Source organism: Anolis carolinensis, chromosome 6 (assembly GCF_035594765.1).
Source record: "Anolis carolinensis isolate JA03-04 chromosome 6, rAnoCar3.1.pri, whole genome shotgun sequence".
NCBI classification, from domain to species: Eukaryota; Metazoa; Chordata; class Lepidosauria; order Squamata; family Dactyloidae; genus Anolis; species Anolis carolinensis.
The window spans coordinates 70,729,562-70,790,509 of NC_085846.1; the positions used below are offsets into that span (position 1 = coordinate 70,729,562).

At 41.4% G+C, this 60,948-nt stretch overlaps 1 long non-coding RNA gene across 1 annotated transcript; it reads right to left on the reverse strand.

Annotated features, from left to right (window-relative positions):
* Positions 1 to 19,921: 19,921 nt before the first annotated feature.
* LOC134299996 (uncharacterized) lies at positions 19,922 to 57,803 on the reverse strand. Its single transcript, XR_010007261.1, has 3 exons — positions 56,064 to 57,803; positions 51,786 to 51,858; positions 19,922 to 19,975 (listed from the first exon to the last, which is right to left on the reverse strand). It is a non-coding gene; the product is annotated as an uncharacterized LOC134299996 (long non-coding RNA).
* Positions 57,804 to 60,948: the final 3,145 nt, after the last annotated feature.

Below are 60,948 nucleotides of genomic sequence, written 5' to 3' on the forward strand. Positions count from 1 at the left end.
AAGTCTGGCCTGCTAGAAATGGCCAGACGGGCGAGCGGGGGTAGCGTGGGAGGCGGGGCCAGCTCTGACGCCGCTCCCCCCCCCCCGCCCAGCGTGCCTTGGCCCTGCCTCCCACGCAACGTGGGAGGCGGGGCCAGGGCACGCTGGGCGGGGGGCGGGGCCAGAGCTGGCCCCGCCTCCCACGCTACCCCCGCTCGCCCGTCTGGCCTTTTGTAGCAGGCCAGACTTCAGCGGAGGTTCCTCCAGGCCGCGATTGCGGCCTGGAGGAACCTCCGCTGAAGTCTGGCCTGCTACAAAAGGCCAGACGGGCGAGCGGGGGTAGCGTGGGAGGCGGGGCCAGCTCTGAGGCCGCTCCCCCCCCGCCCAGCGTGCCTTGGCCCCGCCTCCCACGCTGCGTGGGAGGCAGGGCCAAGGCACGCTGGGCGGGGGGGGGGGAGCGGCGTCAGAGCTGGCCCCGCCTCCCACGCTACTCCCGCTCGCCCGTCTGGCCTTTTGTAGCAGGCCAGACTTCAGCGGAGGTCCCTGCAGGCCGCGATTGCGGCCTGCAGGGACCTCCGCTGCAGTCTGGCCAGCTAGGAAAGGCCAGACGGGCCAGGGCGCACTGGGCGGGAGGCGGGGCACCGTCAGGGCGGTGCCCCGCCTCCCGCCCAGCCTGACGGCGCCCCCCCCGGGCCTGCGCCCGAGGCGGCGGCGTCAGGGGCCTCAATCGTGGGGCCGGCCCTGAGCGCATGATAGAACAGTTGCCCTGAGGAGAGTGAGTAGACGGAAGCCTGTTAGAGTTAGTGAGCCAAAGTTAGTGTCCTCCTGAGGAGTGTGAGAATGCCTCAGTATGAAGAACGCCTAGTGTGAAGAAGCCTCAGTGTGAGAAGGCCTGGTGTGTGAAGCCCCAGTGTGAAGGCTGCTGTGTGTAAAGCTACTGTGTGAAACTTCTGTGTTAAGTGTGATGTGAGAGGAAGCACTGTGAAACCGAAGCTGTTTATTTGCATGAGAAAGAAGCCCAGCGTGGAAGCAAAGAAGGAAGTATAAAGACCTTTATTTGTATTATGGAAATCTTGTTTGTGTAAATAGTACAACCATATCATTTTTCTCCTAAGCCTCCTAAGGAAGATATAACACTAGTCTATGTGTTTTTGTTCTTTTTATCAATTTTTGGCTACTGGTGCTGGGTCACGCTGCTGCTGATGAGTTACTCTGCTGTGCATTTATGGGGAGGGTCACCCAATGTATCCTTTGCCTATTTATTTATTTACAGCATTTATATTCCACCCTTCTCACCCCGAAGGGGACTCAGGGCGGATCACATTACACATATAGGCAAACATTCAATGCCTTTTAATATAGAACAAAGACAAGACAAACATAGGCTCCGAGCGGGCCTCGAACTCATGACCTCCTGGTCAGAGTGATTCGTTGCAGCTGGCTTGCTCTCCCGCCTGCGCCACAGCCCGGGCCTATTGTAGGAAGATACACAGAATTACTATAGGGTTGCCTAAAGCAAAATCCCATTCTATTCCAGCTGAAGCTTCATTGCATTGTTTGCTGAAGAAATGCTTCTGCAACTTAACACTGAAAGTCAGCTTCCAGCTGGAGGGAGGATGAGAAGGAAATGTGGGGCTGGTCAGGTGTAAAAGGGCTTCATAAAAAGGCTCTTCTTTGTTAAATGAGGTATGCTTTCAAATAATCCAGCAAAAGTTACTCTAATTTTTAAAAAGAGCATGAAGTATTTCTCCTTCTGCACTTAGCTCCTAACAAAAATGTTTCCTATAATGCACAATGGCAGGCTTTGAAACAAATATTATTTTGCTTGTTCAGTCCTTTCAGAGTTCCTAATATATCAGAAGAACTAGATGGGGAAGTAACACACTGTTCTTTTAATGGAACTGTACCAAATTAGCATCAAAGTGCAACCTAAGTCAGCCTTGAATTTTATCAGTTCCCCGAAACGCTACCACTTTAATCCGGATCTTAATAAAAGCGTGGAAAATAAATAGTTCTAAAAGTCCCAGATCAAGATATTTTTATCTTGGAATGCTCTAGGCCCTGTGAAGATTGAATAAACTCTCCCTTGCCGTCTTGGCAGACGTACAGAATCAACAGTTCCATTCTCAGGAAATGCATCTAAACTTCTGCAACCAAAGAAAAGAACTTGGCACAGGGTAGTTGTTCCAAGGCCTAGCTTTAACTCCCTTACAGAAAGAACAAATTAATTCCACCGCAGCCACTTGCCAAAGCGCATCTGACTTCAAAGGGGCCCACATTTTACCTTTTTTGTGTGGAATTTTAAAACCGCTTCACTCATCCAAAGCTTGCAGCTGTTCCATTCAGTCACCTTTCTGTGGCCCTGACCAGTTTCCCACCACTTCTACTGTATCATAAAAGTTATCCTCAGACTTTCAGTGAACAGCAATGGCACCCCACCTTCCGAAGAAGAAAGCAGCCCCACTTGTTCCACTGGTGAAAGGGTCTTTCTCAGCTTTGAGTAGTTCCTAATGGATGACTCCTTTCCACTTGATTTGGAATCAGGTTGGTATGCTATGAGAAATCTCAGAAAATATTAGTGAGGCAGGGAACTTTATCTGTTTTTTGAGATATTTCTATTTTCATCTCAGCTTGTAACATTGTTACATGTCCGCACTGATGGCCAGAGGTTGGAAATTTGCTTATTTTAGTGACAGCTTACATCAGGGATGTAAAAACTCATTTTCATAGATGGCCACATCAGCTTTATGGTCCCCTTCAAATGACTGTTGAACCCATCGATGGAAAATCCATGGATACAGAGGACCAACAACATATATGTGTGTGTGTGTGTGTGTGTGTGTGTGTGTGTGTGTATATATATAGGAGCCCTGGTGCATTAAAGTGCTGAGCTGCTGAACTTGCAGACCGAAAGGTCCCAGGTTCAAATCCCAGGAGCGGCTTGAGCGCCCGCTGTTAGCTCCGGCTCCTGCCAACCTAGCAGTTCGAAAGCATGCCAATGTGAGTAGATCAATAGGTACCGCTCCGGCGGGAAGGTAACGGTGCTCCATGCAGTTATGCACATGACCTTGGAAGTGTCTGTGGACAACACTGGCTCTTCAGCTTAGAAATGGAGATGAGCACCAACCCCCAGAGTCAGACATGACTGGACTTAACGTCACGGAAAACCTTTACCTTACTATATACCATATCGGTCAGTACTCTAGTTTTTACCCAGTATGGATCTCCAGATGCTATTGAACGACAACTCCCACCAATTTTCATTATCCATCATTGGACTTGGAATCGTAACCCAGCAGCAATAATAATAATAACAACAATACTTTATTTTTCTATCCCGCCTCTATCTCCCTGAAGGGACTCGGGACAGCTAACAGAAACAAAATGTGACAAGTTAAAACCAGTATAAATAACTAAAAACAGTATCAACACAACAATCAAATAAAATGAACAATTAAAACACAGAATACGATAACGCCATAGTGACCAGATTAAAAATAAGGTAATAAAACAGACATCACCACTAATGGATAAGATGGGGGTGGTCAAGTCAAAAGTGCATAATTTAAAGACCTTTTCATAAAGTGCCTGGACAAGTGTCAAAGAGTAGTCTGAGATAGTTTGGGGTAAGATGGCTAGGAAGAAAAATAAAGTGCGAGGAAGCAGTATGTCAACGAAAGGGATCTATCATGGTTGTTTGAATGCACATTGGAAGAACCATGTTTTTAGCTGTTTAATAAAGGCAGACAGGGTTGGGGCCAGTCTAATCTCCCTAGGGAGGGAATTCCAAAGCCGAGGGGCCACCACAAAGAAGGCCCGCTCCCTCGTTCCAAAAATCCAAGCCTGTGATAGTGGTGGGAATGAGAGGAGAGCCTCCCCAGAAGATCATAGAGCACTTGTGGCTCTGAAGTTGGGCAAAGGTTAAAGTCGGACATCATATCCACAAGCCTTGTATCTAAATTCAAAACCCATTAGTTTGACTAAACAGAACAAACTGCAGCCTTCCAGATGTTACTGTATCACAACTCCCATCAGCTCTAGTCATGATGTCTAATGATGAGGAATACATGAGTTGTAGTTCAGCATCTAGAATGCTACATGAAATGATATGGGCCAGATTCGGCCCACGGGCTTTGAGTTTGACAGATGTGGCTTACACCATTATAATTAGCAGAACTAATTGGCAGAGTCTGAAACTGATAATCCAGAAGATTTATTTTTGACGCTCTGCTTGTGGAACTATGCATATGCACATAATACACCATCCAAATGTTCTGATTTGGAAGGGACAGCCTTGATTAATCCTCTGACATCTGACTTTTCAACTGTTTTTTAAATGTCCCATTTTCTCCGTCCGTTTTCCCTCTTCATCCTTAGTTTGTTTCGGCTCCTGCAAACTGAGAACTTTATCACATGGGGCTATTGAAGAAGAATTACATCAGGATGAAAGTGCCTTTGGATGCAGCTTACTGCACAACATTATAGTCACATTGAATCATGATTGGATCGTCCCTTTCCATTAATAGGAAAAAGCCGCCAATGAATCCAACATAGCTGTTCTTCTATCACGCTTTCTTGTATGATGATATCTTACATTGCAATCACAATATTGGAAAATGGAGAAATATCTTGTAATAATATTGAAGCTGTGTGGCTTTGCAGTTGCAACAAAATATGGTGCACCACAGCTGGGCCGGGCTGTGGCGCAACTGGCTAGTAACCAGCTGCAATAAATCACTACTGACCAAGAGGTCATGAGTTCGAAGCCCGGGTCAGGTTAAGCCCCTGACCATTAAATAGCCCACCTTGCTGTTGACCTATGCAGCCCCAAAAGACAGTTGCATCTGTCAGTTAGGGAAATTTAGGTACGCTTTATCATAAAACTGCCAGAAAAACATGAGGAAAGGAATGAGGAAGTACAGCCACTAGTGGACAGTGAAGCAACAGCTCCCCCTGTGGCCGGAATCGTGAAGCTGGAAAAAATGTTAAATGCCTCTGTGTCTGTCTATATATGTTGTTTGTCTGTTGGCATTGAATGTTTGCCATATATGTGTTCATTATAATCAGCCCTGAGTCCCCTTCGGGGTGAGAAGGGCGGAATATAAATACTGTAAATTAAATAAATAAAATAATAGGGGGGAAAGCAGTGTACATGTGCTATATAGGGCTAACATAGGTAGGAAGCTGGATGGACAGCTATGGGGAGTGCTTTGCTTGTATTTCCCTGCATGGCAGGAGGTTGGACAGGATCATCCCTGTGGTCTTTTCCAACTCTATGACTCCATGATTTTAGGAATTTGTGCATTGTGCAATTGTGGCAAGATGCAAAAGTGATCATTCCAATAATGGCATGTTGTGTGATTGCAATGAGACAACATGCTGGTGTGCTAAAGTCCTGAATTTAATGTACAAAAGTAGTTTGCATCCAACTAATGCAGCAGGGGATAGAGGAGATGAAGGGGCAAAATCTGCACTCCCCAGTTGGCCTATATAACCCGGAATAATGTAAAAGATCAGTTAAAATGGGAGAAAATTAGTTTCATAAATGTTGCATGACTGAATGTGACACATCATCAATGGATAGTGGGAAAGATATTAAACTCGGGGAGTGAAACCCAACCTATTTCAAGAATATGCAGGTACAATCCAACAAAAATAATTGGAAACACTATGTACTTCTAAAGTCTTTTCCCCCGTCTCGATGTGCTATTGCTCTCATCTCTTGCTAACTATTGTATTTTGATTGCCATCACCAAATCTTTTGCATTATAATGAAAACTCACAACAAATTTTGCATTATTGCCAACCCTCTCCCCCTAAAGCTCAGAGAAGACAGGGGAGTGACAGATAATAGCATTATTCTTGCTACCAAAAAATCTCGATGCTCTGACCTTGAAAGTCCTCATATTCATGTGAACCAGCTCTCTGAGTTTCCAATTCAAAAGATAAAAATAACCCAAAAAATGGAGAAGGTTTTCATGTCATGCTTCTGCGCTTCCAGATGCATTTGTCCATTGTTGGAAATAATGTAAAAGGGCTATTTGAGTCTTTGCTTTGACCGAGCAAAACCACGTGTATGTTCTTGTTATTGTCATGTTTTGGGTCATCAATGGAAGCAGCAGCTGGCCGATCAAGAAATTAATTTGTCAGTCAAGCACCAGAAGGGACTTAATGAATGTTTGTGAAATGTGAGTTTTGGTTTGGTGCACGGAAAATATATTCTATTATCAGGTCTCTTTGCTGAATAGATTATTCAAGTGAAATGTATTGCTCTGAAAGCAGCTATTATGAAGCAGAGATATTTCTCATTATCTCATTACTGTAAATTCATTCTACAATTCATCAGTCACTGCCTTAAAATCCACCTTAGTCTGTCCAATTTTTGAAGGTTAGCAACCATTAAAAACTGCATGGTTAAAAAAAGGCCACTAATTTAAGAGTTTCATTTTATATATATATATTTCTGAATATATTGTTTTTCCCAAAGGAAAAAAAATCTTCTACTTAGTTCTCCTGTGCTGTAAACCTAAACATCCTGACAATTTGGAAAAGTTACTTTTTTGGTGTGCAGTTACAATAGAGTCTCACTTATCCAACCTTCACTTATCCAACGTTATGTATTATCCAATGCAGTATGCCTTTTAGTAATAGTGTTTTTATAGTCAATTTTTCAATACATTGTGAAGTTTTGGTGCTAAATTTGTAAATACAGCTATTACTATGTAACGTTACCATGTACTGAACTGCTTTTTCTTCGATTTGTTGTAAAACATGATGTTTTGGTGCTTAATTTGTAAAATCAAATTTTAGGCTTTTCCTGAATCCCTCATTATTATCTAACATTTTTGCTTATCCAATGTTCTGCCAGCCCGTTTATGTTGGATAAGTGAGACTCTACTGTACCAGAAAATTCAAGACAGCATATCCAGTGGAATATGAATAGAAGAGTTATACTCTACTCCAAAAATGTAATGTATCTTCGTTAGAATGAAAGACACACAATAATAACAAATTGATAGGGAAAAAGCATGAGCGGGGATGGGCAAACTTCGGAAAATGTTGGGACTTTATTGCATGCTGCCCTTAAGTTATTAGTAGCACAAAGAGAGGACGGAAGGGAACATATTTTTTTAAGTCCCTGCATGTATTGTTGCATGTCATCCCTCAATTGTCCATCAATTTCCTGCCAGCCATTTCACTTCCTTACAATCTTCCTACCTCTTACTGTCAGCCAAATGTCATTTCTTTACATTCTGCTGACAAGGAGTTACGCAAAACTGACAAAACAACGAGAACAGAACAAAACACCGTACCGTAGCGCAACAAAAGAAAAGTAAAGCATTTCGGTTGCTTAGCCAAATGCAAAATATTTGTGATGTCCCATCAGGAAAATGTCACTTTTTCAGCCGTCTCTCTTTCTTCAGCCACTTCCGTGAAATTTATCTTGAAAGCCTGCATCTCAGCCCAAATTGTTTTTGAGTCATGAGATGAGATGACGACAGGGTAAAGTGCGCAAGCAAACTTCACAACAGAGAAAGCCATACATGAACTTTGCAGAAGTAAGGAGACTTCAGTAGAATTATTTTTGAAATGTGAATAAACATTGTATGTGCCACAAAGCTAAATCTTCCCATTCTTGGTGGTGGTGATGCTAAGTCATTCTGACTAGACACGCAGTGGTGTCTCTGAGTCGGATCAGACAGTGATTAATAGGGTATGCAGAGAAATGGTAGACAAATAGTTTCGACAAAAACCACAAATCAGGCAAATCCAGTTGTGTTCATGCCAGTAAGATATTTGCCATTGATATCAATAGCTTACCAATTTAATTTAAAGACACTCTATGCTCTTACTTTTAAAAATAGAATTAAAGGCTTTTTGGATAATACTTTGCTCTGAAAGTATTAGGTAAAATTACTAGATTGGGCTGAAAACAGAGTTTGGAAAAGTTACCCTTTGAACTTCAGCTCCCAGACTCCCTCTGCCAGTATAGTTATTGGGAGTTGTAATCTCAAACAAAGATGCTTTTCCCAAGCTCTGCCTGAACATGTATAAATTATGCTCTATAAACATATAAATTGATGAGGTAGGCAAACTTTGGGAGATTCCCAGCATCCATATCATTCGCTATGCTGGCAAGGGCTGATGAGACTAGCAGTCCAAGGACTTCATCCCACGGGGCTGGGAGGACTGAGGGAAATTGTCTTCTTAGCATTGTGTTTTGTGTTGCTTCATCTGCAAAGGATCTGGAGAACTTTCTTACCCCCATCACACGTGTTTTCCTTCTTCTGTTTCTACAGGAATAATTAATTTGCTTTGCCATCACACAAGAGAACGAAAGCTCCTAACTTTCAAAACTTATCAATAGCTCAATAGCAGAAGTATATGCATTTATAAAGATCAAAATAAGTTATCCAAACCAAAAATAACACCCCTGAGCAACTTACAATACAATTCTTTATTGATTAGTCACTTTTGACCATATCAAAACATGTAAAACATACAATACATACACACTTAAGCATACATACAATAAAACCATGTAAAGATACAAAACATCCTGACCTGCGGCCTAATAACCCGCTCCTAGATAAGTGTACAAATACAGAGTAAACTTGAACTAAAGGTTTCCTGGGAAAAAGAAATTTTACAATATGGAAAATTGCCCTTCAGCATTGCGAACAGAAGTTAATTTTTTTAACTTAATAATAAAAGTGTTTATTGGTATCTGCTGTCCTTAGAGTAATGGCGATAACTGCGTCTTTGGGATAATGTTGCAAAACAGAAAGAATACGGGAAAAGAAAATAATTCCCATCACACCTAAATTTTGCCATTTTAAACCATTTTTATGTGGAAGGAACCATTGGTGAGATCAATTGTATATTAACGTAAATATTGTTCAGGTAGACATCATTGTTTTCTTTATTTGTATTTTTTCCTCTGAAAAGAATTGATTTTTTTAAAATGGGAAAAATAATGCTTTTAAGGAATGGTAAAACACTCACTGAAGATATCCAATAAATATTTCCATGTGGTATTTCAAATTATTATTTAAGGTTTTTTTTTCATCTTATCCATGCATAAGATATCTTTCATAATCCATACCAGATGCAAGAAAAGGGGGGAGAAATGACATTCACATGTGATGGGATTGTGACACGGCAAAGACATATTGGCTGAAAAGTAGCATTAAAGATCTAATAAGGTATAGAAACTTGAGATAGATGCTTTATTGTTTTATTGAAAGGAAAGCTTTATTATTTGGTTATTGTTATTCAAAGAATGTACATATGTGCATATTAGCTGCTGCTGCTGCAACAGTACCTAAGTATCTCAGTATCTATAAAATACAGAACAATGTCAGTTGGGGCCTTGGCACAGCCTAGCAGATTAACTGCCAGCTACAGAAGATCTTGCCGACCAAAAGGTTGGCAGTTCAAGCCGGGGGGGGGGGTGAGCTCCCATCGTCAGCCTAGCTTCTGACTACCTAGCTGTTCAAAACCAGCAGTGTTAGTAGATAAATAAGCAGAGGCGGTCCAACAGCGAGGCCAAGTAGGTGGCCGCTGTTGGCGCACACCAAGGGGGGGCGCACTCGAGGCGCCCCTGTTAAAAATTGGTGCCGCCATGGCCCTGCCGTCGCCCACCGCCACCTCTATTAGATTTTTCCACGGCAGAACCCGCTGCGCATAAGAGTCCCATCGCCCAAAATGGCCGATGGGACCGTTCCGCGCATGCGCAGGGGGTCGCTCACTCATTTGCGTGGTGACATAAGGCATGCTGCGTGCCTTACGTCAACTCGCAAACGAGCGACCCTCTGCACATGCGCAGAAGGGTCCCATCGTCTATTTTGGGCGATGGGACCCTACTGCGCATGCGCAGAGGGTCTCTCGCTCGCGCAGCACAGGTAAGGCACCCAAACCACCCATCCGCGCAAGCGATAGAAGCCCTGTACACAGGAGCCCCATCGGAGGTTTGCTCGTGCGGTGACGTAAGGCACGCAGCATGCATTACGTCACCGTGCAAGCGAATCCCTGCGCATGCGCAGAAGAGTCCCATCGGCCATTTTGGCTGACGGGACTCATGCGCATGCGCAGAGCTTTGCTCGCCTCAGTTGAGGCCTTCTGTTTTCGGCGGGGCGGGAGCCGATGTTTCCCACCGCCGCTGCTGCCGGTAAGTGCGGGGACTTCGCGGGGGGGGGGCGCGGCCACTAGGTTCACCTACATGGCGAAATTATCTAGGGCCGCTTCTGTAAATAAGTATCATTTTTAGCTAGAAGGAAAAAGGCGCCCCTGAAAAACATGGCAGCAGTCCGATCAGGAAGGCATCTGTAAACGACAAAGCTCCTTGGCGTGGAAGAATGGAGCAACAGCACCTTTCCATGGCCAAGTCAAGCACGGCCTCCAGATGCCGGAGATGGAAAAAAGATGGAAGCCTGCCTCTGTTTATGTACTCTTTTGTCTTTGTCAATTGTATAATGGCATTGAACGTGTGCCATATATGTACCTGTAATCCTCTCTGAGTCCCCTCGGGGAGAGTGGAGTATAAAGTATATTATTATATTATTATTATTATTATTATTATTAATAATAATAATAATAATAATAATAATAATACAATGGTGTTGAGGAACCTCTACACGCCCTTTATAATTATGATTACAAATCTAAACATTCTGGGGCACTCTAGTTTTCTATGGGAATTAGGCAGCTCCTTCATTGGCACCAATTCCTCTTTGCTGAATAGAGCTATTATCTTCCGAAAGAAAAATATATTTCCACCTTTCCCAACCTTGGGTTGCCATTATCTATTACCATTGTCACAGCTGGCAGGAAATTACGGAAACTGTAGTCCAACATGACAAGAGGTTATGGAAATAGAAGTGTCACAACTAGAAAAAAATGTTATTTATATTGGGATTCTGGGAACTGCAGTCCCAAAAGAGTAATTTGTCCAGGCTTTGGAAATATTGTTAGAATAATTTCTATGATCTTTTTTATTTATGCAGATCCCAAAGTAGTCTGCAATAATATCATTAAATAATAACATAATCCCAGTGTAAGCATAACAGTACAATGTTATCCTAACAGTACTATTTTTGAAGATGAGCAATTGTTAAGTCCTAATTACTGACTATACACAGCACTGAAATATCAGACGTTGAGCAGACCTTCCTTATTAATCAAGTTGACTTCCTGATATTCTTTTATTTTGTATTGTTTGGCAAGAGATACTGGAGAATAACATTACTCCGGCATCATCTTTATATCAATCTAGCATTACAGTATCCCTCACTGAAAATAAACCTTCCAGTAACATCTGTTTGATTTATAACTACCGTATATACTCGAGTATAAGCCGACCCGAATATAAGCCGAGGCACCTAATTTTACCACAAAAAAACTGGGAAAACATTCTCTATTATAAGACAAAGGGCGGTAAATTTCAAAAATAAAAATAGATACCACTAAAATTACATTAATTGAGGCATCAGTAGGTTAAATGTTTTTGAATATTTACATAAAGCTCAAATTTAAGAGAAGACTGTCCAACTCTGATCAAATCATTATTCTCATTTTCTTCAATGTAAATGTGCTTATGTATCCTTTTAATAATAATAGAGTAAAATAATACATATAATAATAATAATAATAATAATAATAATAATAATAATAATAATGGAAAATAATACAAGTAATAATAGAGTAAAATATAATAATAATAATAATAATAATAATAATAATAATAATAATAACTACTTTATTCTTATCTCCCCGAAGGGACTCGGGGTGGCTTACATGGGGCCAAGCCCGGACACAACAATGTAAAAGCAAAACAATAAAACAGATCAAACAGCAATAAAACATCAGAAATGATAAAAACAGTCATAAAAAATCACGTACAAAATAAAATGATAAAATCACGAATTAAATTCAAGGATCTGGGCCAAGGTGCAAAATATGTGGAAGTCATATAATAAAATAAAATAATAAATGCAATAATAATAATAATAAGATCAGAGTGAAATAATAAATGCATTAATAATAAAAAATAGAGTAAAATAAATGTAATAGTAGCAACAATAATAGAGAAAAATAATAAATGTAATAATACCAATAATAATAGAGAAAAATAATAAATGTACCATATATTCTCAAGTATAAGCTGACCCAAATATAAGCCAACCAGGACCCTCATCCGAGTATAAGCCGAGGGGGGCTTTTTCAGTCTTAAAAAAAAGGGCTGAAACACTAGGCTTATACTCGAGTATATACAGTAATTCTATTTTTGTCAAGTAATATTAGTAGATATGTTGAATGCAAGCATGAAAAAATGGTTTTGATAAAAGGCTAAGAAGAATTCTAAAAAGACTATAATGATGAAAGCTTTCTCTTCAGTGGAACCAAGAGAAAAGACAATATACAGGAAATTACTATAAAAACACCATGCAAGTCTACATTTAGTTGCATGCACTCAGTTGTGTAATGTCAAATGTCGGAAGTGTGGAAACTCACTATGACAACTCCCAGAAATGAGAAGCAGAGCTGGGAAATACTACTTTTTGGACTACAGTTCCCCATTTTGTTTGCTCTTTTAAACTTGGTTGGCACTAATAGTAGTAAGCCAGGAAAGTGAGAAAAAGAGAGACGTGGGATATTTTAAATGCAGCTGAATAAACAGGATTCTGGAGGTGGTCCCTATAATTCAGGACAGTTGGAGGATATGGGATTAGTGTGACTACAGAAAATTTTATGCAGGGAAACAACTGCATTTGGATATTCAACATTCAACACAATAGAATGAATGCAGTTTAGACATTAATTACTATGACTAAATGCTATGGAAAATATAGTTTTACAAAGTGCCTCACCAAACTACTGTGCCCATTGAGCTATAGGAAACTCCATTGAAATACACACTGCACATAACTTATTTGTAAGGCAAAAAAACCATGAAAGAAAAATACGAGATTTAAAATGAAGAACAATTTTCACCAACATAAATTTACCAGTACAGTAGAGTCTCACTTATCCAAGCCTCGCTTATCCAAGCCTCTGGATTATCCAAGCCATTTTTGTAGTCAATGTTTTCAAGATATCATGATATTTTGGTGCTAAATTCGTAAATACAGTAATTACTACATAACATTACTGCGTATTGAACTACTTTTTCTGTCAAATTTGTTGTATAACATGATGTTTTGGTGCTTTATATGTAAAATCATAACCTAATTTGATGTTTAATAGGCTTTTCCTTAATCCCTCCTTATTATCCAAGATATTTGCTTATCCAAGCTTCTGCTGGCCCGTTTAGCTTGGATAAGTGAGACTCTATTGTATTTCAATGGGAAATATAAGCCTGCTTTTGGTTGATGAGCTAGTCAAGTTATTTAGGATTGCTGTTGTTGTGTGCCTTCAAGTCGTTTCGAACTTAAAAAGATAAAGGTTTCCCCTGACATTAAGTCCAGTCGTGACCGACTCTGGGGGTTGGTGCTCATCTCCATTTCTAAGCCGAAGAGCCGGCGTTGTCGGTAGACACCTCCAAGGTCATGTGGCTGGCATAACTGCATGGAGCGCCGTTACCTTCCTGCCGGAGCGGTACCTATTGATCTACTCACATTTGCATGTTTTCGGACTGCTAGGTTGGGAGGAGCTGGGGCTAACAGTGGGCGCTCATGCCGCTCCCGGGATTTGAAACTGGCACCTTTCAAACTTAGGATGAACCTAAATCTAATGTTCAGGGCAGGAGCTGGGTAAATGACCTTAGAGGACCGCATCTGGCCTTAGTTTGGGAACTAGTATAAGGTAATATGTCAAAACCAGAATGATGATATCATGGTTTGGAACTATGTGAGCTTGTAACTATGGATAGAAAGATATGGACACGTTAAAAAGCACCCCTTGTTGTTATTGTTATTAGATTTATATGTATCCCTCTTTTCTCCAAGGAGTGGAACCCAAAGCAGCTCACAGTCTTAAACTCTATACCAGTGGTTCTCAACATTCCCAATGCCGCAACCCCTTAATACAGTTCCTCATGTTGTGGTGACCCCCAACCATAATGTTATTTTCATTGCTACTTCATAACTGTAATTTGGCTACTGTTATGAATGGTAATGTAAATACCTGATATGCAGGCTGTATTTCCATTCACTGGACCAAATTTGGCACAAATACCCAATACGCTCAAATTTGAATACTGGTGGGGTTGGGGTATTGATTTTGTCATTTGGGAGTTGGAGTTGCTGGGATTTATAGTTCACCTGCAATCAAAGAATATTCTGAATTCCACCACTGATGGAAATGAATCAAACTTGGCACACAGAACTCTCATGACCAACAGAAAATACTGGAAGGGTTTGGTGGCATTGATCTTGAGTTTTGAAGTTGTAGTTCATCTTCATTCAGAGAGCACTGTGGACTCAAACAGTTTTTTTTTTCGTGTCAGGAGCAACCGGAGTTGCTTCTAGAGTGAGAGAATTGGCCGTCTGCAAGGACGTTGCCCAGGGGACGCCCGGATGTTTTGATGTTTTACCATCCTTGTGGGAGGCTTCTCTCATGTCCCCACATGGAGCTGGAGCTGATAGAGGGAGCTCATCCGCGCTCTCCCCGGGTGGGATTCGAACCTGGCAGCTTTCAGGTCAACCTTCAAGTCACGAGGCTTTTATCCCCTTGGCCACCGGAGGCTCCTGACTCAAACAATGATGGATCTGGACCAAACTTGGCACCAATACTCAATATGCCCAAATGTGAACACTGGTGGAGTTTGGGGGAAATAGACCTTGACATTTGGGAGTTGTAGTTGCTGGGATGTTTAGTTCACCTACAATCAAAGAGCTCCTTTAACCCTACCAACGATAAAACTGGGCCAAACTTCCCACACAGAACTCCTATGACCAACTGAAAATACTGGAGGGATTTGGGAGGAATTGATAGTGATTTAAGGGAGATGTAGTTCACTTACATCTGGAGAGCCATGTGAATTAATATGTTTTCTGATGGTCTTTGGTGAACCCCTATGACACCCACTCGTGACCCCCTAAGGTAGTGATGGGCAAGCTTTTGCACTTGGTGTGTCAAAATTCGCCAAAAAACTTAGCATGACTTGGGTGGTGTGTCACTTTGAGAGAAAAAAACATAATTTCGCAATATGTATAGTTTCAATAACATAAAATGTATAAGTGTAATATATAACTGTATTTAATAAATCAAAAACTATTTACTACCGTTATTTCCATGTACAACAATCTATGGTACTTCTTGCAGTTTAAGCTTCACAAAGTTTCCACACTGATTTCTCTCTATTCTAGTTTCAATATAGTCATGAATAATGAATAATAATAATATAATAGTAATAATATGATAATATACTACAATAATAGAATAATAATAGAATGAATGATATAATAATAATAGAATACAAAAATAATATAATATAATGATATAAAATATATTAATAGGATAATATAATAATAGGATATAATAATAATCTATATATATATATATATATAAAATGGTTATGGAATTTCGGACTAGGACAAAACAACAAAACTACACATCCCAGAAACACTAAACTTGGCAGCACAACCCCTCATCCATGCCTAGAAGGAGAGGAATAATTGTTTTTATCCAATTGCTGCCAGTTAGAAGGCTAAGTTCCGCCCACTTGGTCTCCTAGCAACCCACTCAGCCCAAGGGATAGGCAGAGTTAGGCCTCACTTAGGCCTCTTCCACACTGCCTATAAAATACAGATTATCTGATTTTAACTGGATTATATGGCAGTGTAGACTCAAGGCCCTTCCACACAGCTATATAACCCATTTATAATGGACTTAATGTAAGGTAAAACCTTTACCCTTTACCTTAACTACCACCAATTCCTCAATACTTTATTTCCCATACCACCATACTTCGCCACAGCAACGTGTGGCTGGGCACAGCTAGTATGTGTGTGTGTGTGTGTGTGTGTATAAAAGAGTGATGGAATCCTGGCGACCTACAAAACAACAAAACTAAACACCCCACAACCTCAAAAATTGACAGCTCAACCCCTCATCCATGCCTCTAGGTTGATACAACAAAAAGAAAAATAAAGTCCTAATTAGAGGGAGAGGAATAATTATTTTTATCCAATTGCTGCCAGTTAGAAGGCTAAGCTCTGCCCACTAAGCTCCTAGCAACCCACTCAGCCCAGGGGACAGGCAAAGTTAGGAATCACTTAGGCCTCTTCCACACTGCCTATAAAATACAGACACCACCAGACAACGCCACAGCAACGCGTGGCTGGGCACAGCTAGTATATATATAAATGTACTGTTCATTTGTAGGACGGAGTAAACAAAAAAAAAACAACTGGATGAAATGACACCAAGTTTGGCCACAAAACACTTAACAACCCAAGAGGTGACCACCGCGTGTCAGCAAAATTGGCTAGACGTGTCAGTGCTGACACGCGTGTCATAGGTTCGCCATCACTGCCCTAAGGGGTCCAGACCCCCAGATTGTGAAACGCTGCACTATACCATTTAAAAACTTACATGATATAAACATTAAAATAGAATTAAGTATTACAATAATTAAAACAAGGATTAAAAACAAGTTAAAAGGCATTTTTAAAATTCTCTGGTTTTACAGGAAGCTCCCGCCCCCAGGTTAATAAGTTACCAGGAAAGCAGGCTACTTAAAAACTGAACAAATCCAAATGAATTGTGCAAAGCTGAGCCACCAATAAAGACTCACCCATAAGGGCATGTATCTGTTTTTTAGGACTTCACTTCACAAGCAAACAAGATGTCTTTCTTCTGCAAAGTCTTGTTCCAGTAAGCAGTTTCACTCCACAGGAGCCTGAAACTAACACAACAATGCACATGGCTTCAGATTGCTCAAGGACTGGTTTGCAGCCCTCTGCCGATAAATCATAAGCTCCTTACTCACAAAATCGGCCTTCTAGAGGTCAGCTCTCTGCCACCACACAGCAAAGCAAGGAGCACTGTAATAAATGTTCATTAAGATAGATATATTGGTAATAATAACAACTGCTCAAACATCCAGGCAGCCGTCCTCAAATCCATATAAATTACTCTTCCTTATGGTGCACAGATTTTCGCGGATTTACATTTCTGAACAGAACAGGACGGAGTCTGTTCTTAGCATCTGGAGCCCAGTGAAAAATTGCCTTTCGAAAATACCCCAGATTTGATACGTAGGAATTATTAACCATGTGAAATTCAGCTACAATGATATGTGCATTTATATAACACAGAAAAGCAAGCAAGAAGTCCTTTATTTTTTATTATCATGCGAGGGTTTGGGGTCCAAATGTCATCTCCTCTTCTGTTTTCCTTTCCTTTTCTGTTTTTCTTTTCAGTTCCATCTATCTCTTTCAATACCACAAGGAAATTATTCTTGAAGCGCCAGGCAAACAAAACCCTCTCTCTGTGTTTAAAATATTTCAGATTCATCATCATGAAAGCTAAACGGTAGGATCTTGGAAAATTAGAACCATGCGGAGTGAGGATAATTTTTTTGGATATTCATCTTGAAACTAACCTAGTCTTAATGGTGTTTTTTCTTTCGCAGATGCATTCTCAGCCCAAACCCGTAACATGCAATACTTAGATTGCAATCTGATACACGGTCGCACACGAGTAAGTCTTGTTGAACTCAGTGATGCTTACTTCTGAGGAAAGATATATAGCGTTGCGCTGTCAGTCACTGAAATGAGATGCTAATGCACACATTTGGGTGTGTTAATCTGTGCCTAGATGTGCTGATGTGGACAGAGTGAATATACATCTGTCATCCCGTATTGTTTAATTAAGTCACCCCCAGCCGAAAGAAAATAGCTTTCTTTAATAGCAGCATTTTTCATCCAGCAGGGGTACAGTTTCAAAGTGAGATTCGGAAAGGCTTCCTTCTGTAAATGTACACCCTGCAAACATAAATCATTTCCCATTACAGTTGGCGACCGTGATCACAATCATTTATACACATACTGGCTTTTGACTGTATTTTTAATACTGTATTCTAGGCTATTCTTCTCCCTTCAAAAATGGGAGGGGGGATATTCAGCAACTAAGAGCAGCCAGGTGACTTTTTTGATGAATTTTGGCTTTAGTTTTTTTTTTAAATGAGATCGCTGAAGGTTTCTCTCCCTGTTCAATTTCACACCTTCATAAGAAAAAGGATACAAAGGTTAACACTTGAATTAGGCTGTTATTTGGGTGCTTTCAGTTTCCTTGCTATGTTTCCAGGTAAAAATAGCCAAAGGGTTCTTGTCAAAGGCAGAGAAAGAATCAAATGATATATCCCACCTCATCCCACCTAATAATAATAATAATAATAATAATAATAATAATAATAATAATAATAATAATAATACATCATTCATTATTATAACCATTCATCATTCATTGTACCCTCGCAGTGATGTTGGCCGGCTATATCTGCCTCGAAGATCAGGTGGCAGAGGACTCTTACAAGTAAAACAAGCAGTCAAAGAAGAAGAACATGCCCTGGCAGAGTATGTAAAGCAAAGTGAAGAACCTGCTTTGATTGAAGTCAAAAATCAGAAACTCCTCAAAGCACAGCAGACAAAAAACCAGTACAAGAAATCCGCACTACAAGCTAGAGCTGACAGCTGGCACAACAAAACATTGCATGGAAAGTTCCTTGACAAAACTGAAGGAAAAGCTGATAAGGAGAAGACCTGGCTATGGCTCACAAATGGGACCCTGAAGAAGGAGACAGAAGGCCTGATCCTTACAGCCCAGGAGCAAGCCATCAGGACAAATGCAATTAAGGCCAAGATCGAAAAAATCAGCTGATGACCTCAAGTCGAGCACTTCCCAAGCATTTAGGACTGTGTGATGTATTTTCGGATGATGCGCACAGATCCCAGCAGGGTGGCCTTTTGCAGTTGGCAGATCGTAATTTTGTCAATGTCTATTGTTTCCAAATGCCAGCTGAGATCTTTTGGCACGGCACCCAGTGTACCCATCACCACCGGGACCACCTGTACTGATTTCTGCCAGAGTCTTTGAAGTGCAATCTTGAGGTCCTGATAGCAGCTGAGTTTTTCCTGTTGTTTTTGTCAATTTGACTGTCACCTGGTATGGCGACATAAATAATCCAAACCTTTTTCTTTTCCACAACTGTGATGTCTGGTGAGTTGTGTTCCAGAACTTTGTCAGTCTGGATTCGGAAGTCCCACAGTATCTTTGCGTGCTCATTTTCCAATACTTTTGCAGGTTTGTGATCCCACCAGTTCTTTGCTGCTAGGAGGTGGTACTTAAGGCATAAATTCCAATGAATCATTTGGGCCACATAGTTGTGCCTCTGTTTGTAGTCTGTCTGTGCGATTTTCTTACAGCAGCTGAGGATATGATCAATGGTTTCATCAGTTTCCTTGCAGAGTCTGCATTTTGGGTCATCAGCTGATTTTTCAGTCTTGGCCTCGATTGCATTTGTCCTGATGGCTTGCTCCTGGGCTGCAAGGATCAGGCCTTCTGTCTCCTTCTTCAGGGTCACATTTGTGAGCCAGAGCCAGGTCTTCTCCTTATCAGCTTTTCCTTCAATTTTGTCAAAGAACTTTCCATGCAATGTTTTGTTGTGCCAGCTGTCAGCTCTAGTTTGTAATGCGGTTTTCTTGTACTGGCTTTTTGTCTGCTGTGCTTTGAGGAGTTTCTGATTTTTGACTTCAATCAAAGCAGGTTCTTCACTTTGCTTTACATATTCTGCCAGGGCATGTTCTTCTTCTTTGACTGCTTGTTTTACTTGTAAGAGTCCTCTGCCCCTTGATCTTCTAGGCAGATATAGCCAGTCAACATCACTAATAAATAATAATAATAATAATAATAATTATTATTATTATTATTGAATATCTCCTCCTGCCATGACTACACAATGTGAAGACATATGCAAGCATGAATTTGACTTACCTCTAAATATGCCACCAGCAGGATGCCAGCCAGAATACTATGAGATTGAGAACAGAGCCTGAAAAAAATGTTGCATTTTATTTTTATACTAACTCCCAGAATCCAGGGTTGATGTTGTCTGGCCAATTTCAGAAATTGCTGGTGGCTCCCCTGTCTGTGAAGCAGTAAAATCACTCCAGATTTTAGCCAGGAGCTATCTAGGGTACTGAAACTAGTTTAGAGATAGGGTTCAACACTTTCGATATTGTCTTTAAAAATAAAAATCCCTGTGCAGATTCACTGCCCCAATGACACAAGAGCCACCAGGCACCACTGGAATTTGGAGTCTTGCTAAGCACCTTTTTCCAAGCTCTGGTGGAGAACAACTAAGCCACTTCTTGAAGCATAACAAAGGCTTTGTGTGTGTTCCTTGTTTGATAATTTTTCTTTAAAAGAAAGGAGAAGAAGGAGGGGGAGGAAGAGGAGGAGAAAGAGGAAGAAACTCTTGGCCATGTCATATTTGAAACTATGTCAGAAATTCCTAAAATATGCCCCACAACCTATGCAAAGTAATCCAATCTTTGGGAAGCATTTTCACCTAACCCCACCCCTCTTGAGACTGGTGACAAGTTCTGGGCCAAACACCACAGCTAAAGGTTGGATTTAAATGGGACTTTAAAAAATGCAGCTTAATCTAATCTTAAAAGGTACACAATGTTCTCTCCTTTCAGGGGAGCACTATTTTTTTCACATGTTAAGAGCTATAAGTAGCTCACTTTTAACCCAACAACAAAAGATCTGGAGCTGCTGCCGATCATACTCCTTGTGATCTGGCATATCTCATATTCAATTTAATATCATTCAATTATAATATAAACCAAGCCTCCACCACAGTGTAATGGGTATGCTCTGTTGAAGTGAATTTACTCCGGAATGGAGGCCTGTGGCACTGCAGTCACTCCAAACTACAGTCAGTCCTTATAATTCTAAGGATGGAAAATTGGTTCAGAAATACATCAGATTAGCTCTGGGACAAGGCTCTGGTATAGTCTAGGAAAGGCCTGCACATGGCAGTAGGTAGAGGCCAAAATTAAAATATGCTGCAGATAGGTTTTTAATACCTCACTTTCCAAGGCGGGTTAAACAAAGCAGCACCCAGTAATGCCAGACACAATTTATTCAGAGACAAAGCACTCATTACATCTTACTTTCTTTTACATCCTCTACATCTTTTGTGGGCTGCCTGAAATCCTTTGGTGGGCAGCATGCGCTCCATATGTTGTGCAGGTCTGCTCTAGATATTGTTTAAATCAAGCTTATGTTAATCATACTGCACATGGTTCATGACAGAAGAGTAACCTACTATCAGGCAGTTGTTTCCATCCTAAGGCCCTCCTACACAGCCATATAACCCAGAATACCAAGGCAGGAAATCCCACAATATCTGTGGCGCAGGCTGGTGAGCAGCTTGCTGCAATAAATCACTCTGACCATGAGGTCATGAGTTCGAGGCCAGCCCGTGGCGGGGTGAGCACCCGTCAATTAAAAATAAAAAATAGCCCCTGCTCGTTGCTGACCTAGCAACCTGAAAGATAGTAGTATCTATCAAGTAGGAAATAAGGTACCACTTATAAAAGTGGGGAGGCAAATTTAACTAATTTACGACTTTGGAATGAGGAAGTGCGGTCAGAGTGGATGATGAAGCAGCTGCTCCCCCCTGTGGCCAGAATCGAACATCCCATCAGGAGAAGGTTAAATTGCCTCTGCATCTGTCTGTCTCTGTCTCGGTTCTATGTGTATATGGGCATTGAATGTTTGCCCTATATGTATATAATGTGATCCGCCCTGAGTCCCCTTCGGGGTGAGAAGGGCGGGATATAAATACTGTAAATAAATAAATAAATAAATATCTGCTTCGAACTGGGTTATCTGATATTCCAGATCAAAGCAGATATTGTGGGATTTCCTGCCTTGATATTCTGGGTTATATGGCTGTGTGGAAGGGCCCCTAGATAGTTTACAAGTGACAAATGGTACACACGATTTGGGCAGCTATACCACAACACTTAAATTGGTACTTTGTATGTTTGTTCTTCATATGTGCCTTCAACTCAAGCCAAAGTTAGATTGATCCTATCCTAGGGTTTTCTTGAAAAAGTTTTATCCAGAGGAGCTTTGCCTTTACCTTTCCCTAAAGATGAAGGAATGTGGCTTGCTCAAGATCATACAGTGGTACTCCAGATAAGCATGCATTCAAATCCTAGTCTATCACTCAAACTATTACACAACACTGGCTCTCTGAATGATGGTGATGGTGATGCTGCTACTGCTGATGTTTATACATATCTTTAACCTGTTGATTTATGACACCCCATGAATTTCATAGAGTTTTCCAAGACAAGGAATCCTCAGAGATGGTTTTGCCAGTTCCTCTGAAATATAGCTTACACTATCTGGAATTCCTTGGTGATCCCCCATCTAGATACAAACCAGAGCTGTTTCCAAGATCAGACAGAATCTGATGCCTTTAGGGTATTTAAGCTGGGATGATATTGATGTATTGTTGTTTATTCATTCTGTCGCTTCTGACTCTTCGTGACCTCATGGACCAGCCGATGTCAGAGCTCTCTGTTGGCCATCGCCACCCTCAGCTCCTTCAAGGACAAGGTAGTCACTTCAAGAATACCATACATACATATTGCCCTTGGTCGGCCCCTCTTCCTTTTTCCTTCCATTTTCCCCAGCATCATGATCTTCTCCAAGCTTTCCTGTCTTCTCCATATGGGGCCAAATTACTTCATCTTTGCCTCTAACATCCTTCCCTCCAGTGAGCAGTTGGGCATTATTTCCTGGAGTATGGACTGGTTGGATCTTCTTGCGGTCCAAGGCACTCTCAGTATTTTTCTCCAACACCACAGTTCAAAAGTGTCTATCTTCCTTCGCTCAGCCTTCCTTATGGTCCAGCTCTCACATCCAGGCCTGTAGCGAGGGGGTGGTTTTAGGGGTTCAACCCCCCCCCCCCCCGAAATGTTTCAGGTTATAAAAAAAATCTGGTTTACTCATGAATTTTAACTGGTTAACGAAATCCCCACGAGATGAAAAACATTAAGAGTCCCTCCAGGCACTATCTCAAGCAGATATTGACAGGTTTGTAGCGGGGAGGGGTGCGTGCTAGGGGTTCAACCCCCCCCCCCCCCGAAATTTTCAAAACCCCTCCCGAAATTTTTTTCTGGCCACGGCCCTGCTCACATCCATAGGTTACTATGGGAAATACCATTGTTTTAACTATGCGGACCTTCGTTGCCAGTGTGATGCCTCTACTCTTCACTATTTTATTGAGGTTGGTCATTGCTCTCCTCCCAGGAAGTAAAAGTCTTCTGATTTCCTAGCTGCAGTCTGCGTCTGCAGTAATCTTTGCACCTAGAAATACAAAGTCTGTCACTAACTCCTTGTTTTCTCCCTCTATTTGCCAGTTATCAGTTTGGTTGCCATCATCTTGGTTTTCTTGATGTTTAACTGCAACACAGCATATTGATGTATCTGTCCACAAATCCTTCCACAAACATGACTGAAACATCAGGGGAGAATACTTCTGGAACATGGCCATACAGCCCGGAAAACATACAACAACCCTATGACTGAAACCGTATGCATTTGTTAAGTTTGTTTGTGGATAGCATCTCTGTAGCCAGTCCCCCGTTTCAATAGCTACCTGGATGGAAAGTAGTCCAGGATACTCTCCTTTAAAAAAAACACACATACAGATCTGTTCAGCCCCAACCGTGAAGCAGTTGTCCATGTTGCTCTCTAATAAGCCCCTTCAGTTGATGAACGACACAATACTGACAGGCTCCAGATGGTGCCACTGCCTTCGCCAACTCTCCTCTTCTCCAGCCAGCATGAAGTGAATGGAAACCCCGGCTTTAATATTAATGCAGTGAGTTGAGGGGTGTTTGAGAATTGGAGCCTCAGAGAGTGTTGCAATGTTGTGAAAGCTACTTGGAGAACCAGTGGAGTGAGAATGAGACAAACTGAAATATCTCAAAGGCTTCCTTCCAAAGGAAGCCCTTTCTCTGTGACTCTCTTAGCGGCAGCAAATACAGACCCAAGGACTAGGCCATCACAGAGATTTTCGAAAACTGTACTGCTTTGGAGCATCTTATACCTGGTTCAAAAATATAGAAAGTTAAATGAAAGTATAGCCCTGGTGGCGAAGTGTGTTAAAGCACTGAGCTGCTGAACTTGCAGACCGAAAGGTCCCAGGTTCAAATCCCAGGAGCGGCATGAGCGGCCACTGTTAGCTCCAGCTTCTGCCAACCCAGCAGTTCGAAAACATGCCAATTTGAATAGATCAATAGGTATCGCTCCGGCGGGAAGATAACGGTGCTCCATGCAGTCATGCCGGCCACATGACCTTGGAGGTGTCTACGGACAACGCCGGCTCTTTGGCTTAGAAATGGAGATGAGCACCAACTCCCAGAGTCAGACATGACTGGACTTAACGTCAGGGGAAACCTTTACCTTTACCTATAGATATTCCATAAATCAAGACTAACGTTTTTATAGAAAGCTGGGAAATCTTGTCAACCTAAACTTTGGCCTTCAATTCCCATCAACCCCACCTAGAATGCCCAGTACTAAGGATTTGTAGGAGTTGGAGCCCAAACAACTAGAAGGCCAAGAGATCTTCAACCTCAGTGTACTAATCTCTTAAGCAATACCAACCAATGCCAGGGGCAGAATTAAGACATACACATAGGTGTCTTCCACACAACTGCATAAAATCCACATTGAACTAGATTATATGGCAGTGTGGACTCAGATAGCCCAGTTCAAGGCAGTTATTGTGGATTACCTACCTTGATATTCTGGGTTATATGGCTGTGTGGAAAGGCCCTTAGAATCAAACAATTCAGAATTCGGGGACTTCAGCCAGTAATCCTACATATTCAAACAGTTCTCTCTTGTCTCTTTTGCTATACTATGTGCTGCTTCAGGGCACATAGTAAGCAATTAATTATTAATTACTTGTACTTTATGAATTAATCAATTAATTAATTTAATATTGAATCATGAATTATTTACAGCTTAATAAATAACCAGAGAAATCCTCTGCTTCTGCTGGAAATAGGGTCATGGCACCACCATTTGGTTATGTCATCCATAAAAATGCTTTTTCATTCTTCCTTTCTCTTCTGATGCAAAGGAGACAGTTTGCATTGCCAGCTGACAGGACTTGAGAGCCACTGCAAATAAAAGTGAGTTTTTTTAGGAGAAAGGCCTCTCTTAAGAATATAAGGGGCCCAAGCAAGAGGCATCTACCATGTGGCGGCAATTACAACAGCGGCAGGAAACTTGATAGCGACTCCAAGATTTGCGCAGGAGCAGTTGAGTAGGTTGCAGAAGAGACAATCCCATGCAATCCCATTTTGATCATAATCTCAACATAAGCCAGCAGTGTGATGCTGCAAAAAAAAAACTCTTAGCTTATATGAATTGAAGCATAGTTACCAAGTTGTAGGGAGCAATAGTCCGCTACATGTGCACTAGTCAGGCCTTATCTGGAGAGCTGTGTTCAGTTCTGTGTGTCTCCTTTTGAGAAGAATATAACAGGTTGTTGCAGATTCAGAGAAGGGCAATGAGGATGGAAAATGGCATGGAGAACAAAACATACGAGAAAAGGTTGGTGAAGACAAGACTGAGGAGTGACATCCATGCACTCTTTAAATACCTCAAGGGTTGTTGTGATGGAGTCTTCAAGTAGAGATACTACTAGTTGTATTAGAAGAGGCAGGAAGACGACTCGTGAGCAAGACTGATGAGGAGCAACAAAGGAAGAGAATCTGGGAAATACTTATGGAACCTACTGATGATAATACCTTTGAGGGTTTTGAAGGGAATTGTGGGGCTGGGAGTCAGGAGGATGGAATGTCAGACTCTGGGAGTGAGGAGATGGATTTGACAAGGGTTCAGGAGATCCGGGAGATTCTTGAGGAACCCACAAGCAGTGGTACATTTGAGGGATAGCACAGAGAAGATACAGATGGGTCCTGGGGAGTTATGGGTTTGGATAGAAGGTGGTCTGGCTGGAGAGATCGTAGAAGGGCTGCAGCTGGAGGTGGGGCGTTGGGCGACTCCAGCTCTGATGAGGATTTGCAGCAACCAGCTGTGGATGGGGCGTTGGCTGGCTCCAGTTCGGAGGAAGACTTGTAGATAAAAGTAAGTTTGTTGCTAATGTAACTTTGCAATCGGCAAGGTGTTTTGTTGGGTGCTTTTCAGGTTCTCTGTTTCAGAAGACGTGTTTGGAAGACTGCTTTGGGACCTGCCGGCTTGCCTCTGTCGCTTTGGCTCTTTGTGTTTACCTTGGACTGGAATTCGGTGACTCTGACTTCTCCCAGACGATTTGGACTGGAATTTGGTGACTGACTGCTCCCTGATGACTTGGACTGGAACTCGATGCCCGTGACTCTCCCTAACGACGCAGACCGGATGTGGCGGCTGTGACTTCTCCTTTACGACGCGGTTTAGCTTTAACAACGTTTTGGGGCATTTTGTGGCCGTTGGTCACTGTGGGTAACTACTGGTAGCTTTCCTGTGTTTGTTTAGCTTCAACCAACAGGTGGAGCGAGTTTCCAGCTTTTTCAACTAAGTTTGTTTTAATCTGAATTATTTCCTAGGATAATCCAGATTATATCCTGAGTTTGGATTTTTCGAGTTCTTTTTGGACATTATCATCTCACACTGAAGAGAAAGTGTTTTTGAGCCTCTTTTGGTTGTTTCTTAGGCTCCTTTGTGTTGTTTTTGCTATAAACTGATTTGTTTATATTGGCTGGTGTCTGACTCGTAACAAAGGTGGGCACAAAGAGGAGGAGGAAAAACTTGGCCTAATGGTTTGAGTTTACAGGAGAATAGATTTCAACTAAACTTTATAAGGAACTTGTTGACAGAAAGAATGGCTCAACAATGAAACAAATTGCCTAGAGATATGGTGGGGTCTCCTTCTCTGAATATCTTTAAACAGATGCTGGACAGCTATTGCTGGAGATCCTGGACTGAGCAAGTGGTTGGGCTTGATGGTCCATAGAAACCTTTCCAACTGTTTGATTTTATAATTCTTCTATGCCCCTATCTTTCAACTGTCCTGATATGGCAGGGACAGTCTGGATTAAACCTTTGAAACAGAAACTTTTTGAGCTGCTTGTAAACTGTCTCAGTTTCTCTCTCTTTCTTCCATTGTTGTCCTCTCTCTTTATGTTTTGCAAACTGAGTTCAAAATGAAAAAAGATTTTGCATCAACCCAGGAGCAGGGTTATGAGAGAAGCGGTCAGAATCTTGCCCTTCCCTGTAGACTCGGGCAAAGCCAATTGTTGACGCTTCTCTTGTCTTATGTGTTCTTCCTTGGTAATAATGTTTACCATATTGACCACCCACTGATGTTCCTTGGTCAGACATGTCTTTGTTTTCATCTGTGAAATGTTGGAAGGTTTGTAATCCCACTCTTGACAGCCATAGATAGTTCCCACCTTTCCCCAAAGCCAGCAGTTCTCAACCTGTGGGACTCGAGGTGTTTTGGCCTACAATTCCTGGAAATCCCAGCCAGTTTACCAGCTGTTGGGATTTCTGGGAGTTGAAGGCCAAAACATCTGATGACCCACAGGTTGAGAACCACTGACCTAAGTAAAGTATATCATGAGGCCAAATGTTTTGCAGCAATTCTGAGACTTTCCTTTTTTTAGTTCCTCTAGCAATGCCAGGCCCTTGAGATAGATATGACAGCAACAGTAATCTCATTTGCCTTTTCAGATCAGAAGAGAAGCATAATCATTCAATTTGGGACTAAGCGTGACAACCCTCTCTCTCTCTCTCATCTAGAGTTCAAGAAACTTCTAAAAAGCAGTCACATCTGTCAAATGTGATTCAATTCCATTGTGTCCTATGTGTCCTTGTTATTTTTCTTCCCCACTATGCTGTCCTTGTCCAAATGGTGCATAATTGCTTCCATGTCATTTAGCCACAATACGTGATGCTATCCATGCAATTCTCCCCAGAGATTCATCTACGAAGAAGCAAAGGGAGGTTCTGTAGAGGGAAAAACTCCATGAGTTTGTGGTGCTACTTGCATGAATTCTCAGCGTTTGCTCTAGTGGAAGCGAAAACATTCAGGAACATGGTGTTTTTCGAACATAGGGAAATGACAAAAACAGACACAGTGCTGCTGATGGATTTAAATGTGTTGAGCACAAACTGGCCAAAGAGAACCATTTGAATATTCAGCATTGTGACTGGCTTCAGCAACACAACAACCATTCCCACTTTGGGGACTAGGGTCCTGGGGACAGTGCTGTCGAAGGTGACGGCAGCCATTTGGGACATGACCAAGAGCTTAGTTGTGAGCCCAGAGCCCCAGCCTGAATAATTGAACACTGAATAATTAGATTTAAAGAGGATTATATCCTGCAGGCAAACAGAAGAAAGCTGCCTCCAGGTATTGGCACAATGGCTCTCTTGTTGCTGTTTTTCTGCTGAACTCAGCAGCATGGGGTTATGAAGATCTTTGGAGAATATTAATAAAAATTGCCTGCTTTTTCTTATTTTTGAAACTGGGTAGGAGTTGGAGGGAGCATTGGGAAAGGAAAAACGGTTGGTAATAAAATGTGTTATCTTATTTAAGAATAGTACAAGTCAGTCAATGTGATAGGGACCTATAACAAAACGTATATAACACTACTGTCACGAGTGCCAGCCCTGGCTTTTTCTAGGATGCTCCATTTTCAGAGGTTTAGCTATTACAGTAGTCTCTCGCTTATCCAATGTTCTGGATTATCCAACGCAGTCTGCCTCCCACCAGGATCCACAGCTGTTTCTCTAGGCAGTTAGGACTGAACTTTTTATGGATTTAACCTCTGACAACGTATTACTGTAAGTTCGTTTTATGCAGTTCTATCTTTTTTGTAGTCAATTTTTTTAGTAGTCAATGTTTTTGTAGTCAATGTTTTTGTAGCATGCTGATATTTGTCCACCTGTCTTCCCATGAGATTTGCAGGATTTTTCAGAGGCAACGTTGATGGAATCGTTTGAGGAGTCGAGTGTGATGTCTGTAGATGGTTTCACAGGCTTATAACAGGGAAAAGTTGACCATTTCTGCTGCCTTGGCAGCTACCTCTCCACAAAAGTCAACATTGACACTGAAAATGCTCTGTGAGTGCAACATTTTTCCAAATGAAGCAGAGAATGTTTGAGGATCGGGACATCCATAGGGATACCAAGGTGCTTGTTTATAAAGCTATTGTCCTCCCAATGCTATATATTGGCTAGATGACCCATGTGTCTGCTCAACTGATAATTGTGGTGCTGAAGGCTGAACATCAAGGCAACTGGTCTCCCTTCTTAGTGTTGTTTAATCTTACATCCTCCAAAAGTCCAAGTTTGGCAGGGACAGTCTTGATTACTTATCATTTGTCCCAGTTCCCAACTGCTTTTTAAAAAATGGTCCTCTTTCTCTTCAAACTTTCCCCCTTTGTTCTCCCCTTTCTTCAGTTGCTCCAAATTGAGTTCATCAAACTAACTAAGCAAGGAGAGGAATGGGCAACATTTTGTCCCTCCCATTAGGATCATGCAAAAGCACATTAATGCCTCCTCTCCAAGATTGTCTGTTTTTCCTCATTAATGGTTTTTGCCATCTTGACCATGCTTTGATGTTGCTTGGCCACCCGTGTCCCAGTTTTCATCTGTGAAATGTTGGAGGGTATGTCATCTTTAAGCTGAACTCAGACTGGACAACCCAAGTGGGCAACTAAGAGTACATCCAAGAGTACTGAAGGAACCAGCGGAAGTTATCTCAGAACCACTGGCAATCATATTTGAGAGTTCTTGGAGAACGGGAGAAGTCCCAGCAGATTGGAGGAGGGCGAATGTGGTCCCTAACTTCAAGAAGGTAAAAAAGAACAACCCAAACAATTACGTCAATACCAGGCAAGATTCTGGAAAACATCATTAAGGAAGTGGTCTGCAAACACTTAGAAACAAATGCAGTCATCGCTAATAGTCAACACGGATTTACCAAAAACAAGTCATGTCAGACTAATCTGATCTCTTTTTTCGATAGAGTTACAAGTTGGGTCGATACAGGGAATGCCGTGGATGTAGCGTACCTAGATTTCAGTAAGGCCTTCGACAAAGTCCCCCACAACCTTCTGGCAAACAAACTAGTAAAATGTGGGCTAGACAAAACTACGGTTAGGTGGATCTGTAATTGGCTAAGCGAACGAACCCAAAGGGTGCTCACCAATGCATCGTCTTCATCTTGGAAAGAAGTCACGAGTGGAGTGCCGCAGGGTTCCATCCTGTTCAATATCTTTATTAACGACTTAGACGAAGGGTTAGAAGGCACGATCATCAAGTTTGCAGACGACACCAAACTGGGAGGGATAGCCAACACTCCAGAAGACAGGAGCAGAATTCAAAATGATCTTGACAGACTAGAGAGATGGGCCGAAACTAACAAAATGAAGTTCAACAGGGACAAATGCAAGATACTCCACTTCGGCAGAAAAAATGGAAATCAAAGATACAGAATGGGGGACGCCTGGCTTGACAGCAGTGTGTGCGAAAAAGACCTTGGAGTCCTCGTGGACAACAAGTTAAACATGAGCCAGCAATGTGATGCGGCTGCTAAGAAAGCCAACAGGATTTTGGCCTGCATCAATAGGGGTATAGCGTCTAGATCCAGGGAAGTCATGCTCCCCCTCTATTCTGCCTTTGTCAGACCACACCTGGAATACTGCGTCCAATTTTGGGCACTGCAGTTGAAGGGAGATGTTGACAAGCTGGAATGTGTCCAGAGGAGGGCAACTAAAATGATCAAGGGTCTGGAGAACAAGCTCTATGAGGAGCGGCTTAAAGAACTGGGCATGTTTAGCCTGCAGAAGAGAAGGCTGAGAGGAGACATGATAGCCATGTACAAATATGTGAGGGGAATTCATAGGGAGGAGGGAGCAAACTTTTTTCTGCTGCCCTGCAGACTAGGACACGGAACAATGGCTTCAAACTACAGGAAAGGAGATTCCACCTGAACATCAGGAAGAACTTCCTCACTGTGAGAGCTGTTCAGCAGTGGAACTCTCTCCCCCGGGCCGTGGTGGAGGCTCCTTCCTTGGAGGCTTTTAAGCAGAGGCTGGATGGCCATCTGTCGGGGGTGCTTTGAATGCGATTTCCTGCTTCTTGGCAGGGGGTTGGACTGGATGGCCCATGAGGTCTCTTCCAACTCTACTATTCTATGATTCTATGATTCTATGAGTTAGGACAATACATTATGGAGCCCCCGGTGGTGCAGTGAGTTAAACCCTTGTGCTGGCAGGATTGATGACTTGAAGATTGGGTTGCTGACCTGAAGGTTGCCAGTTCGAATCCAACTCAGGGAGAGCGCAGATGAGCTCCCTCTGTCACTCCAACTCCAGAGAATCCTCTCACAAGGATGGTAAAAACATCAAAACATCTGGTTGCCCAGGCATCCCCTGGGCAACGTCCTTGCAGACAGCCAATTCTCTCACACCAGAAGCGACTTGCAGTTTCTCAAGTCACTTCTGACACGAAAAAAAGGACAATACATTGCCTCTCTTGAGAACTTGGTGGCCCAGAGATGGCAGGAAGCAATTTATTTCACATCCAATTTCTTACACATTTGTGATGTTGGAACTATATTGTGTGCCAGCATTTCATTCTTGTCATCCTGTCAGAGCAGAAGTGCGCCCTGATACTGGTTTTGCAAAGGTGTGTCAGCAGCAAAAGCGGTACCAGCACTTGTGATTTAATCAGTTAATTGTGGAATTTGTGCAACACTTTTATTTTCTCTTCAAAGCTCTTTATCAGGAGGTCAAGGCCAAAGTCTACTTTCTTTTCCAGCCATGAATCAGCGTTCAATAAATAGAAATGGAAAAAGGGAAGCAAAGCAGATTCAGCCCATTGGTATCCCAAATGATATATCTGGAAAAACCTATTAAAAGAAGCAGTTGCATGCCAGTCCAACTGCCTTAATTTCTTTCAAGAGGCCGAAACACTAAAATGTCATAGAAATGCACTAGAGCTTCCCATGGCATGGGAACAAGTTGCTGGTGAGGGAGGAATTAGAAGTTAGAATCTACCTAATTTTTCAATGTGAATCAAATCTTGTCTCTCGGTACTCTCATTTTAAAAAAACAACTATGGTATATTTGTGCACCATTTTTTCATTTTGAAAAAACCATCTAAAGAAAAGACAAGGCCAGAAAAATGCAGAAGTACCATTATGTAAACATCTATACACAAACTTCAATGAAGATCCAGATTAATAGGCAAACAAAATTGACTCAAAGATTTGCTGTATATCCATGCAAACATTAAAAGAAGTCCTGAATCCACTAACAGGAAGTAAAATGTTTCTTCCCAATATTATAGTGGATGGTCAATTGCACCCACTCTCTGGGGCAATAACCTTTTGGAAATAAATGGCAATCACAACCCTACTGAAAAGGAAAAATGATGTCACATCCATTTGGTAAATGAGAATCCCCATGAACATATGAAGATCATCTTTTGAAAACCACTAGTCAATAAAAGTATGTTGTTAGAAGTTAACTCTTTTAACAAGTGATATTCACAAGCATTCATGTAATGGCACACAGGTAACTCGGCTGTTAAACTGAAGAACCATGTCTTTGGACTGCCAAGGACAAATACATGGCACTACAAAATATATTTGGTTAGCAGAGGATGGTTGTCTCTTTGTTATTGTAATTGCAATTGTAATTGCCCAAAAACATATATACTCCCTTAAAATAGTTTAGTTTAAAATATGCATTCAGAGATTAAAAAAACAAAATCTTCTTTAGCTGACATAATAACATATTTTGTTTATTCATAAACATCTTGTATTAGTTCACCATACAGGCATATCCCTTATTAAAGTTCAGTTATTGATAGGATGTTGCTTTTCTCTGTGTTGAGTACACAGGGTATCATTTTTAATCAATAGTCCATAGTCTTTAAGTATAGTTGTACTCACTGAAGTCCATAAACATAATTCTCTATTGAAGTCCTAACAGCAACATGCATCCACCTCCTCTGTAGTCTGATGCAAACTCAATAACAAAATGGAGTCCTGAGTCTGAACATGCTTAGTACAATGACATGTCTATAACCCTTCCCACACCAAAGAGGTGCAGTCAACCTTGCAAATCAACATACACATAGAATACAGGTTAGCAAATATATATATATGAATAAACAAATGGTGAGAAGCTTGGGAGGTTGGTATTTCCAACAGCGCCTGTAACCATCAAATGGAAGCAGCTAAATGGGAGGTTCTTACATGTTCATTTATAGTGAGTGCTGCTTCAAAAGACAAAACAAAAGGCCTAAAAGGGGAGTAATGCTACCAAAATACAATACAGAAAACTCCTATTATCAGAGCAAAGTCCTGGGATTTGCATCCCGACAACTGAGACCAAGTATGTGCTTGCTTCATAACTTGCTGTATGCAGTTATGACAAATAATTCTTTTCCACCTTTAAAGACTGCTTTTCTTCTCACAAATGTAGTGGTATAACAGAACCAGGGCTCACACAGTCAAAAACCTGGATTTCCCTTTTTATTTTCGGGAACAATTATGCCATCTGCTACCACCTTCAGTCTAAGGACAAAAATAGGTCTTGGTAGCAAGAGTTTCCTCAGTTGTAGCATAATTTACAGTATTTATATTCCGCCCTTCTCACCCCGAAGGGGACTCAGGGCAGATCACATTATATACATATAGGGCAAACATTCAATGCCCATATATACATAGGACAGAGACAGACGCAGAGGCAATTTAACCTTCTCATGAGGGGATGTTCGATTCTGGCCACAGGGGGGAGCAGCTGCTTCATCATCCACTGTGATGGTACTTCCTCATTCCAACGTTGTAAATTAGTTATAAGTGGTACCTTATTTCCTACTTGATAGATACAACTATCTTTTGGGTTGCTAGGTCAGCAACGAGCAGGGGCTATTTTTTTATTTTTATTTTATTGACGGGTGCTCACCCTGCCACGGGCTGGCCTCGAACTCATGACCTCATGGTCAAAGTGATTTATTGCAGCAGGCTGCTCACCAGCCTGCGCCACAGCCCGGCTGTGTATGGGAGTTAGCTTGATTTTGAATCGGCTGTTCAGATTCATTAGCTTTACAAAAGGTCTGTTTCTGGTGGAAACTGAAATGACTAGAACCGGTTTGTTGACCCAGATCAACATGTCCACCTGTATTTTGGATTCTCCTTAGAGGTGAGGCTATGAGCGCTGTCATTCTCGGCACCTGCTGTTCAAAACAATACCTCTGGCTTGCATTCAGAAGTTGTTTTGCTCTTCTGTAAACTCCTTTTATTTGAATAGATCTTATGTAGGAGACGTTCCCAGGAGATTTGGCCTGTCCTCTGTAATGGCCTGTCTTCAAGCCATGAAAAATAATGCATTTAAGCTGTGATCTAAAGCCACCGAAATCAGCGGATGCCTTCGAATGGGCTTGAGTTCGGGCCCGTTGGGATGACATTATCAGAGGCGAGATTTATCTTATGGATCAGAGAACAGCACTATTGCCCGAGATGCTAAAGTAATGCTTAGAGCTGATATGGAAAATAAATATTATCTGTCTACTATCGATTTTTCACTACAAATGACAACACCATTATAAGAAGACCTTGCATAGCCTCTCAAACGTTGACGATGTAATAAGTAAGGGGCACCTTACCATGGAAGAGCATTGCAGATAGATGGATGGATGGATAGATAGATAGGCAGGTGAAAGTGTATGGAAATATATGAAACAAGAGCTCACTGTTGCATTAAAACTGATATCATTTTCAAGTTATTTTCTGCTGTACATAGAAAAAAGCAGGCCTAAGTGGCTGATGAATTTGACAGATGATTTTCACTGGGGCCTCTGGATTTGCTGCCTCAGCAGATCTTGCATCCAAGCCTCGCATCTGTCACTCCCTCCTGTCAAGCCCTGGGATATTTAATTATATTAAAACCTCATTTCTCCAAATCTCCCAGCTCCATACCCACTCTGCCCCCTAAATTTGGACATGCTTTAAGCAAGGCTGTGTGCTATTTATTTGATTAATGAAACAAGCCCACATTCCATGCTGACAAGTGTGTGCATGCGTACAGCAGTGTTGCATATATTTTCCTTCGGCTTCCAACATTTGTATTCCCTCCTTTCTACTTTTCTTTCCCCCCCCCCCCCCTTTGGCTAGGATTTGACAGCATACGGCAATAAAAAATAAAACAGAAATAAACTCAGGAAAAAATGGACACCTTCATTGACACAGTCCCAGATAAGAACTGTTTGCTTTATTGTAGAAGGGGAAATGCTCTGGAGCATAAAAAGAAGCATTTCAATGCACTAATTCATGTACACCTTGAAACTTCCCACTCATGGTTCATACTCTGTGCGCTATTTTTAAAAAGGAACTTTTAATAGCGTGCAAAGGTCATATCATCATTTGTTCATTGTGGTTTGTAATCTATGTATAGGTAAAGGTTTTCCCCTGACGATAAGTCTGACTTTGGGGGTTGATGCTCATCTCCATTTCTAAGCCGAAGAGCCGGCGTTGTCCGTAGACACCTCCAAGGTCATGTGGCCGGCATGACTGCATGGAGTGCCATTACCATCCTGTCGGAGCGGTACCTATTGATCTACTCACATTGGCATGTTTTCGAACTGCTAGGTTGGCAGAAGCTGAACCTAACAGTGGCCGCTCACACCGCTCCCGGGGTTTGAACCTGGGACCTTTCGGTCTGCAAGTTCAGCAGCTCAGTGCTTTAACACACTTTGCCACCGGGGCTCCATAGGGTATACACATAATAAAAGTGAAAATGTGTATGTGTGTATGTGGCAGAGGTGTCCACTTACACAGACAGCCTCCCACCTCCACAAACAGCTATAGTTCCCACTGAGCAGGAGATCCCCATAGACCTCCCTCCACTGACATTGCGGGCTATAGTGAGCGCCATGAACATGTAGCCCAAACCCTGCCAGTATCCTCTACTAACACCATCCTGCCCCCCACCTAAGTAAGGGCTTTCATTCAGGGACAGTTTCCTCCTAGATGTTCTGTTTTTCCTTCAGAATGGACATCCCAGGGTTCCTTTCTCTCTCAATTGGTGTGGAATTTGCATGGCCTCGCCCACTGTCTCTCCCTTAACCCTTTCCTACTGTTCTGTCACACGCTGGGCCTATAGCTATTGCCTTTGTATAGGACGTATACTTTATGCCCAGCGGGAAGCCAGGGCGCCTCAAAGAGAGGCTCTTGAGGATTTTCCTGAAAAGGATAGTCCTTTGAGTCTTTAATGAGATAACAAAGTCTTTATTATTGAACAAATAATAAATCTTCAAGGAGTCAAATAACACTTCAAGGTTTCCTTAATAAACTGTTGGCCTTTTCGGTCTAGTCCCCAGGGGACAGACAATTGGCTTTAGATAACTGTGCTTTCTCTATAAGAAGAAACCCCCTTTATAACCTCTCCCAGGCTGTCTATTATATGGGCCTAGCTGATGTGGGACCCACTACTGATTCCAAATGTGTCTGGGTATCGAGTGGACCTACCAACCAAGGCTTGCAGATGTTTCAGCTGGGGTTGTGTGGATCTGTGGTGCTGTTCCTTCTCTGAGGTGTCTTTGGAAACTTTAGGGCTGTTTCCCTCAGGAACTGTGAGGCTAAGAGGCTGTGAGCTCTTAGCCAGAACCTTTGGGACTGTTCCCCTGGAATTTCTGTTTCTAATTCCTCAGATGTTCTATATCCCCGGATGTTCTTGAGATATGAAGCTTTTCTATGGGACGAGCTGGTCTACATCCTATAGCTTAGCTTCCTTAAGTGAGACTGACTTAAAAATGGCTCCTTCCCTCCCAGATCCCTGAACAAGGGGCGGAACCAAACTTAATGATGATGGACAGGCGGCCTGCCTTATGACTGCAAACATTAGCAGAAAGAAAATAAAGTTGGAGCTTCTGGTACAGCCGTACCAGCACACCTACCCTTTGCTATGGCATACAGCACACAGAGGAATTGATTAGCAACTGAACAAGAGGTTTGGGGAGAATTCACCATGATTTACAGGAGTTGTACTAGACCTACATCTAGAGAGCACTGTTAACCCAACCAACGATGAATCCCAACCAAACTTACCATGGATGATGAGACTTGCAGTACTTTCATTGATACTGTGACCCCCACCGACAATGGACCGGGACCAAACTCGGCACAGAGAAGCCCCACATCCTGCAGGGGTTAGTGGGAATGGATCTTGATTTTGGGAGTTATAGTTCACCTACATCCAGAGAAACTGTGACCCCTGCTAACAATGGAGTGGGACCAAGCTTGGCACAGATAAGCCCCATGGCCAACTGAACATACTGCAGGGGTTAGTGGGGATGGAGCTTGATTTTGGGAGCTGTAGTTCACCTACATCCAGAGAAACTGTGACCCTCACCGACAAGGGATCATGGCCACACTTGGATCAGAGAAGCCCCATGACCAATTGAACATACTGCAAAGATTAGTGTGAATGGACCTTGATTTGCATCCAGAAAGAACTGAACCCAGCCGATGTCAGATCTGGACCAAACTTGGTACACGGGCCCAATATGGCCAACTATGCATACAAGCCTGGTTTGACGATGATTGACCTCGAATCTGGGAGTTGTAGTCCACCCTTATCCAGAGGGCCCTGAACTCAACTGATGACGAATCTGGACCAAACTTGGCACACAAACCCAACATGGCCAACTGTGAATACTGTCAGGGTTTGGGGGTGATTACCCTGGGAATCTTGGAGTTGTAGTTCACCCTTATCCAGAGAGATCTGCCAATGACAGATCTGGACCACACTTAAGTGCTATTACCTAACATCCCAAAACAAACAATGCCTTCTTCTAATAACCAGGGCACCACCAGGTCCCCAAGCTAGTATCATATAAGAATAATTCGGCCAAACATGTACAAGATATTTAATTAATTTTCAATTTTATTTGACATCATTTATGCTCTGGGTGACTATTCACTCACTGACCAAAAGCTGCCCTGAGACTTCTAACTCTACTCAATACCCCATTGTGAACCAGGTTCATAAAAAGATATTTCTGGTTAGACCAAGTGAGTTTTACCTAGCAGTCCCTGTCAGCTTCTGTGAAAGGAACAAGGGTATTATTTTGTCCTTCACCACAGACAATGTTGGAAAAGTGCTTCATTTTGGCTTTGTCAATTCCTATAATTTGCTATTTTAATTCATTCTGGATTTTTTTTTTAAATCTCAATTTCAGAGTCTATTACAGAGCTTTCCAAACTGTGTGTCGTGACACATTAGCGTGTCGGCTACAGTGTGTAGGTGTGTCACGTGAACATAATGAGAAACCTCTGTGTCTATGTGAAATAACCAAGAAATCATACATTTTTAAAATATAAATGAAAGGTTTTCACGAAATATGTTGTGTCCCCATACATTTCATTATTACATTTTATATATATGTCTGTATCTCTAGGCCCGGGCTATGGCGCAGGCTGGTGAGCAGCCAGCCAGCTGCAGCCAGCTGCAACAAATTACTCTGACCAAGAGGTCATGAGTTCGAGGCCAGCCTAGTGTTTGTTTTATCTTTGTTCTATGTTAAAAGGCATTGAATGTTTGCCTTATATGTGTAATGTAATCCGCCCTAAGTCCCCTTCGGGGTGAGAAGGGCGGAATATAAATACTGTAAATAAATAAATATCTCTTACAAGGGGTTGGTTTAACCCCTGGTACACTAGTAAAACTGAATTACTGTGTTGTGACATGACGCATGTCTAAAAAGTTTATCACCAACATGAAATGTTTGGAAAGCTCTGGTCTATTAGGTTTTAGTTCTTGACTAGAGTTTTGAACCATCAGTGATTTGGATTCTATGCAAAAATCTAGGAATCTGATATCAAAAAATAATGTTGCATGTTCAAAGCACTGTCATTTTTTGTAATTGTGTTATTGTGATTTCTTTCAGATGTTTTGTCACTTAGTTCACTTAGAATTGCTTTCATATTATTACTGGAATTTCAGTTTGTATTATTTAGGTCTATGTTCCACAAGGGATCTGTTCCAACACACTTTGTGTAATAAGTACAATCTGGAACCCAATTTGTCTTACTACAAATCAATGAGGCAGCACACCATAGAATTGCACTGGAGGACTTACAGATGCCTAGAGGAGTATTCTCACTAGCTCTCCAGCACAATTCTATGGCCAGCTTTCAATGGAACTTCTGATGGAAGTTTACCATAGGCTTGTGCTAGGTCCTCTTGCACAATTGTTTGGTATTCAATGAGCTTTCATAATAAGCAGGCCTACTACATAGTGATGACGATGATGATGATGATGATGATGATGATGATGATGATGATGATGAACAATACTCAAGGCCACTAACATAGAAAATAAATACAATTAAAACTTAAAATAGATTAAAAGCAAAACTGAACAAATGAATCAATGAAAGAACAGCAGGTACTATGTAAAAAGTCCAATATACAGCTTCCTTCTCCCTTTGTGGCCCCATTTGACAACAATTGGGCAATAATATTGAAGGCCACCAGTGAGAGGGCCACCTACCAGCATCTGAAAAGCTTGCACAAGACTAATTTTGCCCTGAAGCCAAGTAGGATTCCATGTACTACTTGTGTGTCTAACAAATACATCATGTTCCGTCTAAAGCAGTGATTCCCAACCTTTGGGCCTCCAGGTGTTTTGGACTTCAACTCCCAGAAATCCTAGCCAGTTTACCAGCTGTTGGGAACTGCGGGAGCTGAAGTCCAAAACTTCTGGAGGCCCAAAGGTTGGAAACCACTGGTCTAAAGTTTAGCACTTTGAAGGCTGTAATCTGAGTGTACCTACTGAACCAGTTGGAGTTACATTTGTAAACATGCATTAGATTGGGCTGCACATTAGTGATGTGCACTTGTATGAAATCACTATCAGTTTTGTTTTATTTCATTTGTTTCGCTCCATTTTCATTTTCGTTTGCTGTTTCCGAAAACGAGACCCTATCCAAATGGGATTTTTGTCTCGTGTCTGAAGAAAAAAATTGTTCAGACCATTGGCGGCAATGGGAAGGCTTCCAAGGCTCGCCCTCCCCTCAGTTTTGGGGCTAGAGGGGTGAAAATCGCCATACATGGAGGGCACTGGAATACTGTGTCCGATTCTGGGCACCGCAGTTGAAGGGAGATGTTGACAAGCTGGAAAGCGTCCAGAGGAGGGCAACTAAAATGATCAAAGGTCTGGAGAACAAGCCCTATGAGGAGAGGCTTAAAGAACTGGGCATGTTTAGCCTGCAGAAGAGAAGGCGGAGAGGAGACATGATAGCCATGTACAAATATGTGAGGGGAAGTCATAGGGAGGAGGGAGCAAGCTTGTTTTCTGCTGCCCTGCAGACTAGGATGTGGAACAATGGCTTCAAACTACAGGAAAAGAGATTCCACCTGAACATCAGGAAGAACTTCCTCACTGTGAGGGCTGTTCGGCAGTGGAAATCTCTGCCCCAGACTGTGGTGGAGGCTCCTTCCTTGGAGGCTTTTAAGCAGAGGCTGGATGGCCATCTGTCAGGGGTGCTTTGAATGTGATTTCCTGCTTCTTGGCAGGGGGTTGGACTAGATGGCCCATGAGGTCCCTTCCAACTCTACTATTTTATGATTCTATGATTCTATGATATTGACCCCTTTTAGCCCACCAACCTTTAAAAAGTTTTCTAAGCGGAGACGGTTGAAGCCCAACAATTTCTTTCGTTTGAAAAATATATTTAAATAAGAAAATACAACCCAGGTGGAGGAAAAAGGGGGGGGTTAAAACAAAGAATTAAGATAAAAGATTTAAAGATTTAAAAGTACAGCAAATAGAAGCTACAGAGATCCCCTTCTTTCCCCCACCCCTGAAGCCCCACACGTACTCCCCAGCCAAACCCACCCCACCCCTTCAAAATTCCAAGCCCCCTTCCCTTCAAAGAAAGAATAAAAAATAGAAGCAAGGCAGCCAAGCTTGGGAAAACATTAAATACAAACAAATCTCTTTCCCCTGGTAACAAGGAAGGAAGACAAGGCAAGAGGCAAGGCAACAAGGCAGCAAGCAAGCACACTAGCACAGAGAGACTGAGTGAGCTGAGTGAGCAGCAGCAAGCCAGGCAGCCAGCCAGCACCAGCAAAGGACATATCCACAATGGGCACTTTGGGGATGGTTGCCCCATTAAATACCCTGGCAACATCACAGTTTCCTTGGCCACTAAATGGCCAAAAGATCCAGACATCACCTCCTTCTAATAGAAATATATATTCATAACCTGTTAAGATTATGATACCAATATGGCTAGATATTGGTGCAGAGCAGTAAAAACGCAGAAGACTAGGGGTTTATGTGAGCAGAGGCAAAAAGGAAATAAATAATAAGACAAAATAGCCAGCCTCCCTTTCCCTTTAAAAAGTCATGCGCATAAAATAAACATCAGAGACATCAAAATAAAATAGTAAAATATGTTTACTCACAATCTTGTATGATGATGGTCATACAGGTAAAAACATCTTAGTTCCAAAAGAAAAAACAGGTCAGGATACTATATATCTCTTAACAAACAGGAACATCAGCATGGCATGGCATGGTCAGGCAGGAGCGAAGAGAAAGAGACAGGAAGAGGCATATGTACATCACTTCCTGTGTGTCCCCAGAAAGGATACTCCCATTTCCCACATCACATGCAAAACCCCTAAATGGTGTCATCAACTTTGGAATGCAGCTTGGCTCAGGTTACTAAGCAACAAACATAACTAACTACATAAACCATCCCACATTGAAAATGCATGCATGATTGCTTAGATAACCCAAACCTTCTCTTCTAATGCATGCAGAAGAACTCCCTGGGCTACATGAGGAAAGCCATGTGGCCCAAACACCAAACAAAGAAACAGAAACCGTGCAACTTTCTCTTTCATTTCGCTTTTGGATTCATCCTAAAATGGGCTCTATCGTCCATCCGAATGGACGGTACGAAATAAATACCCGAATGAAACAAATGGAACAAATACCGTGCACACCTCTACTGCACATGTCTTTGATTTTAGTATTTTTAACATTTATACACCATTCTTCATTAAAAAAATAATAATTCCAAGATGGTTCACAGTAGCAGAGTGTGGATTTGTAATTTTTTTGTAAATCCATGCTGTGAACTGCATTCCCAAAGAGTACCATATCCAATATCTGGATGTGAAGCACATCCCCAAATTTGGCCTGCTAAAATATCCGAGACTTAAAGAGTCATCCAAGAGGTTATTATCATCATTACTGGGTAGCAGCAACGCTTAAGCTCAATCAAGAAGAACTGAGCATGCATTATTGGAGTCCTGGCTCCAGTGTGTCCTGAAGCCCATGCCTATATTCTTTTGATTACATTTCTGCTGCACAATGATCTATTGTCATAATGAGCCAGTTTGGCAAGGCAGGACCAAGGGAAGGGAAAAAAAATAGCAAAATGTTCATCACAGAAATCTTGAAGCTGCTTGCTTCTGAACTTACTAATGCTGCATTCTTGAAGCAATTAAGGTCTTCAACTCTACCGACTTAGCGAGAAGTCAGTCAGCAAATGTTAAACTAGCATGCATCTTACTCAAATTATTGTCCTACTCTATTTCAGTTGTATAATCATTTCTTCAGGGCAAGGAAAGCCACAGGCTCAATTAGCTAGATTAAGTTATAATTATTTTACAAAATCGTTCTCTCTCTGTTTTAATGACGTTGACTTACTAACCTACACAAGTCTTACATAGACAAAGGGAAAAGAAGATGATGCCTTCTATCAAGTTATTCTTGCTCCATCTAGTTTAGCACCATTGCACTAAGATGGGAGAGAATTTCATAGATGAAGTGGCAACCCCCACAGGATTTCTCTTGAAAACAAGGCTCCAATGAACATGCCCTAATATGTACAAAGGCAGACTCTCCTTTCTTGGGAGCACAGCCACGCTTTAAAACTAGAACCACACTTCTTGTTTTCAAAGAAAATTGTTTTTTCCACTAACCAAGCAAGGAGATGCAGTGAGTGGCAGAAACTTCGGCTGTTGGGTGAATGACAAGGATCAGAAAAATGTATGCAAACTGAACATTGCTCAATAATAATAAAATAATAATAATAATAATAATAATAATAATAATAATAATAATAATGCTGTGGTCAGCAAAGAATACACACAAAGGGTCAGAAAAATTCTCAAAAGCAAGCTCAATGGAGACAACACTATCAAGGCCATAAACACCTGGGCCATACCTGTCATAAGATATACTGCTGGCATCATAAACTGGACACAGGTGGAACTGGACAATTTGGACAGAAAAACAAGAAAACTCATGACCATTCATCATTTACTGCACCCCCGCAGTGATGTTGACCGGCTATATCTGCCTAGAAGATCAGGGGGCAGAGGACTCTTACATGTAAAACAAGCAGTCAAAGAAGAAGAACATGCCCTGGCAGAATATGTAAAGCAAAGTGAAGAACCTGCTTTGATTGAAGTCAAAAATCAGAAACTCCTCAAAGCACAGCAGACAAAGAATCAGTACAAGAAAACCACACTACAAACTAGCGCTGACAGCTGGCACAACAAAACATTGCATGGAAAGTTCCTTGACAAAATTGAAGGAAAAGCTGATAAGGAGAAGACCTGGCTCTGGCTCACGAATGGGACACTGAAGAAGGAGACAGAAGGCCTGATCCTTGCAGCCCAGGAGCAAGCCATCAGAACAAAGGCAATTAAGGCCAAGATAGAAAAATCAGCTGATGACCCAAAATGCAGACTGTGCAAGGAAACCAAGTAAACCATTGAGCATATCCTCAACTGCTGTAAGAAAATCACACAGACAGACTACAAACAGAGACACAACTATGTGAACCAAATGATTCATTGGAACTTATGCCTCAGGTACCACCTCCCAGCAGTAAAGAACTGGTGGGATCAGAAACCTGCAAAAGTATTGGAGAATGATCACGCAAAGATACTGTGGGACTTCCGAATCCAGACTGACAAAGTTCTGGAACACAACACACCAGACATCACAGTTGTAGAAAGTGTCTAGGACTGTGTGATGTATTTTCGGATGATGCGTGCAGATCTCAGTAGGGTGGCCTTTTGCAGTTGGCAGATCAAGATTTTGTTAATGTCTATTGTTTCCAAATGCCGGCTGAGATCTTTTGGCACGGCACCCAATGTGCCGATCACCACCAGGACCACCTGTACTGGTTTCTGCCAGAGTCTTTGCAGTTCAATCTTGAGGTCCTGATAGCGGCTGAGTTTTTCCTGTTGCGACTGTCACCTGGGATGGCAACATCAATGATCCAAACCTTTTTATTTTCCACAACTGTGATGTCTGGTGTGTTGTGTTCCAGAACTTTGTCAGTCTGGATTCGGACGTCCCACAGTATCTTTGCATGCTCATTTTCCAATACTTTTGCAGGTTTGTGATCCCACCAGTTTATTATTATTATTATTATTATTATTATTATTATTATTATTATTATTATTATTATATGTTAAATTGGGTTTTTTATGTTGGGATATGATGTTCAACTGATTTTGTATTGTGTACAGATGTATTTGTATTAGTTGTATATTTTGGAAGTTGCTTTGACCCATGGGAGAAAAGCAGGATATAAATGAATGAATGAATAAATAAATAAATAATTTTTGTAGGTATTTTGTGTTTGGTGGAAAAACCAAAGGTTTCCACCTCGTTCCTGGGTGAATCCTCGGATTCTAACTTTACCTTCCGGCTAACACAGAGTCATCTTTGGAGACATGTCAAATCTTGCAAATCATGAGTGCAAGAATCAGCACATCCTCACCAACTCTGTTATTTTCATTGCATAATGTATTGTATTGACACATTCCTCTAATACATGCATTTGGGGGAATTGCTGCAATAACTTTACATTATTATAGGAAAGACAGCAAGAGGGAATGGAATAGAATTGGTACAAGATTTTGACTGTGATTAAAGTTATATCTATGACCATATTCTTGCCAAGATTTGCTGTTTAGTAACCTGTTTTCAAGAGCAGTTCTGATTTCTCCCCTCCTCTGGCAGTTTCCATAGATCATTATGTAATTGTGCATGATTTTGTAATGACTACCTAAATGGTGGCCATCTAGCAATTTGGGAAATAAATGGAAAGTGTTCTTAGGGTTCTGTGGACTGTCATTATGGAGAGAGAAAGATGATTCATGAAATACCTCCAAAGTTGTAGAATGTTTAAAGAACACAAGAACAGACATTCTGGACCAGAATAACAACCCTGATGGTGCAGCGGGTTAAACTGTTGAGCTGCTGAACTAGCTGACCGAAAGGTCGGTGGTTCGAATCCAGGGAGTGGGGTGAGCTCCCGCTGTTAGCCCCAGCTTTTTCCAACCTAGCAGTCGAAAGCATGCAAATGTAAGTAGATGAATAGTACCGCTCCAGCAGGAAGGTAACAGCGCCCCATGCAGTTATGCTGGCCACATGACCTTTGAGGTGTCTATGGACAATGCCGGCTCTTCAGCTTAGAAAATAGAGATGAGCGCCAACCCCAAGTCAGACACAACTAGACTTAATTATTATTCGGGGAAAATCTTTACCTATAAGAAGCTGCTCTTTCACACTATACTATTTCATTGCTATGGTTCCTGTTATGGTTGAGCCTTATGGCTCCGATACTGGGAGACGAGGTCGTAAGACTCCTCGAGAGTCAGACTCTCTTGAGGAGCGCGAAAGGAAACGGCTCCGAGACTTATTTGCAGAACCAACAGACGAAGACTCCTTTGAGGGTTTTACCGAGAGAATGGAGGAAGAGATGGTTAGCTCAGAGGAGGATGACATGGAATGGACTCGTGTGAGGGAGGATTTGGGTGTCACCAGCAATGATAGCATGGGAGGCGACTGGCGGGTTGCAGGATCAGACCCGTGGACGGGCTGGAGGGATGGAACGGGATCCACAGCTGGGGATGCTGTGGGGCGTAGTCGAAGGTGTTTTAGCTCTGATGAGGATGATGATGATGAGGCACCTGGAATTAGGATAGCAGCTGATAGTGATGAGGAGTTATGAACTGGCATAAAATGGGGTTTAGAATCAATGGCTAATTGCGTTGGGCAAGGTAATCTGGACGAACGCTTGGGCTCTTGTTGGGGAAATTCCTGAAGACGGGTGTGATTCGTTTGCTGAATACGTAAGTTACCAAGGACACTGGGCATAGACGGCGGGAGGAACTGTGTGGGCTTTTGTTGTGCAACCTGTGTTTAATCTTGATAGCTTGGACCTCCGTCGTCTTTTTGACGGACATTAATTGCCTACTCTGGATTGACGCTGGACTGACTGACTGACTTCGACCTCGGACTATCCTTTCTGTGGCTATCGGTGGAACTGGTGAACTAAAGACGTCTGTACCTGGCTTTCGACCTTGGACCGGATTGGGACCCTGCTGACCGCTGCTATCCTGATTGATGTGTTTGGACCCGGAGTTCGCTCGTTGCACGGAGGAGTAACAACTTAGTTACTCAATCGTAGCTTTTGAGTAGCAGAGAGGAATCTGCTACCAGTTATTTGTGTTTCATTGAATCTTTGTTTATCAACTTTTGTTTGTTTAAAGTGCCAGGCTGAAGTAAGCATTTTTTGATTTAACCCGGATTAAACTCCTGTTTAATTCGGTTTATCTTTAGAACCGTTTTTTAGTTCCAGCAAAGTCTTTTTGTATCTTTTCACATCGAAGGCAAGTGTTTGCCTAGCCCTTTGTTTCTTACGGGCATTTTTGGTTCTGTAACTTTAATAAACTGTGTTGAACCTTATTTGGTGGCGTTCTGTCTGTGACAGTTCCCCTTTAATTGCTATGTTTTCATTCTATACTACCCTGGATTTGCAGTTTAAACCTAAACTGATGATCCCAGGAATATTAGTAGTTAAAGTGAAATTGTAACACTATAATTGTGTAGAAAAGAAAGGCACCAGCATACTGTTTTCCCACTGTAGTGATCCAGATGGCTATGAGTGGCCCACAAGAAGTATCCGGACTGCAATATGGCATCATTGCCATATATCCATGTTTAATGAGATAGAATTCCCTGTTCTAGTTCAAGAGCAAAGACTAGAATCCCGAACTTAAGTACTTCACCAACTACAAATCCTAGGATTTCATTGGACCAGCCATAGCAGGTAAAGTGTTATCAAACTGCTATAATTACATAGTATGAATGTTCCCCTGAATATGGACACAGTAACACTTGTGTTTCCAAACAACTTGACTTTGTTTCCTGTAATGATTTTGCTTATTGCATTATTCTATTTTATTTTGCTATCATATGACTTCTTTTCAGTCATGTCCATTGTATACTGCCCTGGTATTCAAGAAAGAGAAGTTTAAAAATATTTTTACTAACGTCAAACAAAATAAACAGTGTTGTGTTTTTTTGTAAATATACATTCAAAGCCTGTCCTTCCCAGTGTTATTTTCATGACTTGTGAGCTATGCTCAAAAACATAAAAATAGCATACCCTTTCTGTATTTTGAAATGCTACAGCTCAAGAAGGTTTCTGTGAAATGCTTTTCTTGGACACATGCATTGCCCTACATTACTTCTTGGTGCCTTGTTCCCAGCCCCATCTTTCCTCTCATGCACCTAGAACACAGCTTTCCACACTGTGTATCATGACACGTTAGTGTGTCGACTGCAGTGTGTAGGTGTGTCACACAAATGTAACACAAATGTAGTCAATCCACGTCATGTGAAGATTAGCTTTTCGGCTTTTACAATTCTCCAGAATCATTTTGTCAATTAATAACTCGTCTTTTGTGCCCCTGCTTTTCCGTTTGTTGCCTTTCTGTTCATCTGGCAAGATGTTTTTTTTTCTTCAAGATAGTTTTGAATTCTGTCAGCTATGATGCCAGTCAGTAGCTTAAACATAGTGGGCAGACACGTTATTGGCCTGTAGTTTCCTGGTGCTGCTCCTTTTGCTGGATCCTTTTGTATCAGGTATGTTCTTCCAGTTGTTAGCCATTCACTGATACTTCCTTTCTGCAGCATCTCATTGAATTGTTGGGCCATTTTTCCATGTAAACTAATCAGCTGTTTGAGCCAAAATCCATGAAGTTGATCACTACCAGGCGATGTCCAGTTTTTGACTTTTTGCGCTCATTTGCTGATCATTTCAGTTGTTATTTCCATCTGTTCCACTTTGTTCTGTGAGAATTTTCCTTCACACTCCTTTATCCACCCAGCGTTTTTGTTGTAGTTCTTATTATTTTCCCAAAGCTCTTTCCAGAACTTCGTTGTTGCAGTTTTCTCTGGGACTGTGTGATGTTTTCTCTAGGACTGTGTGATGTATTTTTGGATGATGCACGCAGATCCCAGCAGGGTGGCCTTTTGCAGTTGGCAAATTGTAATTTTGTCAATGTCTATTGTTTCCAAATGCCGGCTGAGATTTTTGGACCACCTGCACTGGTTTCTGCCAGAGTCTTTGAAGTTCAATCTTGAGGTCCTGATAGTGGCTGAGTTTTTCCTGTTGTTTTTCGTCAATGCGACTGTCACCTGGGATGGCAACATCAATGATCCAAACCTTTTTCTTTTCCACAACTGTGATGTCTGGTGTGTTGTGTTCCAGAACTTTGTCAGTCTGGATTCAGAAGTCCCACAGTATTTTTGCATGTTCATTTTCCAATACTTTTGCAGGTTTGTGATCCCACCAGTTCTTTGCTGCTGGAAGGTGGTACTTGAGGCATAAGTTCCAATGAATCATTTGGGCCACATAGTTGTGCCTCTGTTTGTAGTCTGTCTGTGCAATTTTCTTACAGCAGCTGAAGAGATGATCGGTTTCCTTGCACAGTCTGCATTTTGGGTCATCAGCTGATTTTTCAATCTTGGCCTTAATTGCATTTGTTCTGATGGCTTGCTCCTGGGCTGCAAGGATCAGGCATTATTATTATTATGATGATGATGATTATTATTCTAATTGAGCCATTGTGACATGTCACTTTCCTTATATAATAACAGAGTTCCAGCAACCATATCCCCTATCTATTTACCCCTAGCAAAATTAATGGCTGAATAAATACGATTGCTTCTGTCCCTCAGGTGGAGAAACGCCATCCAAGAAATATTACAAGTTAGTGTGTTATTAACCCAACTAAGAATTATCGCAGTGCTAAGTCATGTAAGCACTCATGTCAGAAATTCCTGTCAGTTCTCACATTTTCACCAACCAGGAGGATGTTATGATAGCAAAAAATCACAAAACTGTTTTGAGTGCAGGAGGTGTTCTGGTGCTCTTTTTCTTGTCAGCTGTGAAACATTCCAGGCCCATATCTATAACAAGCAGGTATGACACCACTTGGGATGCAGACCACTGCTGCCAGAATTCCTGTTCGAAGTGTTTACACAGCCATACCCTCTCAAATACCAAATTGCATAAACAAGATTGTGGAACGCTAGGGAGAAAGAAGTGCTTGGCTTGAGCAAAGACAGATGTCACATTCCTTGCTGGAGTCGCAGGGGATGCTTACTTTGCATTGTCAATCCAGCCAAAGATTCCTCAGTTCTTTTTGGCATTTGTGAATTTTTGCTCTGCTCTCCTTGAGAGCCATCTCTGCAGATATCTGGGATGACTACAAATAAGCAGCTTTACAATGGGTTTTGCAGCTATTACATTTTATACTATTGAGTGGGAGAAAAAGCCAGTTTGGTGTCTGAATATCCTTATCCAAATAATATGCCACCCTATTTTAATTGCTGGTCAGAGAGCCTGTGTTAATGAATAGAGGCTAATGGTAAGGGGTAATCAAGGAAAGAGGAAAAACTGACTCAAGTGAGATTTATTTATTTGCTTGCTTACTTTATTTGCTTTATTTATACCCTGTTTTTCCCACCATGGAGACTCAAGGTGATGAACAACCATACACCATTTAAAACAATTTTTTTAAATGAATAATACTATGTGGGTTAGGTTAAAATATAGTTAAAATATAATAGAGGTATCTGTCTTCATATAACCAAGCTTTTTCATGCATTTGAAGCGTGGAGCTTTGGAGTTCTTAATCTTTACTGATCTGCCCAACTTTTCCTCCTCTGTAAAACTTTGTAGATTTTTTTTAAAAAAAGCAATGGTTCCCAAACTGTTGGCCATGGCCCACTGGTGGACCACGAGACCTAAAATAAGGTCCGCAAGACATGCGGAGAAAATTGGTGCCAGAGCCTGTTTCTGGGGTTATTTGGGCACTGATTCAGAAAATGGCATTGGATAGACCACATCAGCTCTAAATTATTAAATATGGTTTTCTATGGGTGAACAGATGGCAACTACTGGATGACATATGTTCTGTATCAGAAACTAGAGCTGATGTGGTCTGTCCAATACAATTTTCTGAATCAGCACCTCAACTAACCAAACCAAATTTAAAGTTGACCAAAACCGGATTTGTAACCCTTTTGGTACTAATGTTGGAAAGTGGTCTTTGGTCAATGTCGTCCCCGGTCAAAGTGGTTCCTGGTCAAAAATAAAAGGTTAGGAACTACTGTTTTAAAGGAAGGTGACTATGTTGTTCTATAAAAACAATATGAACTTCCATTATTGTGGAACAGTAGTTGGTCATAATAGAGATATCACTTGCTTGTGAATTAGGTTGTGGGGGGTTCTTATTTCTGGGTTTCATGCACATGTTTTGGAAAATACCATGTTTGGGGCAGAATCTATTCCTGAAAAAATAAGGGTTTTTTTTTAAATGCCAAAGAAGATATTGTACTATATGTTACATAATTTTATCCTTTTGGGATTCTTTAATTCGGTCCCCCCCCCTGCAAAAATTAATTTGTAATTTTGCTTATTAAGGACTGTGTTATTTCTTTTCAAAGAGTTAGCCATGTTAATTTCTCACAGCATACGAAGGGAGAAGTGTGAAGGGGGGAAGAGGATTGTAGCAGCAACTTTGAATTTAACTGGATTTTATTTTAGGTGGACCTTTTATGGCTCTAAACCCACTTCTTCAGATGCAGTACAGTGATATTAAGGCCTCGGGTGTAACACATACTTATAAAGTTTTGGATTGGAACAGAGCGTAATAGCATCCAGAAAGATCCAAATCATATTCCTTGCCTTAAATTTTCTTTCTATTTCTGCTGTATCACATAACAGGACCACATGTTTCACTTGAGATAGTGGACAGTTTTCTGGGTTGCAACCAGCTTTATCTCAAACAGGCATCATCAGATGCAGTCCAAATCCTGCACTCTAACTAGTGATTCACCAAGCGTTCATTTTCTATCTTGGTTTGATCATGAACTCATGGCTAGCATCTCCTACCTGCACTCCCAATCTTTTTTATAGCTCACTAACCTAATGAAGGCTATTACAGGCAAAGATGAAGTACTCTGGCCACATAATGAAAAGACAGGAAATCTTGGAGAAGAGAATGATTCTGGGGAAAATAGAAGGAAAAAGGAAGAGGGGCCGACCAAGGGCAAGATGGATGGATGGTATCCTTGAAGTGACTAGCTTGACCTTGAAGGAGTTGGGGGTGGTGATGGCTGATAGGGAGCTCTGGCATGGGCTGATCCATGAGATCATGAAAAGTTAGAAGTGACTGAACGAATAAACAACAAACTAGCCTAATGAAGAATTCTGCATGATACTGCAGAAGTGTAGTAGGTCCTAAGGTACAGCACACCTATAGGTTGTATTAAGGCCCACGCTGCATGATAAAAATCCACAAAAGATCTTATGACACCTTCATCAAATGTATGTGATAGTAGCCTTAAGCTTTGTTCACTCATTGCTTCTCTCTTTCTTGTTTAATCGTAATTCTTACCTGGAGAGGGACAAGTCTGAACAGGAGAGCTTGCCCTAGAAGTGGATCCTCTCCACGCAATGAAGAACAACATCTTCGCATCCAGAGGAGGAGGGGAAGAAGAAGAGGAGAAGGAGGAGATCATACAGTGAAGAAACAATTTCAAGAGTAGTCATATTGGCCATGCAACATAATACAACAAAATCCACAAAAAAGTAATACAACAAAAATATGCAAAATACATCATGCAAGCAATTGAAGCTTCACTGGGAAAAGATACTAAAGTCTTACAGAAGACCAAAAATAGCATTCACAGATCTATATTTTTATTAGATGTTGAATTGCAGTCAGTTTGGAGGAGGGATTTCAATGCAGGCAGAGGCCACTCCTCTTCTGGGCCATGTGAGACCTGGGACAAAGGGCAGTCAAATTTAAATTCTATTAGCAGCAGTACAGTAAATTCTATTGGGATCCAGGATGTCTTTTTTCAAATTGAGCTAGGTACATCTGCCTGTTTATATGAGGGTGGGTCAAAAAGTTTTGTCTCCCATGTCATAAAAACATTATGAATGAACATATAACAGCAGAAGCTGCTACAGATCATAGCCTGAACTATCCTTACACAAAACTACCATTCAACATAGTCACCATCAGTTTGTACAAATTCATGCCATCATGTAACCTAGGCATCAAAACCTTTTTGGAAAAATTCAGGGTTTTGCTTCGTGATCCATGATTTTAAAGCTGTTTTGATGTCATTCAAGTCCTTGAATCTGAAATCACGTACGTTGTCTTTTTGGACCTCTGAAAGACAACCTAAACGGTTTCAGATTCAAGGACTTGAATGATGTTAAAACAGCTTTAAAATGATGGGTCACGAAGCAAAACCCTGAATTTTTCCAAAATGATTTTGATGCCCGGGTTAAACGATGGCACGGATGTGTACAAATTGACGGCTAGCATGTTGCACAGTAGTTTTGCGTAGAGCAATGTGGTCCAACCCACGGGCTGCGGGCCACATGCAGCCCACCAATTCATTTTTGTTGGCCCTTGCCCTTCTTACTGGAAAAATATTTTAATTTAACATTTGGAAAAAATAGTTTACCCTTCTTACTGCTTTAAGTTTTTAAGAAGCGGCCATATAACGGCCATATTAAAGCCTCACATTCCTATACCAAAGTTTGATTGGCCCTTGGGTAACTATGACTAAACAGTCCCCTAAATAACCTGGCCCCGATTAGAACTTGAAATCTGTCCTTACACTTTACTATTGCCCTCTATCCAAAGATATTATTCCCCATCTTATATTGCTCACCCCTACTCATCGAACTTACGCACTTTTTCCATTAGCCCTATTTTCAAAGGTGAGTTGCGCCAGCCCGCCCATCCGTGCCTAGAAATGGACTTTATCACAGGCTCATTGATTGTTGGTTCGAGATTGTTTTTATTCTATCACAACTGCTATGTTGCTATAATTGTTGTTTTATTCTCCTTTATGATACTATGTATGTATTTTAATGTGATTATATTTTATGATATTGACCGGGCTCGTCCCCATGTAAGCTGCTCCGAGTCCCCTGGGGATATGGAGACAGGGTACAAAAATTAAGTTATATTATTATTATTATTATTATTATTATTATTATTATTATTATTGTTATAGTTTGCTTAAGTAAGCTGTTCCATAGGTCAAATAAGCAGCTATCCACTGTGGAAACTGGATTATTATGACATAAAATTTTGTAAAGTTTTGTATATGCAAAACTCAGCACATTTGGAAAGATCCACAATTTGCTGTTCAGAAACATATGGTTCTTAGTAACAACTTTCAGGGAGGTTGTGGATTTTTCCTGAACATGGAATTCAAGATTTGGCCCAAGTGAGACTGGCACGAGTTGCTTTGCTCTCCAACATTGTCTATTAGGCATGTCCGATCGATGAAAAAAAGTTTCAGTTCTCGTTTCTAAAGTAGGGGGCGCTGGCGCTTCGATATAGAAAGTATTTCCAATTTTTTCACCCAAAAATTTCGGATATTTCTGAAAATTCGTAATGATTTTAAATGTTTCTAAAATGGCAGACGCGCATGCGCAATCGCCAAAAAAAAAAAGGAACCCGGGGGGGGGGGACTTTTACAAGGCTCTCCTGCGCTCATTTCTTGAGCTATCCTCATCAAATTTGCAATGCCCTTGCAAGTTGTGCAAAGATACTTTGAAAACTAGACATTCCCTTGCTATATTTGTAAGCAAGAAGGACACTAGAAATCAATGGTGTCTCTGGCTATATAATCCCACAAGCCTCAACCCAATGCCTTCAATTAGAAATTACATTGCTGGTTGCACTGTGAGACAATGTCTCGGAATGTGTATCAAAAAGCAAGAACAATCCGAAATAAATCCGATATACGATTCAAAACGATTTTTTGGACATGTCTATTGTCTATCTTTCCCTTTCCCTCCTTTCTCTTTCTTCTTCTGTACTATCTGTAGGATCTGTTGCCTTGAATCTACTCAGTTTTCTACTCCAGGGAAATCTATTTTACAAAGAAAGAAATACTATACCATAGGAGAGCATGATTTGTCATGCAATGAGTGGATTCCATTTAATGAAGGGTTAGTGAGCAAACTCAAACAGCAAGTCTGTCCTCATTATTTTTATGCAGCCGGTGTAAAATGTTTGGACCATATCTTGTATAACTAGGCTCGAGGATGGATTTGGCATCTTTCATGGCACAGCCCCCAAATGAGTGAGATGGTTTAGTTGGCACCGCTGCCAGCGCGTGTCTTGCAGTGCGGATAATGGTAGCAATTAACTTGGCAAGACAGAACAGAATTAAATTGGTAGCAAAACTGAATTGTCTCCTGGCCAAATATGGGGTGAGGAGTGACCTCACACTGTGATGTAAAACATCTGCCATAGAATTAGGTGATTATACGTGTTTTTCTTAGGAGGTGTATCCTTGCTTGGGGGAAAGAATGAAAATGCCCACTTATTGAAAACCAAATATTTCTTCTGCCACTCTGGGAGAGTGAAACTAATATTTATTTTGACATTGCCAGCCTTGTCATTTAAACAGTTTGGCGTTGATTTGTTAAAGGCAAAACTCACTTTTAGATGCTTAGCACTTACTAGATGCTAATGGAAGATAACTATAGACTCTTGCTATCAATCGAAATAGTTATTTGCCTTGTGTTATTTTAAAGACTATTAAATGTGCTGTTATAGGACCATTTCTGGAGCCCCCGATGGCGCAGTGGGTTAAACCGGTGAGCTGCTGAACTTGTTGACTGAAAGGTTGGTCGTTCCAATCCGGGGAACGGAGTGAGCTCCCGCTGTTAGCTCCACCTTCTGCCAACCTAGCAGTTCAAAAACGTGCAAATGTGAGTAGATCAATACGTACCGCTTCTGTGGGAAAGTAATGGCATTCCATGCAGTCATGCCAGCCACATGACCTAGGAGGTGTCTAAAGACAACTCTTCGACTTAGAAATAGAGATGAGCACTAACCCACAGAGTCGGACACAACTGGACTTAATGTCAGGGGAAACCTTGACCTTTACTAGGACCATTTCTAGTCTAAACTATGGATCTTCCATTGACTTTGACCCAGAGTTTGGAAAAGATACCATTCTGGATTACAATCCCAGAGCACTCTGGGACAAAAGATATCGAAGCACTGTCCTATTCAGCTCCACAGTTGCCTTACTGTATGTATCCAGATTTTTTTTTAATCAATGTTTTCTATGAAGTGGTACAGTAGTGTATTTTTAACTGCATGTGTTTCTGTAGTTATAACATCAAAATGCAGACAGCTGTGTTGACCTATATTAATAGATCAGTTCTGACAATTTTCATCTACACTTGAAGCAAATATTTTGTAAATTTAATGAATTTTAACTGCTGATCCAAGACTAAAATATCTCAAAATACATAGTATTACAATAGGGATTACTCAGTACAGTGTGCTGTTAATGGGGAAATCAGTTTTCCCTCCAGTTAATATGGGGATTTAGGGGGTGATGCAGCGGGTTAAACTGCTAAGCTGCAGATCTTGCTGACTGGAAGATTGGCAGTTCGAATCCACAGGACTGGGTGAGCTCCCTTTGTTAGCCTCAGCTTCTGCCAACATGCAAATGTGAGTAGATCAATAGGTACCACTTCAGCAGGAAGATAATGGTACTCCATGCAGTCATGCCGGCCACATGATCTTGGACAACGCCGGCTCTTTGACATAGAAATGGAGATGAGCACCAACCCCCAGAGTCAGACTCAACTAGACTTCATAGCAAGGGAAAACTCTTACCTTTACTAATGTGGAGATTGCAGCTAAAATCCAAGAGAACAGATAGCAAATGCTATCCTACGACCAGCTCACAGGCTCTACATAATTCTTAGTTAGCTATAGATGTTTTTTCCTTGCTTCACCAAAGCCACCCTGTGGAGATAACTACACATCCCCTTTTGTTATCTAGGCAGTTGTGCTGTTCAGAGTGTCTGTATCAATCAAACACATACAACCATGCCAAGGGCTTTTGCAAGGTTCCAAAAATAAGCAACGGATGCAACTGTTCTTCTTAATGGCAATGCATATTTTATCAACATATGGAATAGCAAACCCTCTTTACTTGGCAGAGGTAAATCACATTGGCCAGTAAATCTGGTGGATACGATCAGACTTTCTTCACTTGCAGTCTTGATAAGTGTCAACTTGACAATTTTGCATAGCCGGTGACACACACTAGACACTGAGGTGTTATTTTAAACCTTTCCAAGTTCTTGCCTGAACACAGATAAGGCTAAAGCTGGAAGTGAGCATGCCATGCGCTCAATGTCTCTAAAGATCTGGACAAAAGTTAAATCTTCACATCTTGTGTTCAAAGACCTTCCAGGGACTCTGTAACTTCATTCAGCTCAATGCATTCATCAAAGTCCCCATGAACATTGCTACGGCTGAGTTCCAACTCATAGAAATGTTATAACCATGTCCATCCAGATGCAATTAACAAAACTATCTCCAGATGTGTTGTTGAAGGCTTTCATGGTCAGAATCACTGGATTGCGGTGAGTTTTCCAGGCTCTATGGCCATATTCCAAAAGCATTCTCTCCTGACATTTCACCCACATCTATGCCAGGCATCCTCTGAGAGCAATAAACAAAGAACAACACTCTGAAAACAGGGGAATTCCAGACTGGAAACAATCAGGGCCAGCTAACAGGCTTTTCAATGCTAATCAAGGTGATTAATTGCAACATTCACACTTGCCCAACAGACAAGAATTCTTTCTCCCACCTCATTGACCTAGTTTCCAATATACCTCACAACCTCTGCCGTAGATGTGTGTGAAACATCCGGAGAGAATGCTTCTGGAACATGGCCATACAGCCTGGAAAAATCACAGCACCCATCTGTAGATCTTTGTGTTAAGTATATGAATATCTAAGTTGGTGTAGTGGTTTTCAGGGTTCAAATCCCTGTCTGGCCATGGAAACCTACTGAATCACAGTCTCTCAGCCTCAAAAAAAGGCAAAGGCAAACTCTCAGTGAACAAATCTCCGCCTCCCAAACCTCTATGATAGTGTCGTCATAGATAGAAAATGACTTGAAAGCACATAACAAAGTTACATCCAGGGGTAAAATTCATAGGGTTATCCTGTCCCTATCCCCAGTTTTAGCCCTATACATGTTCAGGTGAATGCTCAATATTTAAAAATTATCATTTGATATCGTTAATAGTACATCCACTTGAATGTAAGGAGTTATTTTAGGCCACTCCAGGCGTTTACAAGGCTAAAACTGGGGAAAACATGGGAAGATATCTTACTGAGGTCACAAATGCCCAAACAGGTCTCTATGAAATCATGACTAAGAAGTCTCTGGCTACTTCATTCACACTTGCTAGAAAGGCTGGAGGCCCTTGGATGTTGTCCTTGGCATTATAAGCCTTGACATGAGAAATCTGATCCATCTATTAAAAAGAAACTTGTAGGCAGAGGAAGCTCTGCAGTGAGGCGTGTTGCATGAATGGAAAACTATCACCAATGGTAGCATCTTGCTACCAATGGTAGCAAGCTGCAAGCCCCATATTAAATCTCCCTGGAGTCATTCTATGATGAAGCATAGCGAAAATCCCTCCCTTTGTGATCAACAGGTTCCACTGTCACAAATAGAAGTCAACAGAACCACAAAATTGTAACTTTAGAGGACCATTTGGGTTCATATTAAAACCAGAATTTGGAATGTTCCTTTTTGTGGAGGCAAGTGAAAGAATCTCCAAAATATCTCCCATGGCTGAAGAAATGCATCAAAATGGATCATTTTGCCCAGGTACACAAGCATGCTGAAAAATTGACAAGTCCCATCTGGGGAATGTGAAATGTGCTGATCTTTCTTTTTCTTAATGGGCAGCATCCTTGCAATGAAGAGGCTATCTTATATTAACAAAATCTGGGGCTGGGCAGGAAGAAAGGAGTTGTTGCCCTTGGATTTAATGGAGATGTTTATGCATACAGCTGTGTATTACTTCTGCAAATGACAAACAATGATGACAACAGAGATGTGAATGAGAGAGAAGGGAGAAGGGGGAAGAAGAATATTTTTGCATATATAAATGCAAATACATGGGTTCATGCTACCACAACTTGAGAGAGAGCTAGAGAGGGTTTTGTGTGTTATTTTCTGTCCAAAATCTGCTACTGGAGAGGACGAGAGTCTGGAAAGAGCACATGGTTTGATGAAATGTGGGGTGGATTATGCATGATTTGTACACCACTAGTACCATTCACCAAAGGTCATTTTCCTACATTTGACTGAAACACACCTTTAGGTCAATGTTTTCCTCTGACATTAAGTCCAGTCGTGTCCGAACTCTGGGGTTGGTGTTCATCTCCATTTCTAAGCCGAAGAGCCGGTATTGTCCATAGACACCTCCAAGGTCATGTGGCCGGCATGACTGCATGGAACGCCGTTACCTTCCCACCGTGTGGTACCTATTGATCTACTCACATTTTCATGTTTTCAAATTGCTAGGTTGGCAGAAGCTGGGGCTAACAGCGGGAGCTCACCCCACTCCCCAGATTCAAACCACCGACCTTTTGGTCAGCAAGTTCAGCAGCTCAGCAGTTTACCTCGCTGCACCACATCACTAGTACCAGTCAGCAAAGGTCATTTTCCTATATTCAACTGAAACACACCTTTGGGAGATTCTTAATTTAGAATGGGTCAAGCAACACCACTCAGTTTTCAATCTAAAAATCCAGGCAATTTATAGTTGCAAGTACATTACTAAGAGCTGGAAGATAAGTGGTGTCTCAAACTCACAAGATCTCTGCTTTGAAGAAAAAAAATCAAGGCAATGCCATCCCAGCCATTTGCGAAAGTTACCACCCCTTGATTTAGTTGCTTAACCTTGTGATGAGAATGAGACGTTTACAGAGCAGGAAGATTCCAGTCCCAGCTTCTGCATTTGAAGATGGATAGCTCATTGTTATTTCTAATCTGGAAAAGAACAAAAGCATGCAACAAAATAGCCAGGGTGCATATACACAGGGTGACTTTGCTATCTCTTAGTCAGTAAAGGATTTCCTAGAAACTATTGTGAACTGAGTGAATGTCTTTTTTGCTAATGGGTGACAATGTGTCTTTCAGTAACTAGATAAATCGTAATGACAACAGAGGAATGTACAGTCTTTGCAATGGGTTCCTGTAACCAGGCCTTCTCTACCCTACTAATCTGTTGATATACAGAAAGTCTCCATGTTACAAACAAGATAGGTCCTGTAGGATTGTTCTTATGTTGAATTTGCTTGTAAGTTGGTATAGATACATTTTTAGTGTAACTCCAACCAAAAATATAATACATATACAATAGAGTCTTACTTATCCAAGCTAAACAGGCCAGCAGAACCTTGGATAAGCGAATATCTTGGATAATAAGGAGAGATTAAGGAAAAGCCTATTAAACATCAAATTAAGTTATGATTTTACAAATGAAGCACCAAAACATCATGTTATACAACAAATTTGACAGAAAAGGTAGTTCAATACGCAGTAACGTTATGTTGTAATTACTGTATTTACGAATTTAGCACCAAAATATCATGATATATTGAAAACATTTACTGCAAAAATGGCTTGGATAATCGAGAAACTTGGATAAGCGAGGCTTGGATAAGTGAGACTCTACTGTATATATTAGTGTTGGATAGCATAGGGAAGGGTCAACATTCCTGTGGTGTTTGTTTTGCTGTCTGTGCCCCTGTTTAGAAGATTTCGCCTCGTTTTCTGTCCCTGTGAGACTTGGATTTTGAAAAAAAATGGCTTGTTGTAGAAACAAGGATTGGTGAAAAAGCTTTGGTGGAGACACCTTTTTTCCATGATAACTCTTTCAGGTGTGAATTTCCCTTCCGAGGGGTAGACTTCTCTCACTTTCCATTGTGTCACCCCCGTTTGTAACTACAGTAGAGTCTCACTTATCCAACACTTGCTTATCCAACGTTCTGGATTATCCAACGCATTTTTGTAGTCAATGTTTTCAATACATCGTGATATTTTGGTGCTAAATTCGTAAATACAGTAATTACTACATAGCACTACTGTGTATTGAACTACTTTTTCTGTCAAATTTGTTGTGTTTTGGTGCTTAATTTGTAAAATCATAACCTAATTTGATGTTTAATAGGCTTTTCCTTAATCCCTCCTTATTATCCAACATACTCGCTTATCCAACATTCTGCCGGCCCGTTTATGTTGGATAAGTGAGACTCTACTGTATAAGTCATTTGTAAGTGTTATGTTTGTAACCCAGGAACTGCATGTATTGGGTTACAACCACTTGCTTGCAGGGGTGATGGGAACCATAGGCATCTAGAGTTCACAAGAATTGTAAAGGATGTCTACCACTTTCAGCGACACAGTGTTTGCCTTCACTTCTTCATACCACAATTTCTGAAAAATGTTTTCACTGAGATCTCTGGGCATGATAGACAAATCATACACTAATGCATTTGTGACTGATTACTATAGAATATTCAGTATACTTTGATACTCTGAGCTGTGTGGAGATGCAGGTAAGAAATAAAATTATTATTATTGCTATTATTAATCTTCATACAGTGAAGATACTTTACTCACATATTTGCTGACACGTGATGGACTGACCTCCATTTATTTATTTGTTTGTTTGTTTAA